The 72089-nt window shown below is 37.9% G+C and overlaps 4 protein-coding genes and 1 long non-coding RNA gene across 7 annotated transcripts in view; 3 read left to right on the top strand and 2 right to left on the bottom strand.

The window, feature by feature from the left end:
- Window positions 1–21898: 21898 nt before the first annotated feature.
- On the bottom strand, window positions 21899–24290 carry LOC125480798. Its single transcript, XR_007261063.1, has 2 exons — window positions 23809–24290; window positions 21899–21955 (listed from the first exon to the last, which is right to left on the bottom strand). It is a non-coding gene; the product is annotated as an uncharacterized LOC125480798 (long non-coding RNA).
- Window positions 24291–36802: 12512 nt separating this feature from the next.
- On the top strand, window positions 36803–41613 carry LOC103950460 (RNA-binding KH domain-containing protein PEPPER). Its single transcript, XM_009361669.3, has 6 exons — window positions 36803–37323; window positions 38605–38851; window positions 39559–39707; window positions 39790–40125; window positions 40589–40783; window positions 41119–41613. The coding sequence occupies exons 1-6, from the start codon at window positions 36928–36930 to the stop codon at window positions 41302–41304; spliced, it is 1509 nt and encodes a 502-aa protein (XP_009359944.2). The 5' UTR covers window positions 36803–36927; the 3' UTR covers window positions 41305–41613.
- On the top strand, window positions 41173–43905 carry LOC103950459 (macrophage migration inhibitory factor homolog). The gene is made up of 3 exons (XM_048591947.1): window positions 41173–41312; window positions 42989–43189; window positions 43679–43905. The coding sequence occupies exons 2-3, from the start codon at window positions 42995–42997 to the stop codon at window positions 43712–43714; spliced, it is 231 nt and encodes a 76-aa protein (XP_048447904.1). The 5' UTR covers window positions 41173–41312; window positions 42989–42994; the 3' UTR covers window positions 43715–43905.
- A 6769-nt stretch (window positions 43906–50674) lies between these two features.
- Window positions 50675–65797, top strand: LOC103950457 (DNA ligase 4). 2 transcript variants are annotated; one of them, XM_009361665.3, is made up of 27 exons: window positions 50675–51113; window positions 51466–51557; window positions 51790–51875; window positions 51962–52098; window positions 52424–52498; window positions 52598–52689; window positions 52987–53058; window positions 54137–54216; window positions 54340–54377; window positions 54460–54466; window positions 57138–57293; window positions 57713–57788; window positions 59492–59616; window positions 59718–59752; window positions 60021–60079; window positions 60885–60968; window positions 61529–61624; window positions 61714–61762; window positions 61907–61994; window positions 62179–62382; window positions 62805–62930; window positions 63065–63164; window positions 63268–63373; window positions 63515–63645; window positions 63752–63910; window positions 64593–64748; window positions 64998–65797. In XM_009361665.3, exons 1-27 carry the CDS (start codon window positions 50778–50780, stop codon window positions 65722–65724), a joined length of 3492 nt encoding a protein of 1163 aa, XP_009359940.2. In that variant the 5' UTR covers window positions 50675–50777; the 3' UTR covers window positions 65725–65797. The 2 variants fall into 2 exon arrangements, with proteins under 2 accessions (XP_009359940.2, XP_018503760.2); XM_018648244.2 differs by having other exon boundaries at window positions 57692–57788.
- Window positions 65798–70051: 4254 nt separating this feature from the next.
- LOC103950461 (transcription factor bHLH35) overlaps window positions 70052–72089 on the bottom strand; it is a 4228-nt gene continuing 2190 nt past the window's right edge. For both annotated transcript variants that reach the window (XM_009361673.3, XM_048591905.1), the window contains exon 5: window positions 70052–70291. In XM_009361673.3, the coding sequence (XP_009359948.2) occupies window positions 70202–70291 (90 nt within the window). In that variant the 3' untranslated portion in view covers window positions 70052–70201. The remainder of the gene's footprint in view (window positions 70292–72089) is intronic.

Below are 72089 nucleotides of genomic sequence, written 5' to 3'. Positions count from 1 at the left end.
TGTTTTCATTTTTTTGTTTTTGATTTTCATGTAGTATACGATACCAATTGCATTTGTTCTATATCCTCCCATCATCCTTCCTCTATCCTTATTCATCCTCATTTCTTCCTCGTATTTCCTTTTAATTGTAACAAACGTAAAACCTAACGAAATAGTTATTAAAGTGGTCCGTAATGTCTCATTGTGTTATGATTGTAACCTATAGAGAAAAACATTAGCTAAAGGCATGGAACAAAATTGTTCTGATGAAGTATGTGTAAGTATAACTCAAGGAGAATGATATGATAAACACACTTCTTCTTTTTTTTTCTTTTTTTTGTACACACTTTTATTTAATTATGTATGTTGTTTTCATTTAATTTAATAAAAAATAAATAAATTGAAAAGCATATGAGAGGTTGAAAATATAAATTAGCTCTCTAACTCAACTAGCATTAAATGAGTGAGATCATGGTCAAGATTCTAAGCTCACATTATTTATGCAAACAAATAATAAAAGTTGCATTGATGGATATCACTTAGTACTACGGTCTAGTGGTATTCTTTTTTGTAAGTAAGAAGTTTTAGGTTTGATTATTCTCAAAGATGAATTTGAATCATATTATTATGACTAACCAATTCTAAGATTAGCCCAAATATTCTCAATCTCATCAAATCTAACCACGGGACAAGCGTGGATGTCTTGTTTGGATGATTCTTTGTATGCCACCCATACCACCTGCAAAGTGACTTGAGATTTTATGGAAAAACTCTTTTCTTATCTGGTGACGTGTCGATTTCCGATTGGGCATTCGAGATTTTATAGGGCTGACTGGAATGCATTTTTTTGGGTTTGGATGATATTCACGTGTATCAAGAAATAAGGTGGGTTTTTGGATCTCTGGCAATGATTTGAAGGTCCTTTTTGTTGTTTGGTGTCCTCTGTCAATTTTAATGTGCGGTCGATGGGAATCATACGTTGAGCTTATTAGGTTCAAAAACTTGAAGATTACAATATCAAATCGTTATGGCTTTTGCACACCCTTCCGGCCCCCATCCCATTATCCCTGTATTCCACTTATAATTAACCAAAATCACACAAAATTTGCACCATAGAACAAGATTGATAATTACCTCTAGTCTCCCTCAATCAGCCAATACACTCGAGGCGTGTCAAGGGCAGTTTGTAACGAGTGAAACAAAACTGATAGCGAGATCGCATTCGTATTTGTGTACCCTTTTAGGACGTGTCTTTATTTAGCAGTTTCATTTTTTAGACACTATACACGAGATTATAAGTGATAGCCATATCGCATTTGCATTTGTGTACTTTTTTAGTGATGTTATTTGTGAGTCTTTCTTTGTGACGAGTATTTTACTTTGTTGGAATTTGCATATTTGCTGATGTGTTGCGCACAAAATTCATGTTGGTATGGACACTAGTTGGTTCTTTGTCAGTTCCTCTTCGAAATCGGCGCTGCTCATTGTCAAAGAGTGTACCCATATTTCTTTTACCTATTGTAAAGAAACTATTTTTTATTTCAGGCTGGTAAAATATATATCTAGATTGGTATTCTTTAAAGTAATTTATTAAAAATACAAAGATAAATTTATATGACAAAATAACAAATAATACGATCAGGTTGGACCATATAACCAAAATTATAGATTCAAAGAATAAACATTCTTGTAGCATATAAGAATTCTACTTATAAACAAAATTAATTATGAAATAAAGATATGAATTTGTGAAAGGAAAAAACAACTAATGTAGAATAGAACCGTAGAATTTTGGTTTATGAACTTACAGTGCACGACCTGGTGACCTAAAAGCCAAATACTCAAATATAAAAAACCTATAAATCATGGAACGGGGCAGCAATAATTGATCACAAATTTACAAACATATAATATTTCATTACTTACAGACAAGTTCTTCATTCAGCAACAGTAATGATTAGGAAGTCAAATCAATTAAAAAAAATCAACTAACGCTATAACTTGTATCTTTATTTGTAAATTGTCAATTTTTTTTCTTCTTCCAAAGGTAGAATTTATTAAAATCATAATTGAATAAAAATGTTTACATTCTCAGTTAATATATTAAACAAAAACTCAGGTTCTAAATAATTCCACAAGAAGGAACCAACGAGGCTAGCAACATGCGCTGTGACAGCCCGTCCCAAAATTCATGTTAACGTACGTGTGAAATTACAACTTTGCCCCTAATTCGTTTCGTTATGTTTTTGGTTGCTTGGTGTGGTGTTGGCAGGTGCTGGGCCACACACACACTCCCACTGTCTCTATCCCCTTTCTCTGTCTCTTTCCTTGTCTCTCTCTCTCCCGAGCTCCCTTCTTTCTTCTTCTTCCTTCGAACTCGTACGGACACACACATAACTACATTAAATCATCACAGATCGAGGAAACTAAGGGCACAGCTGAGATCGTGAAGCTCGTGGGAGTACAACCGTACCATTTTCAGGTAAGAAACCCGTTGTTTTCACGTCGATTCGACAATGGCAGATTTGTGTACTGTTCATGCAAAAATTATTCACCAAGTTTTTGGGATTTCTAAGCTCGTAGGTAGCTTGGTGGTGTCACGAGGAGCCTAGGAGTACTTCGTTGGACGAATTTAGACGTCGGGATAGCCTGGTTCGAAGTTGGCCGGTTTTTGAGTTTGGTGACAGGTATGATCCCGTGATTTTTAGGCTTTAAAAGTGGTCTATCGTTGTTCTACTAGTTCTAGGCTTTAATTTGGTTCAAGAAACGTGAAAAATGGTTGAGAAACGAGTGAGAAAACACGATTTGAAGTTTTTCCAGTTTTCCGGCGCCGGCGACGTCGCCGGAGAAGGTGACGGAATATTCCTGACGCCGTTGACGGAATTCGTTAGAACTAACGGAATATTCCTCACGGCGTCAGTTGACGCCGTCAGTGTGCCAGGCACGTGCCTGCGCGTGGCCGGCGTGTGTGGGCGCATGCGGCGGAGGAAAATTTTTCTAAAAATATGGTTGTGATCCTGAGGTTGTGTAGAGCACGTTGGTATATTCATTTGTCCAATTTGAGCAATGTATGAGAAGTTATTACGAGAAGTTGGTTATGTGCTTTAAAGTTAACGTTTTTATAGTTATTTCGCATATAGGTGACACGTACCCCGAGGACGAGCGTGCGCACTCGAGGCAGGGGGGCTACGACCCTTCCACTTACCAGTGAGTGGGCTTTTGGTTTTCCGTATATACCTATATACTATATTTTTCCCAGAAATTGAATTAATGTTTATTAGTTATGCCATGCGTTACATTATCATTATTCATGCATCGTTGGTTATGTTAGTAGTTGCATATATATATATATACATATGCATATTGGGTGCTGTGGACGCACAGGTAAGTGCCAGGCAAGTGTTGTTCATATTTACATTCAGTAGTAGTTTGAGATGCTTAGAGAGCTCATAACCTGCACCCCCGGTGTTAGTGCTCCCGCCCAGAGTAGGGCACAGTCCTTCACGTGATGTTCACCTCCCGCACCACACGCTCAGCTTGGATCCAAGTTAGGTGCACAGTCCTGTCGTACAGACCACATTAGGTGGTTCCGACTCGTAGGTGACCCGCGATTATTCGCACAGCCTTCACGTGATCGTAGCACTAGAGCGTATATATATATTACACCCAGGCCTGTCGTACAGACCACTTTAGGTGGTTCCGACTCGTGGGTAGGTTCAGTTATTGATTTTGAGATTTGAGCTCTATATGCAGCCGTACAAGTCACGTTAGGTGACTCCGGCTGCCAGATTACATGTTATTGATTGATTTATACCTGAGCACTTGCATTTCATTATGAGGGTTCGACATGGCATATTCTTGAGTATGATTGGCATACCTATACATACGTATATATGTTTATTTTCTGGGAAGTATACAGGTTTTACGGCGAGGGGTTAGAAAGTATTTTACTAAATGGTTTTAGAAAAGATTTGTTTTTGCCCACTCACGCTTTTGTTTTGCGCCCCTCCAGGTTCTAGTTGCTTAGCAGGTTCGGTGGTTTCCCAGAGGGTTCTTCCGACTTTTCTGACAGACACTCACCAGTGTAGGGTCACCTTCGGGTGTACTTTTGTCGCAACTTTTCTTTTGGACTGCTGTAGTCTTGCTCTGAATTTGTATCTCACTTACGCTAGCACTTGTTTTAGTACTTTGCATGCTAGTTTTAAATTATTTGTACTTTTTACATTACTATCTTATTAGCTTCCGCACGTGCACATGGTTACGTCACCTTCGTGTGACGGCCAGCACGCCCTGATCTCAGTCGGGGTGTGTCAGTTTGGTATCAGAGCCTAGGTTTGGCAGTCCTGTGTTTTTGGTGTGAGTTTTCTAATGGTTTTGGTGTCTTCTGTCAGAATTATGCCGCCTCGTCGGGAACCACGTCGTTCTTCTGAGTCTAGCTTCCCCGATGTTGCTTAGTTGGGGGAAGTTATTGCTACAGCCCTTCAGTCAGTGATGCGCCCTCCCCAGAGGACTCCTCTGGAGACTATGTACAATCTGAAATTGGATAAGTTCAAAGGTAGTGAGGGTCATGAGGGCGCAGAGCGGTGGTTAGAGCACATTGAGAAGACTTTCCGTGTGTTGCACAATCAGGGGAACCTTCCTATGGAGAGGTGGGTCGAGACGACCTCATGGTTTCTGGATACGGAGTCTGCGGCCTGGTGGGAGCAGGAGCTTCGTAGGTTGACTCCAGCTCAGAGGACTGATTGGAATGTTTTTACGGATTTGTTCAAGAGGAGGTATGTGCCCCCTGAGTACATTGATCGGAAGAAGCAGGAGTTCACCGAGCTGAAGCAGCGGAAGATGACGGCTAATGAGTACTATCGCAAGTTTACTGATATGTCCTGCTACCATCCTGATGTTGCTGGTAATCCAGCAGAGATGCTCCGTCGTTTCCGTTTGGGCACCAGGAAGAGGTGGCGTTCTATGGCGACTACTACACACTGTGAGTCCTACCAGGATTTCTACGAGATATTGTTGAGGATTGAGGACTCTGAGAATATGTCGAGCGACAGTGATGAAGAGAAGGACGGCAATCAGAAGAAAGATGACAAGGGTAAAGGTCAAGCGTCGCTCGGGCCCCGTCAGACTCAGAACTTCAAGAGGGGTGGTGCTAGTTCGAGTTCTTCTAGTGGTGGCTTCAGAGCCACTGGACAGGGTCGTGGAGGTAGATTTTCTGGTGGTGCTAGAGGCCAGAGGCAGGGTGATGGTGGTCGAGGCAGAGCCCCAGTTTGTCGCAGGTGTAACAACCGGCATTTCAGCGAGTGTAGGCGTGGCAGCAGTGGTTGCTTCACGTGTGGACAGGTGGGACATAGAGCTGCGAATTGTCCCCAGGGTCAGCAGCAGAAACCGCACCAGACTTTTATGCCACCACCTGTACCGATCCAGCAGATCCAGGGTCCTAGTAACTACGGCCAGACGGGTCGAGGTGGTGCTTACCACTATCAGGGTGATGTTGTCCCTTATGCTCCAGGACAGTATCAGTATCCTCAAGATCCCTATTCCCAGGGTGGCTATCCTCAGTATTCGGGCAGCTATATGTCGTATCCTCCAGCTGCAGCCGGCGGTTCTCAGTGGTACCAGGGAGGACAGTATCAACAGGGAGAGATTGCCACTAGTAGTGCAAGGTCGTCACGACAGTCGGGTCAGCCCAGTCAGGGCGTGGTTCTCAGGGACGCGGTGTTCAAGCGAGCAGAGGTCGCGGCGGACGACAGCAGGGCTAAGGGTGTCTTCATAATATTTCCCTGCAAGACGCTTAGAACAACCCAGACTTGATTATGGGTACGTTGAACATTCTTGGTTATTTTGCTAGAGTCCTAATTGATTGTGGAGCCACACATTCCGTGATTTCTCATACATTTGCTCAAGTGACGCAACCTCGCCCCACACCTCTAGGGTACGATTTAGAGTTCACTATGCCTAGAGGAGAGAGATGTGTTGTAGATTGTGTGTACCCAGGATGTCCAGTGATTGTTGAGGGTGTTGTTTTGTCAGCTGATCTTATCCCGTTATATATTGTTGACTTTGATGTGATTCTGGGCACGGATTGGTTGCATTTCTATCGTGCCAACATTGACTGTTACGGGAAAATGGTTACATTTCACTGTCCTGGACTACCTGTGGTTACTTTTGTGGGTGAACAGAGTGGGGTGAGACATGGCGTTATTTCGGCTTTGCGAGCGAAAAAGTTGTTGTCTAAGGGTTGCCAGGGATATCTAGCTCATGTGGTGTTAGATGAGGCTGGTCCTAACAGAGTTGAGGACGTGAGAGTGGTCAGACACTTTCCCGATGTATTCCCCGAGGATTTACCTGGTTTACCCCCAGATCGAGACGTGGAGTTCACTATTGAATTGCTTCCAGGTACTAATCCTATTTCTTTAACTCCTTATCGTATGGCTCCCGCGGAGTTAAGGGAATTGAAAGTTCAATTGCAGGAGTTAGTGGATAAGGGATTCATTCAGCCTAGTACTTCACCTTGGGGCGCTCCAGTATTGTTTGTGAGGAAGAAGGATGGAACTTTGAGGCTGTGTATCGACTACAGGCAATTGAATCGGGTGACGATTAAAAACCGTTATCCATTGCCTCGTATCGATGATTTGTTTGATCAGCTTCGAGGTGCCTGTGTATTCTCCAAGATAGACTTGAGGTCTGGGTACTATCAGCTAAAGATTAGTAGGGATGACGTCCCTAAGACGGCGTTCAGGACTCGTTACGGTCATTACGAGTTTCTGGTTATGCCATTTGGGTTGACGAATGCACCAGCCGCCTTCATGGATTTAATGAATCGGGTGTTCCAGCCTTACTTGGATAGATTTGTTATTGTCTTCATCGACGATATTCTGGTGTATTCTAAGTCGAAGGCGAAGCATGTACGACATCTTACTTTGATATTGAAGAGGTTGAGGGAACACCAATTGTATGCTAAGTTTAGCAAGTGCCAGTTTTGGTTAGATCAAGTTGCGTTCTTGGGGCACATCATTTCTGCTCAGGGTATTTTGGTGGACCCTCAGAAGGTTGCAGCTGTGGAGAGTTGGGAGCAACCGCGAACCGTCACCGAGGTGAGAAGTTTCCTTGGCTTGGCGGGGTATTATCGGAGATTCGTTAAGGATTTTTCGGTGATTGCCTTGCCACTGACGAGGTTAACAAGGAAGGATGTTAAATTTGAGTGGGATGATAAGTGCGAGCAGAGTTTCCAGCAGTTGAAGCATTGTCTCACTCATGCACCTGTGTTGGCACTCCCGGACGATAGTGGTGATTTCGAGGTTTATAGCGATGCTTCCTTGAATGGTCTGGGATGTGTATTGATGCAGCATGGTAGGGTGATTGCTTATGCTTCACGACAGTTGAAACCTCATGAGTTGAATTACCCTACACATGATTTGGAGTTGGCTGCTATCATCTTTGCGTTGAAGTTGTGGAGACATTATCTTTACGGAGAGAAGTGTAGGATCTTTACAGATCACAAGAGTCTTCAGTATCTCTTTACTCATAAGGAACTTAATCTTCGTCAACGGAGGTGGTTGGAGTTGCTCAGCGATTACGACTGCACGATTGACTATCACCCTGGTCGTGCAAACGTAGTGGCTGATGCACTTAGCAGGAAGTCACAGGGCCGTATTAATGTGTTGTACGCTAGTCGTGTTCCTCTTTTGGTGGACTTGCGTGCTACGGGAGTGAGGTTAGAAGCAGAAGATTGAGAAGTGGTGCTATTTGCTAATTTTCAAGTTAGACCAATTCTAGTTGATCGGGTGCTTGAAGCTCAGGTAGCTGATTGGGAGACTCAAGAACTAATCCAAGCTCGAGAGCGAGGAAGGAGGCGAGACCTTAGGGTTCGTGATTCGGATGACATGTTGATGCTAGAGGGTAGAATGTTCGTGCCTAATAATGTGGATTTGAAGAAAGAAATTCTTGATGAAGCACATATCTCGGCTTACGCCATGCATCCAGGAGCGACTAAAATGTACCATACCATTCGACCATTTTATTATTGGCCGGGTATGAAGAGGGAGATAGCCGAAGTATGTAAGCAGGTGTGCTGTTTGTCAGCAGGTTAAAGCATAAAGGAAGAAGCCGTTTGGGTTGTTGCAGCCGCTTCCCGTTCCAGAGTGGAAATGGGAAAATATCACTATGGATTTTGTGTACAAGCTCCTGCGTACACATAATGGCTTTGACGGCATTTGGGTGATCGTTGATCGGCTCGCTAAATCGGCACATTTTATTCCAGTGAGAGAGAAGTATTCTTTGGGCCAGTTAGCGGAGTTGTTTATCTCGAAGATTGTGAAGTATCATGGTGTCCCTGTGAGTATTGTCTCGGATCGTGATCCACGATTTACATCGAAGTTTTGGGTGGCTTTTCAGGAAGCCTTGGGCACGAGACTACTTTACAGTACGGCGTATCATCCACAGACAGACGGACAGTCAGAGATAACTATTCAGACGTTGGAGGATATGTTGCGAACTTCGGTGTTGCAGTTTGGCGATGCTTGGCACCAATGGTTGGATTTGATGGAATTTGCTTACAACAACAGTTTTCATTCGAGCATCGGCATGGCGCCATTTGAGGCCTTGAATGGTAGATCTTGTCGCACACCGTTGTGTTGGTCAGAGGTTGGAGAAAGAGTTTTAGTGGGTCCGGAGATTGTCGAGGAGACTACTCAGAATGTTCAGGTAATTAAGTCTAACCTGAAAGCAGCTCAGGACAGGCAGAAGAGTTTAGTAGATCGACATGCTACGGACAGAGTGTATGAGGTCGGTGATTCGGTATTTCTGAAGCTTTCACCGTGGAGAGGTGTTATGCGGTTTGGAAAGAAGGGGAAGTTGAGTCCCAGGTACATCGGACCATACATGGTCACAGAACGAGTTAGTGGGGTAGCTTACAGGTTGGAGTTGCCTTCGGAGTTGGCTAGAGTGCATAACGTTTTTCACGTGTCTATGCTCCGACATTCTGTTGCTGATCCATCTCACGTGATACCCCCTCAACCGTTAGAGATTAATCCAGATTTGACGTATGACGAAGAACTGGTGACGATTATCGATTGGAAAGAGAAGGTTCTGAGGAACAAGACAGTGAACTTAGTAAAAGTTTTGTGGAGGAATCATTCAGTTGAGGAAGCTACGTGGGAGACAGAAGATCGGATAAGGGATTTGTATCCTCGATTGTTCTTTGACCACTAGGGGTTGCTATTTGGTTGTTTTGAATTTCGGGACGAAATTCTATTAAGGTGGGTAGGTTGTGACAGCCCGTCCCAAAATTCATGTTAACGTACGTGTGAAATTACAACTTTGCCCCTAATTCGTTCGTTATGTTTTTGGTTGCTTGGTGTGGTGTTGGCAGGTGCTGGGCCACACACACACTCCCACAGTCTCTATCCCCTTTCTCTGTCTCTTTCCCTGTCTCTCTCTCTCTCTCCCGAGCTCCCTTCTTTCTTCTTCTTCCTTCGAACTCGTACGGACACACACATAACTACACTAAATCATCACAGATCGAGGAAACTAAGGGCACAGCTGAGATCGTGAAGCTCGTGGGAGTACAACCGTACCATTTTCAGGTAAGAAACCCGTTGTTTTCACGTTGATTCGACAATGGCAGATTTGTGTACTGTTCATGCAAAAATTATTCACCAAGTTTTTGGGATTTCTAAGCTCGTAGGTAGCTTGGTGGTGTCACGAGGAGCCTAGGAGTACTTCGTTGGACGAATTTGGACGTCGGGATAGCCTGGTTCGAAGTTGGCCGGTTTTTGAGTTTGGTGACAAGTATGATCTCGTGATTTTTAGGCTTTAAAAGTGGTCTATCGTTGTTCTACTAGTTCTAGGCCTTAATTTGGTTCAAGAAACGTGAAAAATGGTTGAGGAACGAGTGAGAAAACACGATTTGAAGTTTTTCCAGTTTTTCGGCGCCGGCGACGTTGCCGGAGAAGGTGACGGAATATTCCGTCAAATCTGACGAAATATTCCCGACGCGTGCGGCGGAGGAAATTTTTTCTAAAAATATGGTTGTGATCCTAAGGTTGTGTAGAGCACGTTGGTATATTCATTTGTCCAATTTGAGCAATGTATGAGAAGTTATTACGAGAAGTTGGTTATGTGCTTTAAAGTTAACGTTTTTATAGTTATTTCGCATATAGGTGACACGTACCCCGAGGACGAGCGTGCGCACTCGAGGCAGGGGGGCTACGACCCTTCCACTTACCAGTGAGTGGGCTTTTGGTTTTCCGTATATACCTATATACTATATTTTTCCCAGAAATTGAATTAATGTTTATTAGTTATGCCATGCGTTACATTATCATTATTCATGCATCGTTGGTTATGTTAGTAGTTGCATATATATATATATACATATGCATATTGGGTGCTGTGGACGCACAGGTAAGTGCCAGGTAAGTGTTGTTCATATTTACATTCAGTAATAGTTTGAGATGCTTAGAGAGCTCATAACCTGCACCCCCGGTGTTAGTGCTCCCGCCCAGAGTAGGGCACAGTCCTTCACGTGATGTTCACCTCCCGCACCACACGCTCAACTTGGATCCAAGTTAGGTGCACAGTCCTGTCGTACAGACCATATTAGGTGGTTCCGACTCGTAGGTGACCCGCGATTATTCGCACAGCCTTCACGTGATCGTAGCACTAGAGCGTATATATATATTACACCCAGGCCTGTCGTACAGACCACTTTAGGTGGTTCCGACTCGTGGGCAGGTTCAGTTATTGATTTTGAGATTTGAGCTCTATATGCAGCCGTACAGGTCACGTTAGGTGACTCCGGCTGCCAGATTACATGTTATTGATTGATTTATACCTGAGCACTTGCATTTCATTATGAGGGTTCGACATGGCATATTCTTGAGTATGATTGGCATACCTATACATACGTATATATGTTTATTTTCTGGGAAGTATACAGGTTTTACGGCGAGGGGTTAGAAAGTATTTTACTAAATGGTTTTAGAAAAGATTTGTTTTTGCCCACTCACGCTTTTGTTTTGCGCCCCTCCAGGTTCTAGTTGCTTAGCAAGTTCGGTGGTTTCCCAGAGGGTTCTTTCGGCTTTTCTGACAGACACTCACCAGCGTAGGGTCACCTTCGGGTGTACTTTTGTCGCAACTTTTCTTTTGGACTGCTGTAGTCTTGCTCTGAATTTGTATCTCACTTACGCTAGCACTTGTTTTAGTACTTTGCATGCTAGTTTTAAATTATTTGTACTTTTTACATTACTATCTTATTAGCTTCCGCACGTGCACATGGTTACGTCACCTTCGTGTGACGGCCAGCACGCCCTGATCTTGGTCGGGGTGTGTCATGCGCCGCCACTGCATGAGCAGCAAGGTTCCCATCCCGCGAAACTTAAAAGTAATCAATCACAAAAAATTTGGTTGCAAAATACCATATGTAGTGAAGAATCATAGAAAATTTGGTTGACTCAAATTGAAATTTGGAATTTAGAGATGTAACTCGAACGGTTTTCATTATAAATATAAAATTATGTCTCTCGATGTTAAATGAGCTAAGCATTATTCTGAATGCAATTATAACGAAAATCAACAGTAATTTAAGAAGTTAAACAATAAAATTGGCCTTATTTATGGTATATACTTTTCTAACAGAACCTTAGGGATAAAATGTTAATCAAATTATTTCTTAAAATAGTGAGTGTAAAAAACAAATTCTAAGAGGCATTTCAAATCATAGTTTGAATTTTGACTCAAATTAATTATAAGCTGGATAAAAAGTGGGCAAGTGGGGCAGGGGCATTGTCCATGTTCTTCTGAGCGCAAGAGTCAAGACTACTGCATGCAGAAAGAGATCCCCATCAAGAGAATGACAGAATGACCACACCTCCCTCCTTATCTTAATATCTTCACATAAGTGAGTTGGAAATCCCACAGCCCTTCAAATCGGATAAACAAGTCCATCCAACAACAACATAACTACTCATTCCTCCTCCATACACCAATTACGCTAATGAAAAATTATACGAGATTAGTTATTCGTTAATAAGCATGTGCGAGATACTTACTCTTTTTCAGAAAAAATAAGGATCATTGAACCCACAATTCCCCTACACTCCCCTCTCTGGGTTGAGAGACTTAAGTTAATCACACACTTAGCTAATTATAGTAATTTAATATTGAACTTGTAGTCTACATAGTTTGAACTTAAAACCGCCACTTACAAAATAAATAAATAAAATTATTAAACTATAATACTAAATGACGACATTTTCACATTACTATTTTAAACATTTTTCCCTATTTTTTTGGGTTTAGTAAACGCTCACATTAGTATCTTCAACATGACATGATGTAAATAGAGATGGAGCACACACTCTTCACGGGCTCACGACTCTTTTCATTACCTAATATTACTTCAGTACTTCTTATCTTTGTTTTTTCTAACTCCAAAAACTAACCATAATAATAATATCTAGAACAAAACAACATCCATTTAAGTTTGCACAACACGTTGACAAGATTCATTTGATTCTTGCATGTTTAGAGAAAATATTTATCTCTATTGATCAGTAATAATTAGGTTGTCGACATCAACCATTGATAATAGCATATCATTTAGAGTAATGCTAAGGAAACTAAATTTTTAAATTAAATTTTGTAAATTAAATCACATAGAAATTGATGATTGAATTATTATCTCGTTGGTCAAATGAGAGAGACTGTAAATCTATCATATACCAAATATAATTGAGGATATAGTTATTAACCTTGATTAGTCAAGTTTACCGGTGCGACTAACTTAGACCTTGTTAATTTCAGCATAAAACTCTAAATAATATGAGAAATCAAGTGATGGAACCAGTAGATCCATTAACATTTAACTAAAAATAGGTTGTATACCTAAGAAAAACAAGAAACCTGTTTGTGTATATATACAGCAAATAGTAAGTGCAGAAATGACACAAACTGATGAACAATGCATCCTTTCTGGAATGGAATATGGCCATGAAAACGCTACTCGTGCTAAATTCCAAATGCAATGGCCCGTTATTTTCAAGATAGTCTGAAACTTGAAGGCTAAAATGTGGGCAGCCACACCATTCTGCCTATTTTCATAAAGAATTGAGCTTCTAAGATGTGAATAGACAGCATGGATTTTGCTTGATTTAAAATACGTAAAAGTGAACAAACCAAACAAACTATATTCCTGAGACCGGACCATCTGCTATGGAAAGGTCCATGCATAGTACAGTCACATGCCTAGAGCAAGGAGCATTTGGACATATACATATATATATATATATATATATACATATATATATATATATATGTATATGTATATTGGCTCCTTATCTAAAGGGCTGCTTTTTTTGTTTTTTTGTTAATTTTATTTTTATATATAAAAATAGGAACTAGGTGCAGAGCTCACTCCACATCGAACTTTAACGATTCGAATAGTTTATTTTTCAGGTTGCACTTTATAGATTATCAGTACAAAATATTAGTCAAATCAAAAAAAATTTAAGCATTCAATTGAGTTAAAAGAAATTGACGAACACTACATTCCAAGTAACATTGAAATTTCATCATGACAACAAATGAGAAAATAGTTTTAGATTGAATTTATTTTTTGCAAAATAATCTATGAATGAAAACTTAAAAAATAGACGGTTCAAATCGTTGAAGTTCGATGTATAATGAGCCTCACAACTAATCCTCATTTTTACAAAAAAATGGAGATCTCTTTAGTAAAATATAATGAATACAAAATAATGAGGGATTGTTGATTTTTAGAAAATAGAATTATGAAATTACTTTATAAATTTTGAAATTACTTACAAATGACCTGATGCAGAGTACTGAAATAAAAAATTGATGCACGCATACATTTGTCATGCCTTGGACCTAGGATCGGTGAAAAAAATAAATGTTGTGGGCAACATGCGAGCTAAAAACTAAATAAATAAAAACAAAAAACAAACTTCCCTTATAAAATAACTTCAAAAGCTTTACATGGTGTACAAAAATATAAAATAAAAACTCTTAAATCTCTCGTCTAACACAACTTCAGCTTGTCTAGTACATGTCTTGCCAAATAACTCATCTGTAAAATAAAAGGTGAGGGGTGAGCAACAACCACCGTCCCTCAGTGAGTAGAATATGTAATATGTCAGTCATGCGATGCCGTTTTACCCACTCTAGAAAATAAATAATAATATCAAATCGATATACACATAGGGTGTGTTTGTTTGCACTCACTAAGTTTCATTAGACTGGACTAGACTAAGAGTTAGTGTAGTCCAGTGTTTGTTAACAGAAGGGACTAACTTTAATGAGATTAGGTGGGACTCGCATGGACTAAAGAACTCACTAGGGGTTCTTAGCGAGAGACCCCGAAAAGCGTCGAACTACTAAGACCGTTTCTGGGTTTTGCAGCGTCTCGAGAAATCCAAGCGTTCCAACCCTAAGTCACCTTCGTCTCTCACTCCCTTGACTCCATAATCCCCCACTCCCCTCTAGTTAGCTCGTCGGGCATTGCTGCAGGCCGGTTTCACCGCTCCCCAGAAGCTGTTTGAAGATTCGACGACAAACAACGCGATGTCTCAACACATGATTCGGCCAAAACACGAAGAAGGGGGGATTTGGGAATTGCAAAAACCCCAAATCTGTTGAGAATGCAAGAAGTGGAAGGGCAAAGAGGAGGGAGATTTGACTAATTGGGAGAAAAAAGAGCAGCAAAGAGATAGGGGTTAGATGCAGAGTTTGATAGAAACAATGAAGATAAGAGAAAGGCAAGTAAATTAAAAATAATATTTGACTGCTTTTGGTTTTTTAAAGTAAAAGTAAATTAAAAATGATAAAAAAATATTTTGGGCTCTAAAATAATTTTAGTCTATAAATTAGTCCGGCACTACACCAAATACTTCACTATTATTATCCTACTTAGTCCAAGTTAAGCCAGTCTAACTTAATCCTTGAAGCTAGTCCAGTCCGAGATAGTCCGGTGCAACAAATGCACCCATAGTGTCATATCACATCATCCTTTCACATGTTGGTTATCCTTCATAATATGTAGCACCACGTGACCCCAAAATTGGCCATTCTGCCATAATGTCCCCGTGTGCCATACATTTATCTCTCGAATAACCCAACACTAAAGTTCTCATGCTCCATGAACATCTCAAACAATTTACTGATCAGATATATAATAACTTCGAAATTACTTCGCAAAATCCAACGTGCTTGACTTGAAATAGTGAGATATTTGGAAATAGTGTAAAATCACATGATAACTCATAGTTTTCGTTTATCAGAAAATAAGAATATTTTAAACCCATTACCTAAACCACTCACCTCGATAATCCGAACTTTGACAAGACAACTCTACTAACATCTCCACAAACCTCAAACCTAACTCTCTCTCTCTCTCTCTCTCTCTCTTTTCTTTGTCCCTCTATTTATGTATAATATATACACACTCACATATACACTGACCATGCATGCAATATAATATGAACTATGCATGCATCGCAACCAACGTACATTTCTAGTGAGTTCGACAAATGAATGAAAGCAAGTTCTTTTATAGTGGGAAATGAGCGGTTAAAAGAATTGAGGGCTAACCAAAATATTAATAAAATATAAATGTATGGATAGATAAAAGGGACAAGGATTGTTTGCCCTCCCACTTTCGGTGCCCTTCCGTGCCCTCCTGTTTATGTGGTCACGGTTAAGTCACGTCAACATTTTATATTACTATTCATTTTTGTCTTATTATCTCTATAAAAAAAACAATATAAAATGTTGACGTGGCTTAACCGTGACCATACAAAACAGGAGGGCACGGGAGGGCACCGGAAATGGGAGGGTAAACAATTCTTGTCCAGATAAAAGTTTGGTTTGATCTCTTTAAGTAATGAGTCAACTAAGTAGAAGTTGACACCTACAAAAGCAACTTGCTGCGTGCTGTAATTAAAACAAAACCATCCCAATAACTGACAACACTAAATGTATGAGATTCCAATGGTTGGTTGACAGCTTTCAAAATGCATGCCTGAAAACCTAGTGACTAGAAATTGTAAACAAATCACAACAATATACAAATAATAGATATAAAATAAATTAACGAAACTATGTTTAATATTAAATATATATTTAAAATATGGAGTCTCACAACATGTCTCTGAATGAGTTGCAAAAATTAAAAGCATTTACAAATTTCTTTGTGCTGAAATCAAATTCGCACAATGCCATCGACGGTGGAGGCACAAATCCGAGCAATCTGTAAACAGTAAACAACCATGAGCAAGCCTAAGACCGAGAAGGACTGTGCCGGCCAAAAACTCTTTGACGGTCAAGTTAGTAACCAAGTATAAAACTCAAGTAGTGGACAAGAGAACTAGATTGCGATGATTGCATTACCAGAGACGAACCTTATATTAGAAATATATTTCTCATTGATTAAAATGATTTAGATTGATATATTTATACAAATCAGTCAATAAAGATTAGTGTCAACTAATGTAACTAATTAACCTTAAGCTATGATTAGTTACAATGTAGTTACAACAAACAAAACTTCTACACTAAGTAACTGTTGACTGTACTGCTGACTGTACTGATGACTTGGACTATTAAGAATGATGTGTCTATTTACACCCCCTTAAGCTGAAAGGAGGAGTACCAAGTGAAAGCTTGGATTTGAGAAGCTGAAATCGAGCTTTGGACAGAGATTTAGTATGAATATCTACAATTTGGTTGTGACTTGGTACAAATCGAACTTGAAGAAAATAAGCTAAGACTAGTTCCCGAATATAGTGATAGTCAATTTCGACGTGTTTGGTTCTAGCATGGAAAACATGATTAGATGCTAGAGAGATGGTAGATACATTGTCACACCAAAGCATTGGAACCTTAGATAGAGGAAAGGCTATGTCCTTGAAGAGTTTGCAGATCCAAGTAACATCTGCAGATGTGTGTGCCAAAGATTGATACTCTGCTTCTATAGAAGAACGAGCAATAATATGTTGCTTCTTGGCACTCCAGCTGATGAGATTACTGCCAATATAAACACAGTAGCCACTGGTAGAACGTTTGTCAAATACACATCATGTCCAATCAGCATCTGAGAGGGCAGTGAGTTGTAAAGAACTCTTCTTGAACCAAAAGCCTTCATCAACCGTGCCTTTGAGAAATCTCAAAACTTGTTTAACAGCCTGAAAATGAATGTCTCTAGGTAAGAACTGTCAGAGTTGATTCACATCACAAGATAAATCAGGCATAGTCCAAGTCAAATATTGTAATGCATCAACAATAGATCAGTATTCATGGGGATTAGAAATGAGTGTTCCATTATGATCCAATTTTTGGGTACCAAGAGGAGTATCACAAGGTTTGCTGTCATCCATTTGTGTTTTGAGGAGAAGATCAATTGCATATTTGTGTTGAGACAGAAAAATGCCTTCTGAGCTTCCGTGAACTTCCAAACCCAAAAAATAGTATAAAGGGCGTATATCTTTGACTGGAAATAGCTGACTGAGCCGATGAATGAATGCTTTGCAGGTTTGAGTATTACGTCCAATTACTAGTATGTCATCAACATATACTAGTACAATAACAAGAGCAGGCTCAAAAGTAACATATAGAGAACAATCAGATTGAGAATTCTAAAATCCCAGAGAAAGCAAAGTCTGAAATAGCTTGCTTTAGTCCATAGAGAGATTTATGAAGCTTGCACACATAAGAAGCTTTAGATGGATCAATAAACCCCAAAGGTTGTTGTATGAAGACCTCATCCTTGAAAGTTCCATGCAAGAAGGCATTACTGATATCCAATTGATTTAAGAACCAATCAAACTGCACGACTAAAGTCAAAAGAATCCTGATAGTAACAGGGTTGGCAACAGGACTAAAATTTTCCTTGAAATCAATTCCCTATTGTTGATGAAACCCTTTTGCAACCAAGTGGGCTTTGTACTTGTCAATAGTGCCATCTGGTTTCCTTTTAATACGGAAACCCCATTTAGAAGCTTGAATATAAGTGGTAGGGACAAATTTAAAGCATCAAGGGGATGTTTAGTAGCTGCTAAGGCTTTTGGTTTAAAGATCCCAGCTTTGGATCTTGTGATCATGGAATGAGTGTTTGTGGTAGAGAAATGGAGGGTAAGGGTGAGGAAGTAGTGGTAGGAATAAGAGGGGATGAGGTGGTTAAAGTTGGAGTAAGTGAATTTGAAGGTAAGGAGAAAGGAAGGGTAAATGGTGAATGAGGGATGTGTGGCTGTGAAGTTTGCAATGTTGTTGTCTTGAGATCATGGAAAGGAAATGAGGCTTCATTAAATAAAACACGTCGTGAAATGTACAATCTGGATGTGAGAGGATCAAGGCATTTATAACCTTTGTGTTACAGGCTATATCCTAGAAAGACACAATGAATACTTTTGCCATCAAATTTAGAATGTGTATAGGGTTTAAGCAAATGGTAGCAACTACATCCAAAAACCTTGAGTTTTGAGTAATCTGGAGACTTGTGAAATAACAACTCCCATAGAGATGTGACAAAACTAGAAATGGGAAGCCTGTTAATCAAATACAATGCAGTAGAGAAGGCCTCAACTTAGAATTTATGTGGAACCTTTGATGCAGTAAGAAGATTTCGAGCAGTTTCTCTGAGATGCCTGTATTCTCTCTACACAACCATTTTGTTCGGGTGTGTGAGGACAAGAAAACTGATGCATAATACCTTGTTGTAGCAGGAAATATTTGAACATAGAGCTAGTGAATTCACCCCTTGAGTCAGTTCCAAGAACTTTGATTTTATTCCCAATCATGTTTTCTACATAAGCTTTGAAATGTACAAAGATGGAATACACTTCAGATTTGAGCTTTAATGGAAAAAGCCAACTATACTTTGTAAAGTCATCAACAAACAGAACATAGTATCGATAACCATTGACATAAGATATAGGGGCAGGTCGCCAGACATCACAATGAACAAGTTCTAAAGCATCAGACACTGTATACAAGAGAACTATTATGTAAAATCTTCTTGAAGATGGCAGAGGATAGATGACTAAGCCTATTGTGCCAAACCCACAATGAGGCTTTAGTACTAACAAGTGCAGAAGGAGAGATGGAAGCAGTTGGTGTGCCTTGAAAAGGATAGAAGCCATGGTTAACCGGCCCCCGAAAAAGCATCATCCCTGAAATACGATCCTTAATTGTAGATCCATTAGAATCAAGGGTCAATCTGCAGTGATTATCTTTTAGAAATTGATAGGTAGAGAAAAGATTATGCTTCATTGCAGGGACATGGAGAACATTATTCAAACGAAAATTTGCAGTAGGAGTATTAAGAATGGTAGTACCAGTGTGATGGACTTGCATACCTTGACCATCACCTATATGTACTTTGTCTTGACAGTTGTATGGCACTGGAGATTGGATGGTTAAAATATCATTCGTAATATGGGATGTGGCTCTAGAGTCCATAAGCCAAGTAGGGGCAGAAGATTTGTAGTTGGTGTGAGCACACATAGCTGCCAACTTTGCAGGAGGTACTTTGCCAGCAAAGGCATGATTCATCCGTTTAAAGCAATCAATAGCTTTATGATCTGTAGAATGACAAAATTGACATGGCATTTTGTGACCAGAGTTGCTGCCAGATGAATTTCCCCCAGAGTTGCGATTGAAGCCTCTAGAATTGTGATGGAATTGATTTGAATTTCCTGTAATTGCCTCAATTATTACCACGATAGTTATTTGCACTATAGTTATTGCCCCTATAGTTACCTTTGCCACGGTAGGTATTACTACGAGAGTTATGTGCAGTATAGCCTTGTGGTGTGGGAAGAAGAGGAGGTTGAGACTGGAGGTATTGACCTGTATAAGCTTGAAAGGGTTCAGAGGCAGAAGAGGTAACAATCTTCTTTTTGCGATTCATAAACAACCATTTATTAATCAACATGCCATGTAGTTCATCCAAGGAAGTGGACGAGATGCGAAGTATAATCGAGTCAATGAATGACTCATAGTCATTAGATAGGTCATTGAGGGTGACTGGATTCAAATCACTTTCAGAAACGGGAGCTCTAGTGGCCATGAGTGCATCAGAGATGTTCTTGATGTGTTGAATGTATTCTAAAATTGCTAGATCTCTTTTCTGAGCAGAATGAAGATGAGATCGAAGTTGATGAATGTGAGCAGCTGAAACGCCTCTAAAGCGTTGCTCAAGATTAACCCATAGTTCACGAGATGATATGACACCAACTGTGAAATGAATAAGATATTCCAAAAGTGTAAAGTTCAGCCAAATTATGATATTTTGATCTTTTTCATACCACAAATCAAAAGCCAGATTTGGAATTCCAGTATTTCTGCCAGATTCGTCAAGAATAAATGGCGAGAGACAAATTTTAGAGCCATCAACAATTCCTGTGAGTTTATATCGTCAAAAAATTGGAGCAAATAAAGCCTTCTAGACAAGGTAATTATCTCGTTTGAGCTTTGTAGGAACCATACAGCTTATATTATGAATTGAAATTGAAGAAATTGAGGAAGAAAGAGGAACCGCTGTGGAATTAGGGTTCATCTGAGATGAATTTGGGGCAAGAACTTCAAGATTTCTCAGAAAGGAGTTCGACGAAGTTATTGTAACTGCAAATCACATAGAGAAGAAGATCGCAAAGTGGAGAAATCATAGAGAGCAGCAAAATTGCAAATCGTAGAGATCGATTGCAAAGATAGTAGAGAACGCAAAGATTGTAGAAATTGCAAGAAGCGAAGAAGAAGAAGATCAAAGAAATGCAATTAAGCAGCAAAAATTTCAGAGATTGCAAAGATCATAGAGATCACAGAAATCGCAGGAAGCAAAGGAGAAGAGGATCGAAGAAAGGCGATGAAGCAGAAAGGGATGATACCATATTAGAAATATATTTCTCATTGATTAAAATGATTTACATTAAGGTATTTATACAAGTCAATCAATAAGGATTAGTGTCAACTAATGTAACTAATTAACCTTAAGCTATGATTAGTTACAATGCAGTTACAACAAACAAAACTTATACACTAAGTACCTGTTGACTGTACTGCTGACTGTACTAATGACTTGGACTGTTGAGAATGATGTGTCTTTTTACCTTAGAAATATGTATTTATACCAGTCAGGACAGAGACCTTTTTAGGATAGAATCTAGTGCTAAATAGGGAGAATCCTATAGGATATCTAGAAGTAAATATTGCATCCTCTTTAGGAGTATGATTATTTGTTGCGCACGACAATTTCTGGATTGTAGGAACTCCAAAACTTACAGACGATCTAACTGATTTCATACCGAATCAAATCCCCATGTCTTGCGCAACAAGCATGGTCATTCTCAGCGAAGTTGCTCAGATTTCGTCCACTGCTCCAGAACAGGATGATGGTGGCACCACTACTCCGTTAATACAACTTCATTCAAAGTTATTGAGTCTATTACTAGTCGCGTCGATTGGCTTAACTCTTGAGCCATTCTCGACAACACTGTCGTCTCCCAACAACCTCATCCCCCTCTGACAAACCCCCTCGACGGGAGAGGCAAGTCTAGCACCAGGTGCAAAAACTTGTCTCAGCCTCAAGCCTAATTCAATTTAGATAGTTGCAGGTTGTCGATTGATTTTATATAACCTATCTCAACCAGTTGGAGTTTTTACAATTTGAGTACTTGATCTAAACTAAGTGCAAGAACTTGTTTGGGTCCATTACAGTTCAGTCGCATGGGGAGTCGCCGCTCTTGCTAGAGTTGTAGTTAGTGGAGTTGGATGGTGGGTTGGGGGACCCTGTGACTGCGATATGGATTAGGGAATAAGGTTGGTAGAGTTAAGATGGTTGGCTGCAATTTGGGGTCGAGAGGTAAAATTAAGGCTTAGTTAGTTTTCATATTTTTAATTTTTTTTAAATTTTTTTAACTTATCAATTAATTTTTCAATCTTGGGTGAGGAAGTGGGCCAGCACCTTGATGTGATATATAATAGCACACAAATTAAACCCTCTTTTTGACAATTGTAGTATAGATATAAGTAGGGATCGTTCTAGGCCGGGGATTAGGAGGGATTGCTAATCTAATGAAAACTGACTCAAAGATACAAAAATATGCTTTAAAACACTTAAACAAACTCAAAAGACTCTTAACTAAACTTATATGACTCAAAACAAACTTAAAAGACTCTAAACAACACAAAACAATCAAAAAGACTCAAACTAGACTCTAAGACTCAACTTGGACGAAAATAGGTTTGGTTTTGACTCAAAACACTCAAAAACACTAATTAGGACAGATTTGACACAACTAAATAAAGGGGATTGGGTTTTTGACGAATTTAAGATAAAAACAAGTAACTAAAAGACTTGAATAGGATTTGGACGAATTTGGGAAAAACGATGGATGATTAGATAGCTAGAGGATTCTTCTCCACACATGACACACTTGCATACAAATTGATTTCCAGTTGCTTTTCCGATAAACCATGAACCTCAACACCCCAGATTAATCGTGACATCACTAATTAACCCTCAGATTTTCCTTAAGTTATTGGATTGGATGACATCATACGACAACCCAAAGCATTCTTTAAAAGTCCCCTACATGACATCATAATAGAGATACAATCAAAGTTCACTACGTTCTATGAAAATCATAAGTATTGACAAAGCACTTGTAACTATGACATCATGATACTCATGCTAGGAATTTACTTAACATGATTGTGAAAACAACCTTAACTACTTGTGAATATAAGTTTGTAACGATTATGTGAAACTCCCTTATATTCTAGCCCCAAATTCATGCATGCAAACTAAGTGTGCACCCTTAATCAACAAACAAGAATAAGTTATCCATCAAACGGTTAAGTAAATTGCATTCACAATTTATGAAATCACAACTAGAATTAATCAATTCATATTGCAAATATAATCATGGTTTCAAAGTCTCCCCTAGCCAAAACAAAATTAGTTCCTCATGTTTACAACAAAACAAAGAGAATATAAATTAAATATTGAAAACAAAGATTGAATACACCTAAAAATGCTCCAGGTGGCTCTTTCTTCCTTCCTTGCTGCCAACAATGGGGATTTGTGTGAATTTAGGCTCTTGAGGTGTGGTGGATGGTGTGGTGTGAATTTGTGGTAGAGGGTGGTGGTTTTTGAGTGTTGTGGCATCAAGTATTTATAGGGTGAAGGGGAGGCACGAATTTGGGCTGAAAAGGAGAGGAATTAGGACTCCAAATCACCAAAGAACAAGGATACTTTCAATCAGATTCCAAGGAGGACAAGGAATGGTCCTTGTGGCAGATTCTAGAACTTCTAGAAGGGTTACATGTGGCATAAACTTAATGCACGAAAATAGGGCTTCTAGAACTTGATATTTAGGTGATTTAATGTGAAAAGGAGTCCTCTTTGAAGTTGGAATTAAGGTAGGAAAAGATTAGGATAGGATAAGATAATATAATGTTAGAGTTAGGAAAGGATAAGGTTGGTTAGGATAGGATAAGATAAGGTTGGATAAGGTTCCTTATTTCTTGCTATTTCCTTATCTTCTTTGCATTTGGACTTCTTTCTCCAGATTTGTAGCCTTTCCTAGCCCTTCTTGACTTCAATTTCGTCCATCCTCTTTGCTCCGTTGTTAAGCTATCCAATCCATGCCCAAAACTGCTCCAAATAGCCTCAAAATGCACTTTCTTGCTCCTTTTGCCATTAGGACCTAAAAACATACGAAAATAGCTTAAAAGACTAAAATAGATAGTAATTAAGTAACTAAATGCAAGGAAACAACATAACTAAGTAGCATAAATATGCTCCTATCACACCTGCCATGTCATCATTTAACGTTCAAACTGATAGAAAATTTAACAAAGGTAAGACATTGCAATGTTTCAAATATGAGAGATGCGATTGTGGTACGATCCATATTTGAGGTGGTTTTGTGTAATTTACCTTACATTTTTCACAATTTTACATCAAATATTATGAATTTTTATTTATTTTGAACTATAAAAAAAAATATTGTTCAAAAGAGTTATAGAGTTTAAAAATCCAAACGACGAGATGCCTATCATCAAAGCGTAGATGATGCGATCATGAGCATTTGCATTTTTTTTTTCTTCACATTTTCACACTTGCAAGTTGGGTAAATTAGGTTTTACCACCTCAATTTAAAGTCATGTAATAAACTCATACCCCATATTTTGGTCATTGCAATGTCATATGTTAACTTACAAATTAATTGCAATATCAGATCTCCGTAAATAAAATTCATCAATTTGACTGTTAATTGACGACGTGGCAAGTCTAGGTCCCATATGTTTGCTGACATAATCATCAAATTTGTGCTATGTGGCCAAAAAAAAAAATTAAAAATACATTTGATTATTTAAGAATGCCAAAAAGAAAGTTTATTTAAATATATAACTAGCATATAGGCACACATAGAGTGTGTGAGAATTTTTTTTTTTTTTGTTTTTTTTTGAAATAGAAGGAGAGAGGAAAAGAGTGATAGAGAATGTGGAAGTGGAAATTTTTTTTATTATTAAATTAGAGATATGTTAGGATTACATGTATATGATGCTTTGAAAAAAATAGTAAAATTTGATTGCATGAAATTACATTTCTGTCCCATATTTCTTATTCATATTATGTTTTAATTAGAGGGTTAAACTAGTAATTTCATAGGGTTTTGGTTGACAATATGTGTTTTATTAATTAGTAGAGATTACAACTTACAATAATTAATATTAATAAAATTAAGGGAACTTTAATGAAAAGTTCTTGGTACTATTCATTTTAACGAAAAACCATATTTTTACACTAAAAAGTCAATCCTAGTACTATTCACTTTACCCTTTATTTTGTTATTTTCGTTAAAACTCAAAGTTTTCAAGCTATTTGCATTAGTTTTCCTTAAAATTAATCTTCCCCCTTGAATTTCACAAAGAAAAGCTTCCTGTGTTGTTTTCTCTAGTTTTTCCAACTTGTTTAGATTTAACTGCGATTCCTTCAAACCCATAATGAAAACACACAATTTGGTGGCCGATTTCAACAATGAGATGGCGAACTGGGGCCTGCAGTTGGATTCTTCAAATGGGTTTACTCAATCGACAACAACTGTGTAACATCCCGACCTAAAAATTTTTATTTCGGAAAATAATTGAGGTGATAGGCCAAATTAAACTCTTGTTTATTTAACTACCATAATTCATAATTCTTTATCTAAATTTATGAATCACTCACAAAATCTATAACCAAAATTTTATTACCAAAACATAAGATTTAATTTTACAATTAATCACCAAATTTCTTTTCTTAATTCAAATTCCCAAAAGATTTATCTTAATTATTTAAGGCTGCATCTAAGCTTTGTTAGACTGCCTACGTACCCTTGATGTGAGATCAAGCCTTTCGTAGATTATCTTTCATTTTCAATCCATTTCCAATGACATTTAAGTAACCGGAATAACCAACATTGGGTTTAATAATCAAAACACATCAATTGGATACCAAATTCATATTTAGAATATCAAAATTTGCACAAAATGGCAGCATCGGCCCACTGACCACGCGCCGCCGTGGGTGGCGTTTTTAGGAGAACGGAAACCCCGAATTCCGACCAACTTTAAAAATTACCAAATTTTACAAGAAAGTAGAGTTCAATGAAAGGAACAACTTTCATACATGGGCCGAAGTCCAATTCGGCCGGGAAACACCTCAAATCGCCATTGAACCACCAGAAACGCTTGATTTGGGTGTTCTTGATTTGACTCGAAAACAACTTCGACACCCCAACCAATGCATGGTCTTTGTTCCAAGCCTCAAGAAGAGTCCAAAGGTGGTGGTAATTGAAACCCGTCACAGCCACCATGCGGTTTCTCCTAAAATCAAACCAATTTCTTCAGTTTTTCAGGTGCAAATGGGAGAAGGAACAATTGGGTTCGAAGTGAGGAGTAATTTGACACTGGCCCCGTCATCAATGGTGGTCGGAATAGAGAAATGGAGTCAGGTCGGGTCGGCGGGTGATGTATCAATTTTATATTATATATTTAACCCTATTCTTAGTATATTTTGGTTGATATTTTGGTAGAATTTTAATACTTTGATTTATATTTTCAATATAGGACATTCGACTTCCTCTGGAGAAAAACATGATCAAACAGATGAATTCTGGAGTGATTCAAATTGGAGGACGTTCGTGTATCTCTTGGAGTGTTTATATCAACATTTGGGATTTTTCTACCAAGCGGTTATTTTTTAGCGACGGAATAAAGGAGCAGTGTGCGGTGCTGAAAAATAACGTTTCTGGGTTTAAATTGCGTTTTTGGATCCCAAGATGACCTCTGATAGGTTCATGGCCTTCTGGATAAGTGTTCAGAATATTCCAAACCTTAAATCCAGCTATATTGGGCCGGTTTTGGAGCAGTTCTAGGGTCCAAAATGTGGCCGTTCAGATATTAGGCGAATTTTACCATTCAATTTGGGGTTATGTTTCCTATTTTATTTTAGTTATTTAGCTTCCTAGTTCGATTGGAAAACCTTTTATTAGGAGGATTTAATTTCTACTAGGTTAAATAAGCTTGGCCAACTTCATACCTAAAAACTTCTTCTCTGTGCATTCTTGAAGAGAGGAAATTGGCCAAGCGTAGAGATTTTTAGACTTTTTCCATTCTAGATATTTTCGATCTTTTATTATTTCAATAAAGAACTTTATGATTTTTATTATAAATATGCGTAACTAATTCTCTTTTTGCTAGGGTGAGGCCATGAGCCTTAGCAAGAATATGTAGTTTCTTTTTTATTTGCTTATGATTATATGCATGCAGGTTTTCGAGTTATTAATCATTGGTTTAAATTGTCTAATTGTCTTGATGCTTGATCACCATTGAGATGTTTCGAAAAGTAATTTGATGCAATTTTGGTCGGAGTTTGGTCCCTGAAATTGACGAAAACTTCTTGTGATTAATATGTACAAGTTCACTTAAGATGAATACCACGTCTTAAGGGTTGTACGGTTTTCAAAAGGTTTCACAAAACTTAATGAGTCATGCATGTTTAGATTTGATCTGAATACCACAGACGGATTGCATGTTTGATAAACGCTTTATGTTGGGGGTCCAAGTAGGCATATATTAGGAAAACCTAACCTTCGAAATATGCATGTATAAGTCATAAATAATTGATAGAACTATATAGGATTGTTATGGTGACGGTGGATCCCTGGTGCTTTCTTTAATTTGATTTCTACAAAACTGTTTCCTTTTTCTTCATCTTTAATATTGCATATTAGTTTCTTTTATTAATTAAATTCGTTTTATTAAATTAGGTCATAAAAATCAATCATCTCAACTTTTTGCTTTACAATAATTAATTGAAATTTGATTTGCTTCGATTTGTTTAATAATTCCTATGGAGAATGACCTTGCCAAAACCATTTATACTACAATATCCTTGTCATTCTTGCAAGTAATATAGGAGTTTTTAGCCCGTTTGTAGCTATCAGCGGGTGGAAGGGAAGGAATCGGGTTGGCGGGTTCTCCCTTCCCTCTTTTCCCTCCTCTTCTTTTCTCCCCTCCTTCTAATTCGTCCACCCCCTCCTTTTCTCTCCTTTCCTCTCCATCACAGCCACACATGTGGCACATCCATTGTTCTAGAAAATCTGAAGCATTCTAGATGAAGGTTAAAATTACAAAAATATCCCTGACTTTCAACGTTAATAACTTCTTCGTTATAACTTCGTTTCACGAACGGTTTGCGCCTACGCATTCGTGAGATCGAGCTCTATTCGAATATATAAATTGTGACCTTGAAGGGTCTACGGATTTTAGATAATTAATTTCCAAACTTCAAACTTCGTAACTAGTTTAATTTAAAACTCAAATCAAATAAAATAATATAAATTCTCCAAAAATAATATGAAATCTCAATAATACCAATACGTAAATTATAATAATTTATGGTAACAAAATTTTAAAATTCCTCAATTAAATTTTCATAACCATAAATCGATTTATTTTCGATTTTTCTCCACATATTCATAATTATGAATATTCTATTTCATATATTTAAATTTTCAGGGTATTACAAACTGGATCGTCTTCTTGTCGGGTCCCTCCTCCATGCCGAGCCTCTCAACCTCCAAACACAACTGTTTAAGGAGCCTGATCTTAGCTATCCATTTGCCCAGTGACGTTGCCTGACACTCTTACAAAGCTTGGTGGGTATTGGTAGCAAACCGAAGGAACTCACCTGCTTCATCGAGATGGATTTGGGGCTGAGGAAGCTGAAAGTATTAGAATGATAAGTTTTCCCAAAAGATGTGGGGTTAGGAGTGGGATTGAATCTGATGGATCTGGGAGAGGGTGAGGTGGTTTAACCTGATTAACGACAATTATTCGTGGTGCTGCTCAGAGAACCCATCTCAAAACATGGGTCATCGAGGAAGTGGAGCAATTGTCATTGTAGAAACTGGGCTGGTTTGGGAAAAAGAGGAAGTCATAGGAGGAGGAAGACGAGGTAGAAGGGAGCAAAGGGAGGAAAGGGGCTGAGAAATAAGGAGTTGTGGAGGTGGTGGGGTGACAGTGGAGGCAACGATGGTGAACGGCCCAAATTGAAAAATATCTTTTTAATTTAGGGAATTGTTATTGGCACGCCAAAATTCTCATTCTACACTCCAAACTTTCTATATTTAGAAAGAAAAATACACTTGTGAGGAGTGTAGAATAAGATTTTTGGAGTGCCAATAACACTTCCTTTAATTTATAATATTTTAAAAATATTTCTAAATATTAATTTTTTATTATTTTTGTGTTCACATGACTCATACTTAACATCTATATTAGCAAAAGTGTTGACCCTATATTTGCAACATCATCATTTATTGGCCAAACTAATAGAAAATTTAGCGGAGGTTTAACATTGCAATGAATTTGTTAGTTGATGCATGACATTGTAATGTTTAAGGTGTGCTATCCTCACATCTTTTTTTACTTATCATACACCTCTTAATTTCTGACCCTCAGATCGAATGAATTGAACAAGATCAAAGGGCATAAATTAATCAGGAGTGTGTGAGAAGTAAAAAAGTGTATGTAGATATCACACTCCGTATTTAAAAGATGAGGTATGAGTTTATTATGTGGCCCAAAGTTGAGGGATTAAAATATAATTTACTCGATTAATTATTATGAATTTTTTAATGGATTTTGGTATATTTAAATTGCTTTGGTATTTCTAATGTGCTTTGGAATATTTTAATCTCACTATGTTTATTGAAGTAAGGTTTTTTTTTTTTTAGTAGTTTAAAATTAACAAAGTAACATTTTTCTTATCGGGTTAGTACTCAGTACTACAATTTGGTGGTACTCCTTTTTAATTAGAAGTGAGACTTAGGTTCGAATCTCATGGATGTAAAATTCGATATCAGATTATGCTGCCCATGGTGTGGTTTAGCCGAACTCCATCTCCCCTTAGTGTAAAAACATCGATGTACTAAACAAAAAAAAAAAAAAACCTTTTTCTTATCGGGTTGAAATGTGTTACTTGCTGATAAAAACTGTTAATAACACACTATTAAACGGGTCCTTAACGTATGATCTAATAACGACCCGTTAGTTAATGTGTTGACCCAAATCTATTATTTTCGTGATGTTTTGAATCGGGTTAATAAGTCGTGTACAAAATTGTCACGTCTTGTCTAAAAGGAGAGGCTTTGGATTTCGTTGGAGTGTAAGAGCAACTCCAGCGTTGGAGCTCTCCCCCTGGCAATGCACTATTCAATCCACCTAATGAACAGTAACTGCCCTTAATGAACAGTAAATAGCCCTGGCAATAGAATTTGCATCTCCACCGTTACACTTCAATAGCCCTGGCAATAGGCAATAAAATATTAGTATTTTTTTTATTTATAAAATAATACAAAATAATTTTAATTGTAATATCAGATAAGATTTTTAATCGTTCTCGTTGCGCCACGTGTCATTATCCGAAGTATTATTAAATAATACAAAATAATACAATTATTGGTGATGGATTTCTAATAAGATTATTAACCAATCACGTCGCGCCACGTGTCATAATCTGTTCAAAATCTTTGAGGATAGATTTCCATCAGATTTTTAACGAATGACGGCATGCCACGTGTCATAATCTGTTCACAATCTTTGAGGATAGATTTCCATCAGATTTGTAACGAATGACGGCATGCCACGTGGCATTATGCACAACCTAATCCTTTCTGAATCCTCTATATAATCCACCATCCATCCTCACAAATCTCACACCAAAATTCTCAAGATCTCTATCATTATTCATAGTTTCTGCTTCCTTATTCACAAAAATCTGTATCATTATTCATAGTTTCTGTTTCTTTCTTTCAATGTCTTCTTCTTCTTCCTCAAGAATGATGTGGGAATTCAATCAGGAAGAGGAAGAATTGTTTAACGAATCAGAAGCAATGTTCAATCACCAGGGGGTAAGAAATGAGAGGGAAGAGGATGAGGAGCGTCAAATGAGAGATGACAAAGTAAGAAAAGGCAGAGCCTCACATTCTCGTCGAGTCATCCAAGCTGCGGCTCATATCTGCAGGCCCAGCCGTTCCGAAAACCTTGATAGAAGCAGGCAACAACGAGGTATGGAACTCTTGGATGATTATTTTGTTCCTAATAGTGCATTCCTTGATACGTACTTTAGACGTCGTTTTAGAATGGAACGACATTTGTTCAACAAAATCATGATTGCTGTTTGCAACCATGATTCTTATTTTGTGCAAAAAAAAAGATGCTTTTGGTGCTATGGGTCTACTGCCTGAGCAAAAAATTACTGCTGCCTTGCGGATGCTTGCATATGGACCATCTGCAGACCAAGTGGATGAGATAACGAGGATGGGGAAATCAACCATTCTTGAGTCCCTGATGAGGTTTTGCGGAGCAATCGATTCTATCTACACCGCTGAGTACCTCCGCAAACCTACACACATGGACTTGGAGCGGCTGTTGAAGAAGGCGAAGATGCGTGGCTTTCCTGGGGTGATTGGAAGCATTGATTGTATGCACTGGACGTGGAAAAACTGTCCAAGTGCATGGCAAGGCGCTTACGGGGACAGAAAATGAGCAAAAAGTATCATTCTGGAGGCAGTGGCATCTTTTGATACATAGATTTGGCACGCATTTTTCAGGGTCCCGGGAGCTCAAAATGACATCAACGTCCTTGCCCAATCCCCAGTGTTCAACGATGTTCTGCAAGGAAAGACACCAAAAGTTACGTATGAGGTCAACGGACGTATGTATGACGGGCCATACTACCTAGCTGACGGCATCTACCCGCGATGGTCAACATTTGTCAAAACAGTGCCACATTCGCGGAGTGCAAAGGAAAAACACTTTGCAAGCTGTCAAGAGGGGTGCAGGAAGGATGTGGAGCGTTGTTTCGGTATCCTCCAAGCTCGCTGGGCGATCGTCAGGGGTGCTGCCAGATTGTTTGATGTAGAGTCGCTTCGATCCATCATGATGACGTGCATCATTCTTCACAACATGATTGTGGAAGATGAGTACGATTATGAAGCTGTTAATGAATATGTGCCAGACCCGATGAACAATTTAAGAACACGTATATATTGTGCTCATGACGCCACCGATGAGCCCGTGCAACATGAGCCATTACAAAGGGATGGACGTTACAATGAAAGGCTCATTCAACGATATACTGCATTTCAAATGCCAGACATGCACAATGCCCGACAAATTGACTTGATAGAACACCAGTGGGCATTGAAACAAGCTAAAGATAATTAAGTTCATTTAGTGTGTTTTTTTGAATTTGGTATGTTTATGTTATTTTATTTGGTGTGTTTTATTATTTGGTATGTTTATGTAATTTTTTTATGTTTATGTTTATGTAATTCTTAGTATATGTAATTCTTAGTATGTTTATGTTTATGTTTATGTAATTCTTAGTATATGTAATTTTTTTTATGTTTATGTTTATGTGATTCTTAGTATATGTATTATAAGAAGAAAACAGAGTCACATTTCGTGTGGGTTTTAATCTATGTAAAAAAGAAGATAATTAGAACGATGGTCATGGACTTTTAATTATTTTATACAAGTAGAAAATCACTTTTTTTTTTCAATAAAAGAAAATATTAGAGTGGGCTTAAACAATAATAAATCACAATTGGCATAAAGCAAGGAGGCAGAGGGTTTGTTAATAATTTTCACGTCGTGAGGAAAGCAAGGAGGCAGAGGGTAATTCTTAGTATAAATAACTTACCAAATTAATTTGAATAAATATTCAAGAAATTGGAAACAACATAAATAATACAAACAATAAATAATAAATTACAACCCAAAGTGATTGGAAAATTATGGGCTCCGATTACAAAAAGTACTCTATTCATCATCACTTAACCAATTTGTGGTGCTAGGATGATCTTCTCTTGTGGTGCTAGGATGATCTTCTCTTGTGGTGCTAGAACCACCTTGGCTTGCTATCGTTTCTCTTGCACGCCTCCTTCGCACCACGTCCGCTTTCTTTGACTTCCAAAAATATTTAGAATTTGGAGACTTCCCTTCTAAAGACATGTTCATAATCTCACGATCTTGTTGAGCCCGTCTTTCTTCTCTAACATGTTCCCTTTCTTGCCTAAGTAGCTTTCTTTCTCTCTCATTAGCATAAAATTCTCTCTCAATAGCTGCTGCTTTTGCTGCCTCTCTAGCCTTATCAGCCTCATCTTTCGCCATTTCCCTCGCCAAAGTCAATTCACCTTGGCGAGTAAGTTCTTCCATGAACTTTGCATAATCATTCTTGGAAGCACCCCCTTTTCTCTTTGAAGCCTTCTTACCTTCAGGCCTAATTGGATAACGGGTCGAACCCGACGCTTGTTAAGGGAGGGGCGTTTCGGGCACTTCTTCTGCATCATATTCATGAACATGATCGGGTGTAGAGTGTAGAGGGGTGTTGTTCATGTGCACTTCTGGACCGACTAGCACAACTCTAAATTTAGGACAATCTTTGACAATATTCCAACATTCCCACTGGTTGAATGATTTATTTTTGCTTTTGGTTTTGGCAGCGTACCAAGCTTGTGCTTGAAGTTCCTACACAATAAAAATAAGTAACAAATAAATAATACAAATAAATAATTATAATGAAAATAAGTAACAAATAAATAATACAAACTGTGACATCCCGTCCCGGGATTATTAAACGCACGTGTGAAATTACAAGTTTGCCCCTAGTGTGTTTTTCGTCACGTTGTGGGGTTGTTTTGTGTGTTGTGGCATGTGTTGGGCCACACACACACCTGCACATTCACTGTCTCTCTCCACCCTCTCTCTGTCTCTGTCTCTCATCTCTCTCTCACCCTTCCCGTTCACCTTAATACGTACGGACAAACCCACAACCCACCAAATCCTCACAGATCGAAGAAACTAAGGATACCATTGAACTCGTGTGGTCGAGACGAGCACAACCATACCATTTTCAGGTAGGAACTCTAACGTTTTCACGTCGTTTTGTCAATGGCCGAGTTGAGTACTATTCATGCAAAGTTTATTTATTGAGTTTTTGGGATTTCTAAGCTCGTAGGTAGCTTGGTGGTGTCCTAAGGAGCCTCGGAGTGCTTCGTTGGACGAAGTTGGACGTCGGGATCGTCCTGCTCGAAGTTGGCCGGTTTTGGTTGTTTGCACAGGTAAGATCGCGTAAGTTTTAGCCCTTAAAACTTGTTGGGACATGTTCTACTAGTCTAGGGCTTTCATTTGGTCCAAGAATCACGAAAAACGGTTGAGAAACGAGCAAGAAAACCCAAGTTGCAGGTTTTCCCAGTTTCCGGCGCCGGCGACGTCGCCGGCGATTGAGTGAAGAAGGCGACGGAATATTCCGTCAATTCTAACGGAATATTCCTGATGCCGTTAACGGAACCTGTTAGTTTTAACGGAATATTCCGTCAGTTTAACGGAATATTCCTGACGGCGTCTGTTGACACCGTCAGTGTGCATGGCACGTGGCCGCGCGTGGGGGGCGCGTAGGTCTGTGCCTTGGCCGGCGTGTGGGGGCGCGTGCGGCAGAGGAAAATTATTTTAAAAATATGGTTGTGATCCTGAGGTTGTGTAGAGCATATTCATTTGTCCATTTTGAGCAATGTATGAGAAGTTATTACGAGAAGTTGGTTATGTGCTTTTAGATTGACGTTTTCGTAGTTATTTCGCATATAGGTGACACGTACCCCGAGGACGAGCATGGTCACGCGAGGCAGGGGGGCTACGACCCTTCCACATATCAGTGAGTGGGCTTTTGTTTTCCGTATATACCTATATACATTTATATTCCTAGAAATTGATGTAAAAAGGGTTATTTGCCTTATGCCATGCATGTTATTATTATCGTTTATGCATCATTGCACGCATTAGTAGTGGCATACATATATATGCATATTGGGTGCTGAGGACGCACAGGTAAGTGCCAGGTAAGTGGTATTCATATTTACTTTCAGCAGTAGTTTGAGAGACTTAGAGAGCTCATAACCTGCACCCCCGGTGTTAGTGCTCCCGCCCAGAGTAGGGCACAGTCCTTCACGTGATGTTCACCTCCCGCACCACACGCTCAGCTTGGATCCAAGTTAGGTGCATAGGCCTGTCGTACAGACCACATTAGGTGGTTCCGACTCGTAGGTGACTCGCGATTATTCGCACAGCCTTCACGTGATCGTAGCACTAGAGTGTATATATATGTTACACCCAGGCCTGTTGTACAGACCACCTTGAGTGGTTCCGACTCGTGGGCAGGTTCAGTTATAGAGTTGAGATTTGAGCTCTAGATGCAGCCGTACAGGTCACGTTAGGTGACTCCGGCTGCCAGATGTTATGATGTTGATATGATTTATACCCGGGCACTTACATTCATTATGAGGCTTTGGCATGGCATATCTTGAGCATGATTGGCATACCCTTGAGCATGTTGGGCATATTTATACATACGTTTATATGTTTATTTTCTGGGAAGTATACAGGTTTTACGGCGAGGGGTTAGAATGTATTTTGCTAAATGGTTTTCAAAGAGCTTTGTTTTTGCCCACTCACGCTTTTGTTTTGCGCCCCTCCAGGTTCTAGTTGCTTAGCCGTTGTGGTGGTTTCCCTTGAGGGCTTTCCGGTGTTCTGACAGACACTCCACATTGTAGGGTCGCCTTCGGGCGTACTACTGTTGTCGTTTTTGGCTTGGGCTGCTATAGACCTACTCTGAAATTGTATCGCACTTACTAGCACTTCTTTTAGTACTTTGTATGCTAGTTTCTAATTATTCGTACTTTTATATTTCTACTTATTTAGCTTCCGCACGTGCACATGGCTACGTCACCTTCGTGTGACGGCCAGCACGCTCCGATCTCGGTCGGGGTGTGTCACAAACAACATAATTATAATGTAAGTCGGTAACAAATAAATAATACAAACAATAAATAATAAATTATGTAGGTAACAAATAAATAATACAAACAATAAATAATAAATTATGTAGGTAACAAATAAATAATACAAATAATAAATAACAAATAATAAATAATAAATTATGACGGTAACAAATAAATAATACACACAATAAATAATAAATTTTGTACGTAACAAATAAATAATACAAACAATAAATAATAAATTATGTAGGTAACAAATAAATAATACAAGCAAATAATTATAATGTAAATTTGAGTATCAAATAAATAATATATTGTTACCTGATCCGAGTAATTTTCCCCACTTCGAATATTACTACTAGCTTGTGCCAAGGCGTCTCTCCACGTACTAAACGATTGGCTAAGTAATTTTCAACGACTGGACATCGATTCTTTGGTTCTTTTCCCACCAATTTTCTCAAGAAAATTGGTATGAATAAGACTCCACATTTCTTGCAACTGCATCTCATTACCCGTAAGCGAACTATGAGTAACTTCAACCCAGCTAGTACACAACGCAACATCTTCAATAAGCAACCAATTCGTACCTGCACCAGTGGTCATTTTGTTGAAAAAAAAGGATTCAAACTTTGAGACAAAGAAAGGAATGTGATTGAAAGTAGTTGAGAAAATATGAAATTGTTGTGTAAGGTAGATGATAATGAGAAGGTATTTATAGAAAGGTAAAAACAATTTTTTTTTTCCAGATTTTTCAGATTTTTTTTTGAATTTTTTTTAAATTTTTATTCAATTAATTAATCTCTGCTGTTGGATATAAAAAAATTTGAATTCCAACACTCCAGATTGTGCCACATGTCACAACGGTAACTTTTCATATTTTTAAAACTATTTTTTCTTTTATTTTATTTATTTATAAAGCATTTTAATATCCACCGTTGATCTCAGATCAAACGGTGGATATTAAATCTGACTTTTTTTTTTTTTACCGTTGAGATCGAACGGTCTAAATAAAGTGACCGTTGAGATCTAACGCACCGTGGGAAGCCACGTGGCTTCCCAACGGTAACTGACAGCTTTTTTCTTTTTCTGATTTTTGTGTCGGCGACGCGCTCCCACGCGCGGGTGGGGTGCACGCGCCTGACACAAAAAAATTTAAATATTACGCTGACGCCACCCTGGCGTCAGCCTGATGTCACCCCCACCTCGGGCTCTTGGGCTGGCAATCCCCCACGGGCCCGGAGCTCAGGCCTCCACCTTCGGTCGGGCTGGGCTACGCTGGACCTGATCCCCTGGCCCTCAGGCCCTTGGTTTCTCCCCTGTCCCCCGAGCAAAACCCAACGCTGGGCTTGCTCTAAGAGGGAGATCACGTGCCATTCATATTTTTATAGTCCATAGTCCAACCACCAATACGGTCCTTATTTGCAAACACCCTGCTGCAACACCCACCGACAAAACCCCTCTTCCGTTTTCAGGCATCACTGTCCCTATTAAACCTTTTACCCTAACCCTAACCTTCTTTCTCTCTCTCTCTCTCTCTAATATGGCCACCGCACAACTCACCAAGAACGGCTTCGTCAACGCTGCGGAAGTTGACGCGCAGCCACTCACATCCGAAACCACCCCCGCCCCAATTACAGTGCCCGAGTCCGACCCAACAACAAATAACAATCCGGACCAAAATCCCGAACCCGAATCTGGTCCCGATTCGGACACCGGGGCTGCCACGAACCCAACGAACGTCGGCAACGATTCCACCTCAATAGCTGATAAGCGATGGCCGGGTTGGCCCGGGGACTGCGTGTTTCGGCTAATTGTGCCGGTTCTGAAGGTCGGTAGCATTATTGGCCGCAAAGGCGAGCTCATTAAGAAGATGTGCGAGGAGACCCGAGCTCGCATTCGGGTCCTGGACGGCGCTGTTGGAAATCCTGATCGCATCGTGAGTTTTTCCTTGATTTCTTCCTTTCTACGGTTTGCCTTTTTGTGTTCTTCTTGTAATTGCTCCATAGTGCTGCGTTTTAACTGTTTTATGGTTGTTTTGAGATCTAGGGTTTGTGCTTTTCAGCTTCCTTTGTGTAATCTTCTGGTTAATTGTGGTCTAATGACTGTTTAGGGTTACTAATTAAGCTTTGTTGTTGCTAACAAGTGGGTGGGGAGATTAAATATTGAAAATTTAAGTTTGAATTTTGTGAATTTAGTTGTATCTGTGTCATGAGGTAACAGAAACCCTAAAAGTGAAGTTAGTTTAATATTAGCATTTGGTTCGTAGGTGCTTAGGTGTTATTGCTTAGAAAAGGCTATGACAGGAATGATCTTTTGAGGTGGGGGTTGAAGTTTTGTTTTCGGGTATTGAAGAGAAACCGGAACAACTTGAAATCCAAGAACGGGGCATAGGCGGTATTAGGTGCTATGTGAAGATGGCCCACTGTTATGTGATATCCTTTGCATCCAGCTCGTAGTTTTGTTCAATCATTCATTGTTTAGTACCAGGCAAAAGATCAGTAACTTTCTCGAATTTTTAAAGAAATCAAGATATATGACAATCGCAAATCTGAAACAAGACTTGATCATTGTTGAGTATTCTGCTATGTGAAGATGACTCATTGCTAGCCAAAGTCATTTGCATCCATCTCATAGTTTTACTCAATCACTCAATTTGTTAGTGGGGGCATAAGATGAGAATGACAATAAGTATCTGGTATTCTGCTATGTTAAGATGACCTATTATAATGTGAACTCTTTTGCATCGGGCTTGTGATTTTATTCAAATTTCAAACACTCAAAATATAGTATGGGCCATAAGATGAGTAACTATTGGGATGTTTTATAAACATCTAGTTATAATACTAAATCTTTGTTTTTAAGCATTGTTTAATTGGCATTTATAAGATTTGATGCCTTCCTAACAAGTTTCCACGGTTATCAACATCACGAAGGCATATCAACTTCCTTACCAACGCATTAGTCCTGATTAGTTTTCCAAATATCACCTTTTTTCCTTGCATGCTTGAACCAATCTCTAGTTCTGTATCTTGTATTCCTGTTGAAGTTCCACAGCCCCCAATGTTAATCTCAAAGTGGTTCATCACTATTTTCTTGGCTATGAAGCTTCCTTCTACTTGCTTGTGTGATCTATCAATGTGTGATCCCATTCAACCACAAATTGTCTATAGTGATAACATTCTATGCTACAATCTTTCTAATACACATTTCTTTGTAGGTGCTGATCTCTGCAAGGGAAGAGCCAGAGGTACCTCTGTCCCCTGCAATGGATGCTGTAATAAGAATATTCAAACGTGTCTCTGGATTATCTGAGAGTGAGGGGTCTGGTGCTGCTGGAGTTGCATTCTGTTCCATCCGGTTGTTGGTAGCATCTACCCAAGCAATTAATTTAATTGGAAAACAAGGATCATTAATCAAATCTATACAAGAGAGTACCGGATCTTCTGTGCGAGTATTATCTGGAGGTATGCTCTTATTGTTGCATGATACACTTTTTTCTATTTAGTAAAATACCAATGGTTGAAAATATCTACTTATTTCATCACTGTTTCCCCAATTCTAAGGATAATGTGTTTCATTGCTGTTTTTATGATTTATAGCTAAAGTGGTCAGATTGGTTATATAGAATGAACAACTGAGAGAAGGGCTTACTTATTGGAAATTGGAACTGAAATGATAATTAAGTTTCCGTATTTGTTTTTTTTTTTTTGTTTCGTGTTACTTCTGTGCTCCTACTTATAGAGGCTTAGCTTTTCCATTGATAATTTGTAAGTTAAGTGATCATGCTAGTGAAGATAAGTATGTTGTTGTTGTAGTATGGTGTGGAGTTTAACATACATTCTTCTCCCTTTTCCTTTCCTGCATCTGGGTTGTGAATCAGTTTTCTATGTTGGAGTCCTTTTAACTTCGGAATGGATGATGCTTTTACTTGAAAAAAAATTGCTATAGCTTTATTTTTGAAAAACAAGCGTTGGTCATATTTGTTATCCCTGCTAGAAATACGCTGTCACGTTATTCATTGTCTTCAGATCCCTTGTTTATGAAACTAGTGTCTATTCCTTTTCTTCCCCTTTTCACATTCCTTATCCATGTCAAGTGCCTTTGCCTCTTTCCATGCTATAAAATTATAAACCTTTCTTCCTTCTCTGATACCTTATTTTTATTTTGGCAGAGGAGGTTCCGTCCTATGCTGCCGCAGATGAGAGGATTGTTGAATTGCAGGGAGAAGCTTTAAAGGTTCTCAAAGCTGTAGAAGCGGTAGTGGCTCACCTGAGGAAGTTTTTGGTTGATCATAGTGTTATTCCGCTTTTTGAGAAGACGGTAAGCTTAATTCCCACTGATGTCTGCTGGATTTTCATTCTTTGCATTGCTGTGTATTAATTACTGGATCGTGCATCCTTAGCATTCGACAATCTCACAAGAGCGCCAACCAGATACTACCTGGGCTGACAAGTCGTTGCTGCATACTGCTTCTCAAACTGGAGTGAGCACTAATTACCCTCTCTCATCAAAGAGGGAGTCTTTGTTTCTTGATCGTGAAACTCAATTGGAATCACAACTCCCTTCTGCTGGAATTTCACTTTATGGAAAAGATCTTTCTATTTATGGAAAATATCCTTCTATTTATGGACAAGACCCTTCTGTTTACAGGCAAGGGTCTATTTATGGACAAGATCCTTCTCTTTCTTCTATCCGTTCTTCGGGAATTGGTCGTCCTGGTGCTCCTATTGTTACTCAGGTTGGTTGTTCTAGCTGTTTCATATTTTAGCTAAACTTCGTACTGCCTTGTAATGAGCTCATTTTGGTCTTCACAGCATGCACACACACAAGGATGGTCGAACTTGACTCTTAACTTTTATTTAAGTTAAATGGGGTCGACAGTGTTGTATATCTTGCTTTCTTAGAAGGATGCTGGGGGATCCTTTACTGTCTAGACCTTGATTTACTTAGCATCAGTAGAAATATACATGTCTTGTTTATAACTAGAGTCTGATGATACGCATATACAACTAAGGCTGTATGTCTTACCGAATGACTACTATTTGGAGTAAAAATTTCTTGATGTATGACGTCTGTAAAATTTGTTGTCAATTGGAAATACTAAAGTGTATCAGATTGCATCAGACCTGTGTCATGTGAGTCAATTTTTGCATTTATACAGTCTCAGTAATATTATTTTATCTGTTTCATTTTATAATCAGATTGCACAAACAATGCAAATTCCTCTATCTTATGCTGAGGACATTATTGGGGTTGAAGGGTCGAATATTGCATTCATTCGTCGCAGTAGCGGAGCCATCTTAACTGTGCAAGAGAGTAGGGGACTACCAGATGAAATTACTGTAGAAATAAAAGGCACCTCATCACAGGTTCAGATGGCTCAACAACTGATTCAGGTATGCTTCCCAATGAGTATTTCTTTCTAATATCGAGGAGGCAAGAAGCTATAAACAAAGTTTTTACGTATTTATTTATTTATTTTGTTTAATAAAGACCTGTTATGACTCTTTGAGATAATGAAAGATTAATTCATATGTTTTAGTTACAGAAGGTGAAATTTTTTCAAAAAAAAAAAAAAAAAAAAAAAACTTGCATATTAGCATGCTGGTGGAGATGAATTTTTGGCAAGTTAGACACATTGAAGAATATGAAATTTCAACAGGGAGGAAAAGAGTGAATCCCGGCTCGGAAATTTTAAGAATACTTGGTATCTTATCTTGTGTGTTTTCAGGAGGTTATAAACAGTCGCAAGGAACCAGTTACAAGTAACTATGGCGTGATGGATACTGGATTGAGGTCATCCTACTCTCAGTTAGGTGCTCCATCCTACCCATCATCGTCACTACCCTCACAACCCTATGGCGGCAATTATGGATCGTCTGGTCCAGGAGGAGGCTACAGCATGTTTAGACTCTGAATTAATTGGTAAGCAAGGACTAATGGTGGCTTTTCTGCTTTGACTTGAGTTATTTCCAAATGATTCTAATCAGTGAAAACATAATGTTGGAGGTAGTATTTATAAAGTTGCCAGAAGGGGTCGGGGTCCCGTTTTGTTATCTGAATCATCAGATTCGTTCTGTTGGTAGCTTTCCAAGGTAACTAAGGCTTGAAAGGGATATAGAAGACTGTAATGAAATAGTACTAATAGGGGTTTTCGTGTTTGCTTCATGAGCATTTGAATATTTATGTTTCATTTTTTCAACTTTATCAAACTTTGGATTTGTAATCCTGTTCTTGAATAAAAGCATTATTCTAGGCTAGTAACAAATTAAGAACTCCAGTTCATAAATTATCCATCACCACAAAAATTAAAAAATAAAATAAAATAAAATAAAATAATCCAGTTGTGGATATTCTACTTGTCTTCATGTATGGGATGAGACCAAATACTAATATTTACTAAATTAAAGAAAGAATACAATTGTAATAATAATAATTTTTATTGTAATACTCTTTATCTGAACTGTAATTTAAAATTAAATAAGATAATTAATTAAAAGGTACCCGAAAAAGCGAACAGATTGTTAATGTAAAGGATTCAGCTGGAACCATGAAGAGAATGACATATTGAAACTAATGTATATGAATACCTGTTTCTTAAAGTTAATGTTTTAGTCTCCACTGTTTTAAGGTGTTCAAAGAGATGCCCCCTTCGTCCGAGACTATTTCTCGGACCTTCGAGTAGAGTAGCGCTTGAACTCCTCGAGCGTTTTGAATTCAACAAGTTAAAAATAATGGAGAAAAGTCGTTAACATGTCCAAAAATTTGGCTCTTTGAAATTTCCCTGCAAAGCAAATCCCTTCAGGAAAAAAAATAAAAATAAAAATAAAAAATAAAAAAGAAGAGGATGTGATGAACGGAGGAAACATCAGCCGTGCGATCCCGTACAGCACAACCAAAATGTCAGGAGACGATTAACCCATGAAAGCTCAAGAACCGAAATTTTGCAGGAGGATCACAAAAGTTGATATTCCGCAGGGCATAAATATTCTGAGCTGGATGATCAATAAATCCAACAAAACAAGTTAAAATTATTACAAGTTTCTCAAATTTGCCAACATACAATCAAAATTCTCCCAGGGTGATTTTTATTGCGACAGTAAGACCAATGATACATTGTCACATGTGGAGAGAAACTTGTACCGTGGCATGGAAATCCTCACCGTCATCTGTATTTAGCTGGAAATGAACAACTATTAAATTAAACGACATAAAAATTCCTCAACAGCATAGATTGATAGATAAGACTGTTTATAAAAAGAAACGCCTTGTTTGTTCATTTTCTCTCAAATCTTAGAACAATGCCGACATTTAATCTGTTTACGGACGTGCCGGTGGACGGAGTGGTGGCCTCTGACATCCTCAAGGACGCCACCAAAGCCGTTTCTAAAATCATTGGCAAACCCGAGTCCGTTAACTCTCTCTCTCTCTCTCTCTCTCTCTCTCTTCGCTGTCGTGTGTCCCTTTTGTTCTTGCTGTTGGCATGCACATTAACCGTTCGATGAAAGTACTCAATGAATGGTAATGTTTTGTTTCCCATGCGATTCAATAATGTATTGGTGTTGGGTATTTATGTTTCTGTTTGGTTCCGTGTTCTTCAGTATGTGATGATTTTGCTCAACGGGACTCTGCCGATTGCATTTGCCGGTACAGAAGAGCCAGCTGTGTATGCAGAATTGATCTCCATTGGGAGCATTGGACCGGGTGTTGACGGGAAACTGAGTTCAACCATTGCACAAGTTCTGGAAACTAAGCTCTCCATTGATAGCTCCCGCTCATATATCAAATTTTATGACGTTGAGGTGAGCCCATTTACTTGTTTTGTTGTATTGGATTGCTGAATTTCGCAGCTGCACTCTACCAGTATAGTAGAAATGTAGAATACTACTCTTCGTATTGCATAGCAACATGAATTACTAGTGGGACTTCTGGTTCTCGTGGTAGAGCAATTTATCTCCACATCCATGCATAATTCCATATTGTGCTTCCCCTTCTCCCGAATCAAACGAAAAGAGGAGAATAAATAATAACGCTGTAACCCTTCCCGTACACTAACGGGGGGGAGGAGGAGGTGCCATGTCTCACAAAGGGCAAAACCACCATACTAGAAGGGGACCGGTTCTGAGAAGCTTTACCAGATTAACTCTTGTATTTTCATTTGTCGTAGTGAAATTACGCTTAGTTAAGGTAGGTAAAGTTTAGTAGTAAACAGGCCTTTCAATAGCTAGTTCGACTAAAACAAATATTATCCGATGTTGATTTATTACTAACGAGTCTGTATTATGCTGCAGCGGTCCTTCTTCGGGTTCAACGGCTCAACATTTTGATCACCGCTCTTCTTTTGTTAATATTTTCATCGAGTTCTCAATGCTGATGCTGGCAAATGGCCTTGTTAGTTGTTTCATCCCTCAGTTGCAATTTTGTTGTTTTATTAGATGAAACAAGTCTTCGTGTTTAAAATTTCAAACGACGATGTACCTATTATCAAAGCATAGAGGATGCGCTCAGGTGCGTTTTTTTCACATTTTTCACAAATTGTAAATTAACTATTATGAATTTTTTAATGTGCTTTGGTACTTTTAAATTGCTTTGGTGTTTTAATTTTCTTTGGAATTTTTTAATCTCACTTGCGTGTCTATAGCTATTATAGTAACTAGTAAGGTTTTTTAGTACTTTAAAATTATCAAACTAATTTTTTTTCTTAAAGGTTGAAACGGGTTAACCGTGTGTAAATCTGTTGTTAACGTGTTCTTAACGGGTAGCCTAATAACTCCCCAATTAGTTAACGTGTTGGCTGAAACCTATTATTTTTTGTGTCATTTCGTGTTGGGTGATCGGGTAGTGCAAGAAATTGTGAGGTCTAATTGTTGCAATATACTCTTGAAAGATTTTAAAATTTTAGTAAGTTTTATGACACTATTCTCGTAATATACAAAAATTTGTAGAATTTTCATAATGTCTGTCAAAGGTAATATTAAATTCCATGTGTATATGTTACAATTTTTATCATTTTACACTAATTCATATTAGGGGAACAAAAATAGGTTGAACTCGGAATACAGCAAGTTGAAGAGGAAGATTTTAGAAACTAAGACAATCCAACATTCGCTTATTTGTTTTACAATTAATATCGAATTAGTTGTAAATATTTTGTATACTAACCAGCTTCATGGAAAATAACCTAGATTCTTGTGTATTACTTAAACCTTTACAGGAACACAACAGACTATTGTCATTCATTCCTAATAAAATTTGATACTTCCCAAGAAGAATACATACTTCGCCAGTTGCGTCTTGAGTGGGTTGTCGCACCACCGTTGTGGGCGGGTCGCTAACGTTGTTGTGAATCCAATCGTATACAGTTGAGTTAGTCCACAACAAATAATATAAAGAAAAACAAAAACCCAACCTATCCAATCTAATCCTAGCTTAAGCATGCATAACACAAAATCCTATCATGTCTAGCCCACCAAATGTGCCCTGAAGTTAGAGGTAAACATTATTTCAGAAAAGAAAAAAAAGTTATACGTAAACATATAAATAGAAGAATGTCGTGGCATAAGTTTGGAAAGAGAAAAGAGAGGATAATCGACAGAGAGAAGAAGGATAAAAAAGGGCTTGAGTAATTATATGTGCTGATATTTCTCATGTTTTGTGCCTTTATTTATACTAATAAGGGAGAGAGAAACTTGTTCTCCAAGTAATATAAACACTAATAAGAAATATCTTCTATATTTTATTGGATTCCTATACATAATCTACTACCATTTACACAATCACGCGTGATAAATACAACATTTCCCCTTGAGTGTGTAAATACTTAAGTAGTATGCGCATCAAATCTTCAGGCAAATGTTGAAGTAGTTGATGAAGTCATCTCGTCTAGTCGGCACAAGTAGCAATCATGAGTCTCAAATAGGGGTTGCATATAAGAGTAAGTCTCTCCAAAACCTAACTATGGTAAACCAAAAGGGAAAAAAAAACCCATAATATAAGGAGAAAAATGTGAGCTGATGCAACATGTGGATACTTTACTTTTTCAGGATATAAGCAGCAAGAAAAATGCACACAAGGGTATGGCCATCCCAATGTGGGTGTCTTGTCAAAATCTCGTTAGGTTAGCAAAAACCAAGTGGAAAAAATACTTCAGAACAAAGGGAGAAATAGTACATTAAGGTCAAGTAAGTATACTTCAGAACACTCCTCTTAAGTTCGACAAAACTCTCCTTCAGAATTACAAGTGTTGCAAATGAGATAGTTACACATACCAATTCCTCAGACAAGCTTTATGAAAGGTGATTAGGATTCTCTCCTTCAAATCTCTGCCCTTATTTCCTCCCTTATTTAAATGGTTATGTTTAAATCATGTTAACATAAATTATTTTATATACTATTTCTGAAACTGAACCAAAATAACTCACACCATTTTTGGAATAGAACAAAATAAACACTATTTCTAAAACTATAGCAAAATAATGGACATTATTTGTCAAATTGAACCAAAATAATCCACATTATTTCTGAAACTACATCAAAATTACGCATTATTTCTGAAAACTAAACCAAAATAACCCACACTATTTTTGGAAGGGAACAAAATAACCATACTATTTCTAAAACTGAACCTAATTAACACACACTATTTCTAAAATTACAGCAAATTGACCACACTATTTTTGAAACTACACCAAAATAACTTACACTATTTCTAAAACTGAACCAAAACAGGCCATTGTAACAGCCCGTCCCGAATTAATTGTACCATAGGTGTGAAATGACGATTTTGCCCTTGAGTGGGTATTTGTCATTTTGGGTGGTTGTTGTGTTGTTTGGCTGGTTGCATCTGAACCACACACATACTTTCATCCTCATCTCCTTCCCCCATATACCTTCTCTGCCTCGAACACTTACTCTATCTCTTTCTCTACTTCTTCCTTGTACGGACGAGACCCAAATCCCGTGCAAACGTCACTAATCAAGGTGGAAAATTATAACTTTGTGTTCGTGAGGACCATACGAGTTCAACCATACCAATTTCAGGTAAGGAATCCTTTGATTTCACGTCGAACCAGGAATCTCCGATTTGGTCACTGTTCATGCACACGTGAAATGTTGTTTTTCAAGGAATTTGAAGCTTATAGAAGCTTAGTGAGGTTCTTAGGAAGCTCGGGGTGGTTCGTTGGAAGGTTTTGGATGTCGGGATCGTGAGTTGCAAGTTTGGCCGATTTTTCTTGAATTTTTCCGGCGAGATCCTATGATCTTTGAGGTTTCAAACAGGTATAACGTTGTTCTACTCATCTCCAGCTTTCCATTGGTGCAAATTTCATTGAAATTGGTGAAGAATCGAGTGAGAAACAAAGGTTTTAAGTTTTTCCAGGTTTTCCGACGACCGACGACCGACGACTTGCCGGAGAAGATGACGGAATATTCTGTCAGTTTGGACGAAATATTCTGAGGCAGTCAGTCAAATTTAACGAATTCTATTAGGGTTTAACGAAATATTCCTGACGGCATTAATTAACGCCGTTTGTGTGCCTGGCACGTGGCCACACGTGGGGGGCGCGTAGGTCTGTGCACTCACCGGAGTGTGGCGGCGCGTGGAGCATCGGAAAATTATTTTAAAAATATGGGGATGTTTGTGAGGTTGAGTAGATCACGTTGGTGTATTCACACACCCCATTTGAGTATTGTATGAGAAGTTATTACCTAGTTTTGGTTATGTGCTTTAATTGACGTTTTTATAGTTGTTTTGCATATTGGTGAGACTTATCTTGAGGACGAGCGCAGTCACTCGAGACAAGGGGGTTACGACCGTTCCACATACCAGTGAGTAGGCTTTTGGTTTTCCGTATATACCTATATACTTGTGGTTTTTCCCAGAAAATGATATGGAATGTTTATATGTTTTAAAATGCCATGCTTAGTGTGTGCCTATTTATTATGCATAAGTAGTTGCATATATGTATGTTTGGTGCTACGGACGCACAGGTAAGTGCCAGGTTAGTTATAGTTTATAGTTGTGACGTTGTAGTTATGTGTTGTGCATAGAGAACTCATAACCTGCACCCCCGGTGTTAGTGCTCCTACCCAGAGTAGGGCATAGTCCTTCAGGTGATGTTCACCTCCTGCACCACACGCTCATCTTGGATTCAAGTTAGGTGCACATTCCTGTCGTATAGACCACTATAGGTGGTTCCGACTTGTAGGTGACCCGCGATTATTCGCCCAGTCTTCACGTGATTGTAGCACTTGAGCGTATTTATTTACACCCAGTCCTGTCGTATAGACCACTTTAGGTGGTTTCGACTTATGTGCAGGTATAGTTAGTGAGTTGGGGATTTGAGCTCTAGATTTAGCCGTACAGGTCACGTTAGGTGACTCCGGCTGACATATTACTTGCATTGATTGACATTACCTGGGTTACTTACATTTTATGTGGAGGCATTCGACATGACATATTTCTGAGCATATTTTTGATATATGTGTATATTCTATTTCCTGGGAAACTATACAGGTTTTACGGCAAGGGGTTAGAACTTTTGATAGTGAAATGATTTTGAAATGCTTTGTTTTTGCCCACTCACACTTTCTGTTTTGCGCCCCTCCAAGTTCTAATTTGGATTGCTCTTTTGGTGGCTTACGAGGAATCCACGGCATATCTGATAGATTATCACCAGTGTAGGACCACCTCTGGGTGTGTTTAGTTAGTATTATTCTTCTGGACTGCACTTAGGCTTTCTGTGCCCTGAATATTGTCTTTCACACTTGCACTTGTACGTTAACTACATTGTTTAGTAGTTTGGTTTTTATTTATTCGTACTTTTATTATTATATTTTGCTTCCGCACCGTGCACATGGCTACGTCACCCTCACGTGATGGCCAACACGCCTTGATTTTGATCGGGGTGTGTCAACCACACTATTTATAAAATTACAGCAAAATAACCAACACTATTTCTAATTTTGAATCAAAATAATCGACACTATTTTTGGAACTACAATAGTGATAGAGGTATTTGTTGATTTACCCTCTAAACTTGTATAGAACTGCCTATTTCCTTCCTGAATTTTAATTTTAACCGATTACCCCATTGAACTTTACTTTTAGCAGATTACCCCTCTGAACTTTTATAAATGGCAAATTTTCCCCTTGGCGTTAGATTTTGAAAATTTTCATTCAAATTTTCATCCATTTAATTTTCCATCCTTTTTGCCCTCATACATTTGTCATGTGTTATTTATGTGATCTTGATAATTTTAAAAATTTGATGCCGGAGGGGGGTAGGTGGGTGGGGAATTGGATATTTATAAAAGTTCAAGGGGTAATCGGTTAAAATTAAAGTTCAAGGGGAAAATTGGCTGATTATAAAAGATCAAGGGATTAATCAGCTAAAATTAAAGTTCAGGGGGAAAACTTGTAGCTCCATACAAGTTCGGGAGGCAAATTGACAAATATGCCATAGATAATACTAATGTTCAGTTTAAGAAATAGTCATTGTCCAGTTCTACAAATAATCTGTGTTTAATTCTAGAAAAAGTGGTAGTGGCAGTGCTCACTGCTTAGTTTTTAAAATAGTGGTAATGTTTAATATGAAGATTTTACATTTTGGAGACTTTTCATTTGTTTATAATTGATAACTTTGTTTACTTATGGAAATATTTTAGCTATTTGATCATTTTTTCCTTGAAGAATCTCAAAGTATCAAATTTGTAGAGTTACCAAAGAAAAAGTAAACATGACATAAGTTGAAGGGGTTACTTGTAGTTAATAAAAAATTGTACTAGGTAGAAAAGGTGAGATAAGAAGAAATAAATAAATTCAAATAAAAAGTTAAAACACATTGGAGAAAAAGAAACCTTCCATATAAGTAATATTTGAAAAAGTAGTATTTTTAGTTTTTGAGAATTGGGTAAAGGAAAAATGAAAGTGGGAATGGTGGATGTCAGAGAGGGAAAATGAAATTGGGGATGGTGGACAACAGTTCATCACTTTCATGTTTACTACGATAACGGACTTGGGTAGTTTTCGTTTGGGGCAAGTTTGGAATTTTCTTTTTATTGTGTTGGGCTTTTAATTCGGCCCATGAGTATTTGTGTTTGCAGGGGTCTATTTAAGAATAGTTTTGTTCCTATGATGAATTTTTAATCATTTTTGGTTAAATAATAGTTTAATTTAATTTTTTTTTATTAAATTAAAGTTACTCCAAGTTGTTTTCATTAATCATTATTTTTTTCTTCTTAAAAACAATAATTTAGTCAATACTATTTGATGACAAATTATTCTATTCAATTGAAATAGTCAGTGAAAGCTCCTTTGTTTAAACTTACGAGTATGAAAACAAACTTCCAGACACTTAAAAAACGCTCTCTCTTTAATAAGTCTCCCCTTTTTCTCTTTCTAAAATTCTCTTTGTGAAAGACTCCCAACAACTTAGCCGCCGGCCCCAACCTTTGGCTGAGGCATCGTTCCTTCCTTCCTTCTTTTCTTCTTTTTGTCCTTCTTCTCCTTTTTCTCTTAAGTTTTCTCATGTTCTCTTTCCCTTGCACTTTCCTTCTTTTCCTTCCCCTCATCTCCTCTACTCCTCCCCCTCCCTGCTTCCCTCCTCCTCTTCCTTCATATTTTCTAGTTTTCTCCCTTCCTTTTTAATTCTTGGTTCTCCCTTGAGTTTAATCTCAGTTTACCTTGAGTTGAGTCTCAACTATCCGGGGCATCTTGCCCCTTATCCGGCGTTTTTCGCCTGCTTTTACTGCTTTCTATCTTTTATTTTCCTTCCTCCCCCTCCCTAGCTGTGATACTTCATCCTCATCCCACCATGTGCTCGGATCGGCAGGTTCTGATCAGAAATTGGATATCATATCCACTTCCCCTTCCCCAACCGGCATGTCGGATCTCCATCGAGGCCAAGTGTTGGATATTTTACGTACCCCTTAGCCTCACCTTCTTCCCATATGTTACTTTGTTTGTATATATTTGCAGGGGTTCGTGAAGGAGACTTGGATCCGATGTCTACTTTCTCAATTCGGAGTTTAGCTTCCTCCAAGGATGTGACAGCGGTGGCAATGTAGTTTTTGCTGCTGGAGATTAGGGTTTTTTATTGTCTATTTTCTGCTGCCTTCGGGCCTAAGCTTGTGTGAGGCTCTCGTTGTATCTTGAATTGTTGCTCTCATTTTACTTGGACCTTTTACTTTCTTTGTAGATGTTTATCCGATTCTTTTTGGACCTTATACTAGTTTTTATTACAATTGAAGTCTTTGTGATAAAAAAAAAAAAAAAAAAAAAAAAAGGGGCGTCCAGGCACTTTTAGTGGTTCTTTTTTTTCTTCACCGCATACATAAAAACCCCAAAGTTCAAACTCACAGCACTCATCGTACCAAACAAGCTTCAAAAAAATGGCTACCGACGAGACCAAGTTCAGCGTGCTCTGCAGCCTCTTCAACTGGATGCAGAAATCCAAAACCTCAACCCTAAAGCGCTCCAAATTCCGCAAATTTCTCGACAATTTCTGCAAACCCGCCGATTACTTCAGCTCCATTCGCCTCATTCTTCCCAGCCTCGACCGCGAGCGCGGCTCCTACGGCCTCAAGGAGTCCGTGCTTGCCACCTGCCTCATCGACGCCCTTGGCATCGCCAGAGACTCCGAGGACGCTCTCCGCCTAATTAATTGGCGCAAGGGTGGCGCCAAGACCGGCGCCAATGCCGGGAACTTCTCCCTCGTGGCGGCGGAGGTAACGGTTTTCAGGTTTATTCTGAAATTGCATTTCTTTCTGTGTGTGGAATTTTTGTGGGTTCTGTTTGTTTCGTTTCATTTTGGGATTTTGGCTCCTGGGTCGGTGGTATGTTTTTTTATATAATTTCTGAATTTTCTGATGGTTTGATGTTCATATGAGTTAATATGTATGAAGTTGAAGAAATGAAACCTACAAGAATGATTTTCCAAATGACTTGCAGTAAATTTTACATGCAGTAAATTATTATGAGTTGATTTTCCACCTTGGTGGTTCATTGTAGTTTACCTTGGTGCATGGTTCCGGAGTTTTATGTTTATAACTTGTTTTCCATTCGCTATTTGTGAATCAGGTGTTGCAACGTAGACAGGGTTTGAGTTCAGGTGGACTAACAATCAAGGAGTTAAATGACTTGCTTGATCGTTTAGCTTCGAGTGAAAACAGGTATACTACTACAATGCTTCTTTCCGAATTTGTAATAGGACCTTGTAAATGCTTAATATCAATTACAAGGCATCAAGTGAGCAAGTTTGTATAGATATGAGATAAACATTAATATAGCAAGTCTGTGGTTGCAACTTACCATATTCCCTGCTCGCTTTACGTTTATTGTATGAAGACAGTATTTTTTCGCAATCTGTCTGGTGCAACTTAAATGACACAACCATGTCAACAGGGCAGAGAAGACTTCAGTTCTTTCGACCCTGATAAACAAGACAAATGCACAGGAAATGAAGTGGATTGTCATGATCATTCTTAAAGGTATTGTCTACAAATTTCATGATATGTTTTTTTGGGTATCTATTCATTTAAGTTTCCAATTTTTTATGTTCTTATATCTCCTGTAGATCTGAAGCTGGGAACTAGTGAAAAGAGCATCTTTCACGAATTTCATCCGGATGCTGAAGATTTGTTTAATGTCACATGCGACTTGAAATTGGTCTGTGAAAAGCTCAGTGATAGAAATCAGCGCCATAAACGCCAGGTCTCTAATTAAATCTGAAACAATTTTTTATATCTCTTTGAACATTTCATGGTTTAGCAACATTATTTAGGCATGTTCCTAGTATTTACTACTCACTAGTTGAAGCTACTATGACAAAATTATTTGAAGCTATTGTTGCATGCCAAAGATATAAAAACGGCTTTTCATTTTGGGAGTTGCTTGTGAAGACATGTCTTACGAAGCTCTTTCTGATCTTATAAATGTCAAAATGCTTTTTAGTTTTTTTTCTTTCCACCAAAATGTTCATATGTATCCAAAAGATACAGCTTATGAATTAAGAACAGTACTTTGTATCAAACTGCAGGACATTGAAGTTGGAAAAGCTGTGCGCCCACAACTAGCTATGAGAGTTGGTGATGCAAATATTGCATGGAAAAAGGTTTCATATAATAGAAACACAAATTACTCACATGTACATGTTTGCATAAATGGTGATTCTGTTTCATATCTTTCTTATTTTCTTCCCCTGCATCCACAGTTTCATGGTAAGGAAGTGGTTGTTGAGTGTAAATTTGATGGCGATCGCATCCAAATTCATAAGAACGGAAGTGAAGTACATTACTTCTCAAGGTAGAGGAAAATTTAACCTGTAATCCCAAACCTTACTATCAATTTCTTTCTTATTTACTTATCTCTTCAATCTTTATTTTGGAAATGTTTTATTTTATTCTCATGGGCATTCTTTAATTGTAATTACAAATTACTTTATTTGATTGCAAAGTTTAGGCTCAAAATATGGTAGGATTACTCAAATAAGAGAATTTGGTTTTCCTTCTGAAATTATGCAAAGCTTGGGTCGTTGTCATATCAGTGATTCCTTAAGCAAAAGTATTTGAGAACTTAACTCAATATGTTTCCCTTGCGCAGGAATTTTCTTGAGCACTCTGAATACGCACATGCAATGTCAGACATTATCGTAGAAAATGTGCTGGCTGATAGGTAATATCTATGTCAAATTGTCAAGAGCCTTGATATTTTTTGGCTGCATTTGTCTTATTTTCTTGTGTCCCTAATATAAATATACACTAAATATGACATGTCTTGCTCTGTTGCCCTTTTCTGTTCTTTATTGCTTTTTATTTTTTTTTATAGTTTTTAAAGGATAAGCCACCGCATAAGGCCTGGTAAGGGCCCTCTTTTATCCACTATTACCAAAACCATCTTAATGCCCCCACTTGGGTTACAAGCTCACGTGAGAGAGCTCGGCTGTTCTTTTATTGCTTTGTTTGTCGATGTGAGGTATCTTGATAAAGTTCTCTGTAATACAGATAATCTTCTTTCGTATGTCTGCATAGATTTTGTGTGAATGGACAGAATGAATTGGAGAAGGAGCGAGAAGAAAAAAATTTGTGGGAAAAATGGGCTGGAGTGATTAGTTAAGAGACACATTTGTTATGAAAAAACAGATGTGCACTGGAAAGATGTACAAACCCCTTATGCTTGCAGTAATCCTTAGCAGAAGGAAAAAACAAAGAAAGACCCTCAAACCTCACCCTTCAAGTTGCTTTAGTATACCATTAATAAACAACTAGTTATGCATATAGGTTGTACTAATTTGTAATAATCTGGTCAGGCATATAGGTAATACCAACTTTTGTCTTTCAATTGTGATTGAAGGTGTCTTTGTCTGTTTTTGTGGGATAACTATACTTAAATCAGTCAAATGGAAAACCTCCCCTTTTCTTCCATCACAAGGATTGGGATTCATCTCAATTTTAGAAAGCTACATTCTCTCAAAGGCTTTACTGTTCCTTGTTAGCGAGCACCAAAAGATGCCCGAAGTGGCACCTTTATTTGTACCCTAATTTGTTAACCAATCAATATGTGTGAGCACTATCTTTTGCAATATTTGCGTGAAAACTAGGTATTAACATAGGCGTTTGGTTTAACAAGCTATGTATCATTTAGAGTCTAACCCCATACATATTTGTATGAGAAAACGCACACAGTTAGTGTTTTGTTTAATCTTTTGTATTACCTTAAGCCATTATACATTCTTCCCTGGCAATATTGGCAGGTGTATTCTTGATGGTGAGATGTTGGTCTGGGACACATCTTCTAATCGTTTTGCTGAGTTTGGTTCAAATCAAGAAATAGGTTTTCTTTTTATTCTTTTTTTCTTTTTCGTGATTAAATTTTTCTTGTTATTATCTTTTGACTCTTTTTGCCTTGCTTGGATTGGCTTTAATATTTTTTTTTTCTCCTTGTTTTACTTTACAGCCAAGGCAGCAAGGGACGGGATTGACAGTGATAGACAGGTTTTCTTTATAATATTCTTTTTTTATTTTCGTAAACTATGAAGTTCAAGTCCAGCTTATGCTGCCTCCCATCCTCATGCAGTTGTGCTGTATCCTTTTTGGTCTGACCTTACTCAAAGTTGAAGTCCAGGTCCAGCTTTTCCAAGCTTTTCTGCTTGATTGGTGGTGAGAATTTGTAAGATTTTTGACTTCCCTATGGAACTTGTTCTTTAGCTTGGGACTTTCATCACTTGGGATGTGTGCATAAACATTGTAACCGAACACCCTGAGTTGGGAGTTGTCCACACCTCTTCTGCACTCCCAAAACCGAGAATTGTAGATGGTGACCTATTAATCAAATAACTTGCATGATTAACAGTCTCTGCCCAATAACCATCAGGCAATCCTGCATGATAACACATGTTTCTATCTCTTTCTATGTGAGTTCTGTTCACTCTCTCAACAGATCTTATTTTATTGGGGATTCTTCTTTACTGTCCCCACTTAGTGGGAAAAGGCTTTGTTGTTGTTGTTGATTCTTCTTTACTGTGAAGTGTCTCGTGATGCCTTCCGGCTTACAGTAGTCACAAATTCCTTGCTTGTATGCCCACCTCCGTTGTCACTTCTCATGTACTTGATGTTTCTTCCAGTTTGATGCTTGGTTTGTGTCTTCCATTCCTTGAACTTTGCAAAAACTGTGGATTTATGCTCCATGAAATAAACCCAAACTTTTTTAGAAAAAATCACCCATAAAAGTAACATAATACCTACATCCACCCTTAGAGTTTGTCGGCGCAAGGGCCTAGATGTCTGAGTGAATATAGTTGAGTTGCTCCATGCTTCAGTTATCTGCACTGATACTTGCGAACGATACCTTCCTTTGCTTTTCGAGAATGCAGTACTTATAAAATTCCAGTTTGCAAAGTGACACGCCTTTTAGCAGGCCTCGCTTATGTAATTCTTGCAAACCTGATGTGCCCTAGCTTGTGATGCCAGAGTTTAGTCTTGTCTTCTGTACTCTGCTTGGTACAAACGGCTGCTCCCCCAACTATGGTAGTCTTGATAAGCTTTTATAACACATTGTGTTGTATGTCAGCCTTCATTACCACCAGTGACCTTTGGTAACCTTGAGTTTTCATGCTTCAGAGCCAAACCCATACCTGGCTTTGTCTAAAGTACCCAAGGATATCAAATTCTGCTTGAATCTAAGAACATATGTGACATTCCTTAAAGTTTGTATCACCCCCATGAAACATATTGATCTTGACAGTGAATCATCCCCCTTATAAAACATGGTGAATCATCCCCCATTAAAACTTCTCCACTGCTGAGCTCCTTGTAGTTATCAAATTCTTTTACTGAACACATATGGAATGTACAAACCTTGCAGTTCCCCATCACTCAATGTTTAAGTGATTGCAATAGCTGAACCTAAGCTTCCTTCTTCTTCCTAATTTTGCAGTTCTGTTCCAATGATCGGCAAGAAGGAACCTTCCTTCTTTTCCTTTTTCTTCATGGATTTCGATCCACCCTTGTTGCTGTTCTTCTCTTCCTTTGTCATTTGCCACCCCTCTCCTTGCCTTTGCATAAAGGCCTTGAGAGCTTTAAGTTATATCATCTAGTTTAGCATATAACTGAAAGGCTTGAATTGTGTCCTCAAGCTGCAGGCTCTCCTTAGAGTTGTACGAAAGTGCTTGAAAGATGAGGGTAGAGACCTCAAGATGGTAGCCATATCATCATCTTTCTAAGTTTCTTCGACCTTTTGAAGATTGACTATGCAATTTTGGAACTTGCATGCGAGATATTCAATTTCACCTCCTTCCGGTCGAAGCCCGAATTTCATCCTCGAGAAACAGTTTGTTGGACACGGTTTTGCCCATATAAACCTGCAACAACTTGTCCCATGCTTGCTTAGCATTTAGCAGTCATCGTTTCTGAAATGTGGGAGTTGATTGATTTTGTGAGATGATCTTGATGGAACTCTTGGCCTTCCTGAAAGTCATGGTCGATGCCGCTTCTATCATGGTCGAAGGCTTCTCATTGAGGAGTGCATCATCCAACTCTTGCTAATTTCTCATCATCCTTTGTTAGTATGTGAAATCATCCTTGCCATCAAAAGGTTGTAATGCAGGCCTTAAGCTTCCTAGGTCCGCGAACTCCTTTCTTTTGACATCGCAAAACACCTCGAACCAAGCTCTTGATACCAATTGTAAGATTTTCGTCTCCACTATGGAACTTGTTCTTTGATGTATCCGACAATCGACTAAACTTAGCAAAAATAGAGAATAATTAGAATGCACAAGATATATTTTGGTTCGGCAGAACGTTTGCCTACGTCTAATCGTGATTTCTCTTTGAATCAATAATAGAGCATGCAATGCTTTTGTAAACCCTAGGACTAATCCCTCCGACTTCTCTCGACTGTCTCTTATTCTCTGCTCCTTGCCACACCCTATTTATAAGTATAGGATGTGGTTTACACGCCTATTTTCTGATTAAGTCTCCTATGCTATTTGGGATAGGAAAGTATATTTACGTTCCTATGCCATTTATACTTTTAGGATTCCCAATCTAATTGTACAAGAAAACTTAATTTTTTCATAATCCTTGTAGGACAAGAATATGTGTGCCTTTAGCTTTCCTAATACAATTCTAAAGAAAATAGGACACTAATATTGACGAACCAATTCCTAACAAGATATCACTGAATCCACAAATAAAAAATGTGGAGGACAATTATGAAAATGTTAATTATGTGTACCTTGACATGAGATTATCTAGATGTTGCATTCGATATCCTCTATGTTGGAGATACTAGTGTGATTCACCAGAGCTTGAAGGAACGACATGAGCTTCTCCAGAAAGTTGTGAATCCATTGAAGGGTTGTTTAGAGATTTTAGTACCCAATCGTGGTCTTAACGCTCACCGTAATGAAGGTAAAAATGCTTTTAGAGATTTCAGAATTTGTTTATATGTTTGTTTTTCAAGCCAGTACAAATCAGTGGATTTTGCAAGTTTAATTGGCATTTTTATATTTTCATTTGCTTGCTACTGAGTTGATTTATGTACATAAACTTGCTATGTGATTCATCTGGGTTTGGAAAATTTTCATTCATGTAAAAGGTATTTTCTACGAAATATGTAACAAAAGAAAGATGAAATACACAATTAATGACTAGATGCCCGTCATTGTTGTCTGATATTATAATGCTGATTTAGTAGGTTCTTCTCTCCACTACTGGTAATTCTTTGCATAGAAACATAGTATATTTTTTTTCTTCTGGAAAGCTAATCATTCCTGCAAAATAGTTTAATATATTTACCACTCGATCAGTCTCTTGTGATGGGAATGCAGGGGAACCTTGCTGGTCGCTTATTGCTAGTAATGTGGATGATGTTGAGAAGTTTTTCAAAGATACCATCGAAAATAGGTCAGATTTCCAAGTATTATAAGGCCAACTGAATAGCAAGTGGTTTCTTTTTATCATATAAGATTGATTTTAATTTCCTCTACTGTCAAATTCCTTGTTCCATTTTCTTTTCTTCTCTTTTGTATTGCTATGCTGATTAAAAAAAGGTCCGAGTAAAGTGACTCAGGTTAACTATTGTACGAGTGTTAACTATTGTAGCTCGTATAGGAGTAACATGAGGGTGCATTAGGAACTATTTATAGAAACATGCAATGATTGTTCTGATGTATCATGTGTCTTTAAATGCAAAAATCAAATAATCTATGTGGTGGAACAATAGGAATAATGTGAAGGACATTTATGAGAAGGCCTCAATAGGAATAACGTGAATGACATTTATGAGAAGGCCTTAATAGCATCTTGTCATATACATTAATGGGTAGGTAGAAACATGTGGCCTTCTTGTAAATGTCTACTGAGTTGTAGTAGTTATATACATTATCTGCAGTCGATCCTACATGCTATTTAGGCTTTCTCATAAAATCTATTGAGTTGTGGGTAAAGGCTGGATACATTATCCATACATCCTTCCACATAGTTAGATGTCTCTGGCTTCATTGGTGCAAAAGATAAGACACTTTACACCTATGTTCCCCAGCCAAGTTTTGTGGGTTGTGGTAACATTGGTTTATAACTCACTTGCATGTAGATATTGGACCACTCATGTGAAGACTGTAAATATAATACTATTATCTAATTGCATAAAGATGGTAATTTGGTCCCGTTGACAAGATCTTTTTGGTATGTTCTTAAGACATAGGGACATCAATGCATTTTCCTTTCAGCTCTTTGAAACGTTGTTTCTTTCGTTTTGGAAGTGCAATGTCTGATGTTTGATCGTTATCTGTTAGCTCGTTCTTAATTTGACCATGTCATTATTGCATTAAGCCCAGTAAAATTACAATATGCAGCATTAATGCCCTTGGTTCAGGCCTTTCGGAGTATTTTATGTGAATTAGTTTTGAAACTATTTGGAGGTAGAAGCCTATAAAGAGAGGATTACACTATTCTGATGCAGTTGGTATTTCTTTAGATTGTTGGATGGAGAGAGAGCAAAATCTTTGTAGACGTTAGAGTGGAAGTGGATTTCCTATGGTAAAGCAGATTTTTGGCGTGTTTATGGGCATCAATGGAAAATAGATTTAGGGATATTCCTTTTATTGTATTTGAGTTCAGTTTAATTAGGACCATTAGGCATTAATCTTAGGTTCATAATGCTTTTCTCGTAATTTGTTTCCTAAGCATAAATGGAGATTTGGCCATCTTTTCTTGTACGTTGTTTTTCAGTTTCTATAAATTTTATAATCTTTCTCCATTTAATAGAAGAAATTTTACCACTAGCTCCAGATTTTTAGATTTGTAAAAGTGAGACTGGACCAAGTTGTGGAGTTCCAATTGTTTCCCTGGACATAAACAACAAGAACTTAATCTTAGCAGCTAAGGTTAAAAGTGATTTTTCGTACGCTTCTTGTAAATACCTTTAAAATCATAGAAACCTTCATATCGATGGTGTTGCACATGAGAAAAATATGAAACTAAGCCCTTTTCCCCATATTCTTATAGCGTCTAAATTCTTCATTCCAGAATCAATGTTGCGTTTTGTTCCAAATTGAGTTATTCATGGATATTTCTAATGCTTATTTATCATTTTTTCTTCCTGTTAGAGATGAGGGGATTGTTTTGAAGGACCTTGGTTCGAAATGGGAACCTAGTGATCGTAGTGGAAAATGGTTAAAATTAAAGCCTGACTACATTCGTGCAGGTTCTGATCTGGACGTTCTTATCATAGGTCTGTACTTTCTTTTTCTTAAATTCTTATACACGAAGAAATTTATTGGATTATTGTATCTGCCATGCTTTTTAGTTAAATGTTTGCATGCCTGTGTTTAGGAGGATACTATGGCTCTGGACGTCGTGGAGGGGTGGTCAGTTTGCAATCCTTGCTAATATACTAGTCTTTTCCCTTCCCACCCAATAAACATTGTGCACCTGTGTATATCATGTACTATCTTAGGGTCCTCAAATAAGTTTATATTCTTCGACCCTTGAGATCATATGCAGACGACTGAGATGTATTGCCATGAGGGCTATGAAACAAGATGTTATTTTAAGGACCCTAGGAGAGAAGAACCGGGTGCACCAATATATGTGTTTGAATTTTAGTTCATTTGATAAATTTCTCATATATTGCAGGTAGCTCAGTTCTTGGTGGGTCTTGCTGAGCGTCCGGTTTCAAATACATATCCTAGAAGGTAAGAATTATTCATTGGTTAGTTGATTTTCAGAGAATGATTAGCTTCAATATATGAAAATATTGTTTAGCATCTAATTTTTCTTGATTTGTTAATGATGCTTATGAGAATGTTTACCAAGCATTCTCTCATCATTAGCGATTATCATATTTTCCTCTCTCTCTCTCTCTCTCTCTCTCTCTCTCTCTCTCATACACGCACCTGCATGCATGTTTATACAGTGCCAACATGTATCTGTTGCGGTGTAAATTAATATTTTGGCAACTTGAGAAAGTATAAAAGAGGAGCATCTACGAGTTAATTTAAATGTGTTTGCTGGTACAATGTTTCTTTCTTTTGGTTGACCTTTATATATCTGGTTGGAATTTTACCTGGCTTGTTTTAGAGTTGATCTTGAATATGAATTTAGCTGACTTAGGGTTGGCTTTTTGCTAATATATTTGTTGGCTGATATTAATTGAAGAAGCAATCTTGACTAAAGATCAGACAAGTAATCCCATGTAATTAATAGAGTTGATTCTAAAGAGTAATGTAGATTGTAGGCTGTAGATTCATAGCAGTCATATTCGACTTATTATATTTGGTTTCACACTTGATCTAGATAGTTTGTATTGCTATATATATCCTCCAATTTGGAGAATAACATAATCAAGAGGAATTGATTTTAAACTATATTGATACTTAAAACAACTAACAAGCAATAGGTTGTGTAAGTGTCTCACATTGTTGCCTAAATCATTGTGCTTATTATGCTTGTTTGCACTCTGGGTAATCGAATGTTTCTAACTAGGTTTTCATATCGCAGGTTTGTATCCTTTTGCAGAGTGGGCACTGGACTTTCTGATGAAGAGATAGAAGCTGTTGCAACAAAATTAAAGCCGTATTTGAGGTATTTTATTTTGTTATATGACTTAAAAACGCTGTGATAGCTCTGCAGGGGATTATTCGAAAAAATATCCAACGAGCAAGATGAAATGGCCATTGAAGCAACCAGAACACTATGTGCTGTGACTATTGCATTGATGGCCATGAAGCTTGTAAAATTGATATCTTTGGTGATTGTTTAGTGTAGTTTTGTAAGTTTAGGTCAGATCAGTTTAATTTCATTTATCAGGAATTCTGTTAAGAAGTTGAGATAAGGCTTGGAGCCAACACCAATAGGACTTTTTTGGCTAATTACTGGTACAGGGAAATTTATATGGTGAAATACAATACCTTATTAAGCCCTTGGGTTTAGCCCAAAGTAGTGAGGGAGGGTGGGGAAATGGGTTAGGATCATTGTGATACGTCAAGGGATCTATTCTTTCAATTGTTAAATATCGTTTTTATTTTTTTGGTAAAGAAAAGAAAATACTAGATCTTGTGTTGACAAATACTAGGTGTTAAGTGCTATTCTTTCCTTATCTGTGCAAAATTGCAAATAAATTTTGATTCTCTCTCTTCTGTCAGGAAATATGAGTACCCAAAAAAGGCACCACCAAGTTTTTATCAAGTAACAGACAATTCTAAAGAGAGACCAGATGTTTGGGTTGAAAGCCCTGAGAAGTTAGTATGATTTTCTGAATAGGTCTGTGATGTATTCATTGTCAGCTTATATATCAATCATCTTTTTCTTTTCCCCCTTTGTATTGCAGATCAATAATACTTTCTATAACGAGTGACATCAGAACTATAAAGTCTGAGGTGGGTCCTAACAGCTATAGTAACATTTGTGATTCATTTATTAATCAGATACTACATATAGATCTAGGAAGGCCACCGTATATGTTTAGGTTCTATTTTGAGTTTGGTGATTTTATTGATCTATTAGCTGTGGCATTCTTGCAGGTTTTTGCTGCACCGTACAGCCTGAGATTTCCACGTATTGATCGTGTTAGATATGATAAACCTTGGCATGAATGCCTTGACGTGCAGTGTAAGAGGATCCAATTTATTCCAAATGCATCTTAGGATTCTAGCTTTACTTCGGCCACCAGTATATTTTCAATTTTCAGTACTAGGATTCCTCTCTATATTCTTAATTTCAGTATTCAAGGATTCAGTAAGCTCTTAATGGACACAAACTTTAAATTTTTGGTTGTTTGATTTTCCTCTTGCAGCATTTATAGAGCTTGTACAAGCAGGCAATGGGACCACACAAAGGGGGACGGATTATGGTGGTCTGCAGGATACTAAAAAGAGAAGCAAGAAGTCCCCTAGAAAGGAAGAGAAAAGAAATCTGTCTATTGTCCCCTCTCATTTTGTTCAGACTGATGTTTCGGGCGTGAAGGAGGACACATTACTATTTTCAAATATGATGTTTTGTATCCTGTGAGATTATCGCTGAGTTATTTGCTTTATATCTGAGTCAAGTGATTGAAAAACGTTTCCTGATCTTTCTCTGTCTTTATTTTCATCACGTAATTTTTATTATTTTTTTTCTTATTGTATATGTTGTCAACTGTTTTTTTTTCTTGTGATGATACTTTCTCCATTTTGTACTTAACTCTTATTTCCATTAAGGGGTTTGGGTCGTGTATTAACTGGATGAGAGATGATGTACATGTGTTTAGTAACCTGTAGACAAAAATTTAATAAAAGAAACGGCGAATACTATTTGTATGCATTTGGAATCTATATAGGCTTAACATTGGCTATTTTGAGCATGCCATATGATTGCATCCATTTATTCAGTGACTTCTAAAAATGTTCCATCTTTTCTGCCGTTTTGTTCTTAACTTCCCAGACTTTGTTAATGTGCCACCCACTCATTCTCTTGATTCCTTGCACAAGCTAGTTGTTGAGAATGGGGGTACTTTCTCTATGAATTTAAATAATGCAGTTACACACTGTGTTGCAGCTGATGGCAAAGGTATCCCTCTCTCTCTCTCTCTCTCTCTCTCTCTCTCTATATATATATATATATATATATATTTCATGACTTAGTTACATGCACACACAAGGACAATTTCTATTAGTTTTATTGATCCTAAGTTAGTTTGACAGGGATCAGGTATCAGGCAGCAAAGCGTCATGGAGATATCATTCATATCTCTTGGGTGTTGGATTGTTGTTCTCAAAAGAAACTCCTTCCATTACAGCCAAAGTTAGTGACAGTATCTAATCTATTTGTATTGAAAAGACATTGTAAAATCTGCCTCCTTTTCCGACTGTAAATGCTTTTATTTACTCTTCTTTTACTCGTGTAGGTACTATCTCTTCTTATCTGACTCTTCTAAGAAGAAGTTACAAGAAGAGATTGATGATTTTTCTGACTCGTACTACTGGGATCTTGACCTTGCGGAGATAAAGCAGGTATATACATAGAATTTTTAGTTTCTCTCATAACAGTGAATTGGCTGTATTATGTCTAATTTATTTAGTACTGGTTCTGATGGAGTTAACAGATAGAGTTTTTAACAGACAACGTGGTAATTATTTATTTAATTTTTTCAGCTTTTAAGCAACATTCATAGATCAGAGGACTCCAAAGTTGTTGACTATTACAAGAAAAAATACTGTCCGGTGGATAGATGGTCTCGCTTTCACGACTGCTGCATTTACTTTAAATCCTCAATTCATTCCTCGTAAGATCTGTTGGATACATTAAGCTTTCTTTACTAGGTTTTTCTTTTATTTCCTTTGTAATCAAATTTTTTTGTTAATTGCTTTCTGATTAATCTTTGGTTGAAGGAAGCCGGATTGGGAAGTTGTCTTAGGACTCACACTGAGAAGGTTGAGGATTGAAGTTCTCAGGGGTGGTGGCAGAGTCACTGACGGTCTTGTTCAGGCGACCCATTTGGTAGTCTTGTCTGTGCAGGGTCCTGATATATTTGAAACTTTATTACGAAGGTAACTATGGTCCATAATGTTGTGAGTCGTGACTGAAAGGAAGTATTCTTTAGTTCAGGATAATTGCTGGCATTTCCTGATAATAAGATATGTGGATCATTACTCGCAATCGAAGCATTATTAACCTATTTTATGATTCTTTGTCGAATCTGTTGAATGGTTATTTTCATCAATTTTGGAGGCTCGGTACCTCCAGTTTTCCCTTTTATTTATATATTATTATTCAAATATGGGTGTGCAATCAATATAGTTTCGGTTCTCGTTGCTATATCATGTGTAAGGATATTCACATCAATTAATGTGTTCATTCATTTGCTTTCCCTGAAAAGTCGTCAGATGTGCTTTTTTCTGGCATTACTAATTAATCAAGATTCATACAGTAATGGTGTCTCCATTTTAATATAAGTAATGTTTGTGTATTAGGATTTATTTATAATCAATTGAGTGGTGTCATTTCTTTCTCAACACAGCCATATGCATGTTCTCTTATAATAGGCTTAATAGCTAATGTGGCAGTAAAACAAAATATCATGTTAAGAAACAGGAAGATTATGGTTTTAATTCTTTCTTTGTTAATGAGATTTTGATATTACCTTTGTAAGAGCATGAATTGTTTGTTCTGTTCTGTTTACAGTCCGCGACCTTTTCTCCTCTATCTTTTGAATTGCTCTCTCTGTTACAGTTTCACTGAAGGAGACAAACGATATCTGCATAGCAAAAGGTTGCATATTGTTGGATCGCAATGGTTGGAAGACTGCTTGGAAAGAGACCAAAGATTGCAAGAGGAAAAATATAGCTTAAAACCCAATGGGTTGGAAGAATCCAACGTTGAAGAATGGTGAGTTCGATTATTTTAAAATATGATTGCATTTTGCGTGTGGCATTCCGCTGTTTCAGTTTCACTTATGGGATATTGGGCTATAAGTGTTGTCATAATAAACATCGAAAGTCAAGTTAGTTGATTTGAGTTATACACGGGGAATCGTATTTGTTTTGTTTTTTTTTTATTTGGTTCCTACCGTGAACACAGCACGAGGAACAAGTTTTACGGTGGATAACATTTCAGTTCTGCTTCTGTTTTGTGTAGGAAACATGACATGGGTCTAGAAGAAGCACCCTGCGATATGGATGCGGTGGAAAACCACAATTCTTGTTTTCCTAACCGGAAAGGAAAAGAGATTGAAGTAAAAGCGGCTCCAGAAAACTATAAGATGTTGGACTCACCCGAGAGGGGAAGCAAAAGGAAAAGGGGAAGACCTGCTCGCACAAGCTTGAACAAAGGAAAATCAGCTGTCAACCAAGCTAGAAGAGCACGGGCGCGTATTGGAAGGAAGCCAGCTAAAATATCTGGCAACGAGTCAGAAGAAGGTGGCTCTCATGACAGTACATCACTTGGGGAAGAGGTTGATCTGGGAGAAAGAATTCACGGAACGGTAGGTCAGGAAAGTAGAGACATCCAAGAAAATGAAGCAATGAAAGATTCTGAATCGTTACGAAGAGGCAAAGCAGTTGAGCAAGATGTCGCCGAGGACATTAGAATTGAAGAGCCTTACAAGATTGCTGAAATCAAAATGAAGGAGAAACAAAACGTCCAAGAGAGTAAAAAACGGGAGGAACTTGAAGCTACGGCTGATCCTGTTGAAGCCATGTTGCTTGACATGATTCCAAGTCTTGGTATGAAAAAAGCTGAAACTACATATACGAGTACTCGAGATGAGAAACCAGCACCGGATCCGATACCGAATGCAGGACCTTCAAAGAAAAAGAAAGTTAGCTACAAGGATATTGCTAGTGAGCTGCTAAAGGATTGGTAAATTGATTTCTGCGTTAGGGTTGTCTCTTTTGTATGTAATGGATCCGGAGTTAATCGAACCTGAACCCAAACCAGCGTCCCCTTCCACCTTTATGTTTCTAAAACCTTTGCGCCTGGCGTACAAAGATTTTTTTTTCGTGCAAAACAACTCAAAACTCAACGAATAACACGCTAGTATCATGCAGGAGCTTACGCACAACGATTTCAGGTTCATCGGATTCGCCGAATTTCATTCGAGAAGGCTCATCGGATTCTAGAAAAAGAAAACAGGGTGCATGCAGGGGTTAGAGCCACAAAAACTGGACTTGGAACCTCCACATGTCTTCTCCGGACGAAAACTACTCAAATCCACAGAAAGAACACCCCCAGCTGGCTTCGAGCTCGACGGTTCTCATTGGAGTTCGTCACCGGAGCTAGGCTTGCATGCAGAGAGGACGCTAGGGTTGAGTCCCTTCCCGACCACCGATCACACATGCAAGCATACTATTGGGATCCTGAGGTCACGGGGATGCTAGAATGATGGTTTGGGGTTGGGTTGTTGAACGGAGAAGGGTGGTTGTGAGTGATGGCTCTCGGTGAACTTCGAGAGAGTGAGTGTTGCAGAGAAAGAGTTCAGATCGAGAAGGAGACTAACGTGAATGAGAGGAAGAGAGGGACCAAGAGTGGGTTTAATCCCACTTAGTAATTTCCTATGTGAAATTACAAAAGTGCCCTCCATCGCTTTGAGTTTACCATTCAACCCTCGTAACTCCGATCTTCACTCACACGCTCATGAGTACGAAAACAATTAAAGAAACCAAGTAAATATGAGAAATTGAAATTTAAGCTCAAGGCTCGATATTTACTCAAGACATCCAACTAGGGGTATTTTAATCATTTCACAAGGTTCAAGAATAAAATACAGTATTCTAAGATACGGGTTGTAACAAAACTCATATGAAAACATAGTTTTTCATTTCGTCTCACACAATTTTTTTTTAATAAGAAGAAAAAATTGCAATATCTAGCCTATATGAAAATGCAAACATACATGACTGAAAACATTTGCAAAGAGAGAGTTTTGTTAATATAAATGACTCAGAGGTGGAGAGTATTTGACAAGTACACCACTATGATAATATTTTCTTTTACAAACTTGTCTCATTTTTGGAACAGTCAAACTTGAAACATATATAATCCTTGTGATCCTATTAACCTCCTTAAAATGAGTTACAAATTGTTTCTTAAGACTTGCTTATGTGACCATGAATCCCACAAATATGACAAATAGGAATGAAACTTCTAGACCTTTTGGAATTGGGTTAGCTAAAGTATTGACTTATAGGTGTTTCGGAAGTAAGACCTAAACCTTGATCATCACCTACCTTCAAGCTAAGAATATAAGAGGCTTAGACAAACCTTGTAATGGAAGAAGAATTAGTAGTAATTTCAGACTCGAATCCTAGACTTCTTTTGTCTCCAAAACTCTTTTGCATAGCTAAGCATGTTGTCAAATTTTCCCGAACCTATGCTTAGTTCTTGAACTTTTCCTTTTACCTCAACCAGTTTATCCTTAAGAGCTTTCTCACAAGACGTGAGAGTGTTTATTGTGGTTTAAAGAATATGAATCTTTTCTAACAATGATTCTCGCAGTTTCTCTCCATTGTCCAACTAAAATTGATGCTCAACTTTAGCTTCCTTCTTTTCACTTTCAACTAGTGCCAGTTTCTTTCTCAAGATAGAGTTATCTTTCTTGACTTGCACAGTGGTGTCATAGAGATCAGAATATTTTTTCAAGGCTTCCTCCATGTCAGGTTCTTCAACAAATGAGCCTTCTATATCAAATCAATTGACAGTTCCTATGAAAGCAATTGTATCCTTTTCGTTTTCCTAGCAGATGCATCACCAGAATCACTATTGCTCCAAGTAACATTCATTGCCTTATTCTTCTTCTCTCTTTTCTCTTGATAGGGTTTGCACACTCAGAAGCACTATGTCCATGGCACTCATGGCACTGAACTCAATGGTTTGAACTCCTACGTTCACTAGTTTGAGATGGCCTAGATGCTTTATCATGTGAGACGTCTTAAGAACGAATACTTATTGAGTTTGTACCTAAGTTGGTTTGTTGGTCATGACCCTTGGAATTCTTGATACTGAGAAACCTTCTAATTTTCTTAGAGAGTTCAACCAATTCATCTTCAGATAAGACTTCAACTAGTCCTTGCTGTTTTCTTCTTTGACAACTTTGAGAGTAATTCTTTTCACCTCTTTGGAATTAGGAAGCTCTAACTCATATGTTTGGAGAGACCCAATCATTTGCTTAAGCTTGTAGGTGTTTAGATCTTTTGATTCCTCAAATCAATGTTCTCTTAGCATAAAATCTCACATGAAGTGATCTCAAGATTCATAATACTATGCTCTGGAATATTTTCGCCAAGATTATGGTAGCCATTGACAATTACACTAAGCTTAGCATAAAAGTCAAAGAAACTCTCATCGTTAGACATTTTGATATTTTCAAATTTTGTGAAGAGATGTTGAAGCTTGGATTCTTTAACAGTTAAGTTACCCCCATGAGCAACTTCAAGAATGTCCCAAGCTTCTTTCATTGTTGTACATTTGCTTATGTAATTGAATTGTTCAGGTGAAATGGCTGTGAATAAAGCATTCAGAGCCTTTTGGTTAAAAGTTCTAAAGCTGCGCTCATGATTACTCCATTTTTTCATAGGCTTAAGCTTAGTTATAGACATAGAGGACTCTCCTTCACCTTTAGTTTCTTCAATCGTCAGAAGTTCCCAACATTCTTCAATAGTAAGCCACACCTTATCTTCTTGCGCCCATAGAAAATATTTCATTTTCGCTTCCACGCAACATAGTTGTCACCATCAAAGTGTGGTGAATGAGAAACTTAACCCACATAACGAATCATCCTAGTTATCCAACAAATCTCACAATTATGTCTCATGACTTGCTTTGGTGCCAATTGAAAGTTCTAGGATGAGTATTAGTTTAACCTAAAGGGGTGGGGGGGGGGGGGGGGTGATGTCGACATTTAATCCAACGGAGCAACAATGCCACAATCATCATGTTCCAGAATCAGTGGGCGAAGTTCGACGACTTTGCTAATATTGACCATACTTGTTACGCAAGATATGTAAATCTAATCCAGTAAGGAATCAGCAGGTTTCCTATAACTTTGGAATCCTTCCAATATAAGGATTGGAGTGTGCCGTAAGTAATCACACTCCTAAGCGAATGCAATATCTGCTTCCTAGATATCCTTTGGGATTCTTTTGGTTTAATAAGGATTTTACTATCCTAAAAGGTCTCATTCTCGACTGGTATAAATACACCCTTCTAGGGCTCATCTCTGGTAACATAATTGTTGCATACTTATTCTCTTGCCCACTGCTTGAGTCTTAATATAACTTACTGACTTGACCGTCTGAAAGCCTTTGACTGGCACACCCTCCGATCTTTGCCTAGCTCATGGTTGTTTATTCTTTTATAGGTTACACAGATTTGTGCTCCTATGGCGGTGCATGAATTCGGTTCCAACATTCGGGATAATTCTTTCCTTCTCCATCCTACGAATTACACACCTTGGCCAACTGGAAGACGACACATGGCTCAAGAACCTCTCTCCCTATGGCCGGCCATCTTCCTACTAATACCCTTTCTCCCCACATTTTGGTAAGCTTTAGCTACGCAATTAAGTCCTAAAACTCTCTCTCTTTCAAAAGAAACTGATTTAGGCATTGATTCATTGGCCAAACCCACCCCCTCCCCAAAAAAAACTCCTTAGGCATGTGGATTTGACCTTTGATCAAAGGTGTTAATTTGTTTTGCAGGTACAAATTCATCAAGACCGAAGATGACGGATTTTTGCTACCACGGTAATATGTAAATTAGAAGTAGAAATTAGAGGACAAGTAAAACCGTACCAAAAATTAGTATAAATAGAGATACAAAGCGGAGAAAAAAACACATTAAAAAAATTTGATCCCCTTTTTCTCTTTCTTTGCCGTCCCTCTCCACTCTCTAATTAAATCTTCCTTCAACATTAAATAAATTTTTGGGTTCATTAAAATAACACTTTGCTTTCTTTTTACCCTTCACGTATTATTTTTGTTTAGTTGTTTTTGTTATGGGTCGTGTAGCTTTCATGTTTTGCTGGCTCCACCCACACCATAATCTGAATAATTCTAAGTATTCCGACAAAGTGGGGTTTCTCGAGCAATATGGGTAACCAATTATTCATAGACATGTTTTACTACAGTCTACAACATGATGCAATTATTAACATGTACTAGTTAACTACTTTCCACATAAAAAACAAGACCAAATGATTTAAGGGAAGGATCTTCTTCATCAAGGAAAAAGCAGAGGAAAAAACCCAGCAAAGAAAAGACATTTCCAACAGAAACAAGATCGACAAATTAAAGGTCAAACCCTAAAACAGCAGTGATCATTTGAAAAATGGAACTTCATCATGATCATATGCTCATGGGGCTTTGTGGATCATTCAAAGCTGCAATGGCTGTTTCAATTTTTATCTTCAAATGATCCTTTTCTTCTTCGTCTGCCTGCAAAATCAATTGAAAATTAACTATTATTAACTAGTGCCTTACAAATTTAGAATAATAATATCCATTGTAATATATAAAACCGAATTAGATGTTCCAACTTGATTCACTAATTCAATATGTGAAGCATCGACTCCGAATGCTGTCGAGATAGTATGATGATGATGCATATGATGAGATGCATGGGATAGTTCTAACCTAATGCGTAGTGGACAAACCATGACTACTTGCATAAATAATATAGAACGAAAATCTTTACGATGGCGTAACCAAAAACATAAATTATAAATTAGTGGAAATGTGTTTTGATAATTTTGGACAGTAACCACCACTTCATGGAGTTGAAATAAAAGAAGAACCAATTTATGAATAAAGAAGGAAGAAAAGGAGATTTAATTTGTTAATAAAACAGAACAGTACTCCGAAATATTAAAATTAAATTTATTGAAAAGGAAGGAGCAAATGGTGGAAAGGTTTAAAAATAAAAATAAAAAAATAAAAAAAATAAAAGTGAAATAACCAAACAAAACAAAACAAAACAAAACAAAAGAAGATGTAACAATCGAGCTTTCAGGTCGTGTCTTGTATTCTTCCTTGGAGATATGACAAAACAAAACAAGAAAAAGAAATTGCAGCAGAGATGGTACAAATTGGGACCATAAACGAAGTTTTTATTTGGTTGAGACTAAAGGATTGAGAAACACTATCCCACACAAGTTCTTTTTTCCTATTTTTAGGGCAACCTACTTCGGCCATTTAACATTTTTGGCAAACCACGGTTATCAATCCCTTTCGAGCCTGGAGAGGCTATGAGGAATTTTACCTTGACCGGGACCACAGTCAAACAGACTCACCAGCTCGAAGAAACATAGAATCCGAATCCGTCCACATTTTTTTGTTTATTGGGAAGTCACAATCCGTGACCTTACCACTGAAGCACTTCATGTGGTTTACTTTCATAAGTTGTTTGCGTGCATGCATGCAAATCATTCGCAAACTATTGGTTAATTCGATTTCACGCCTATCAGAGCATCTTTTAATGAAGATATGTAAACTTGAGAAGTAAAAATTTATTTATATATTGATCCCTTGACATCACAAATTTATCCAATACAAGCAACTTCTATACTAACATATTATATCTCTCTTAATTAGCGAATGAGAAAATGTATCCTCCCATTACGTATCACCTCCATCACACAATTCATATCACCAAGAAATTTGAATAATTAATTTTGAGTTCTTATGGTTTTGAAATGAATGGAGTGAAGTCACTTAGTTATAAAACCATAACAATATGGTAAAAAATTGTAAAGTTTTAAGCCCTAACGAGGTTTGAACTCCTTAAAGACGCATAAAAAGGAAACGATAAAATAAAATTGAGTAAAAATAGAAAAAGAGGAAATAAAAAAAGTGATCTCATATTTCATGTCACAATAATAGTGCAATCCATCGTTTAGATAAGTTTGCTTTATTTATAGATCGTTATGTGATTTGGACTGAATATCGTACTCACATGATTTAAAAGATCTTTTAAGTGTACCAGTCCATAAATTTAATTAAACTATATTATTGTTTCAACTTTAAATAAAAACTTATCCACGAAATTAATGAAGTTAGAGCGAAAGTGGAAGACATGTTAAAGTGGAAAATCAAAATGGGGTCGTTTGATCACTTTTGTTCATCGACTGGTTGTATTCGGGCACTCTGGATTGCTCTAACCAGCCACATCTCATAATGGAGATCAGTCACTTTATTCAAAGTGCTCTCTGTTGGTTTACAATGCTTGTGCTTCTGG

This window comes from the organism of the source record quoted next, unplaced genomic scaffold (genome assembly GCF_019419815.1).
Source record: "Pyrus x bretschneideri cultivar Hongxiangsu unplaced genomic scaffold, Pyrus_bretschneideri_v1 Contig36, whole genome shotgun sequence".
Lineage (NCBI taxonomy): Eukaryota > Viridiplantae > Streptophyta > Magnoliopsida > Rosales > Rosaceae > Pyrus > Pyrus x bretschneideri.
Note: the sequence above shows the minus strand (reverse complement) of the source record. Positions and strands in the feature narration are given on the sequence as shown.

What these genes read in the sequence shown, in the direction of transcription:
- LOC103950457 (XM_018648244.2), top strand. Translation starts at nt 50,778, where the DNA reads ATGGCTACCGACGAGACCAAGTTCAGCGTGCTCTGCAGCCTCTTCAAC. An exon ending in AAAGATACCATCGAAAATAG is followed by an intron (nt 57,789 to 59,491) that starts GTCAGATTTCCA and finishes TCTTCCTGTTAG; the next exon opens with AGATGAGGGGATTGTTTTGA. An exon ending in ACCTTGCGGAGATAAAGCAG is followed by an intron (nt 63,374 to 63,514) that starts GTATATACATAG and finishes TAATTTTTTCAG; the next exon opens with CTTTTAAGCAACATTCATAG.
- LOC103950460 (XM_009361669.3), top strand. Translation starts at nt 36,928, where the DNA reads ATGGCCACCGCACAACTCACCAAGAACGGCTTCGTCAACGCTGCGGAA. An exon ending in TTGGAAATCCTGATCGCATC is followed by an intron (nt 37,324 to 38,604) that starts GTGAGTTTTTCC and finishes ATTTCTTTGTAG; the next exon opens with GTGCTGATCTCTGCAAGGGA. An exon ending in TGGCTCAACAACTGATTCAG is followed by an intron (nt 40,784 to 41,118) that starts GTATGCTTCCCA and finishes GTGTGTTTTCAG; the next exon opens with GAGGTTATAAACAGTCGCAA.
- LOC103950459 (XM_048591947.1), top strand. Translation starts at nt 42,995, where the DNA reads ATGATTTTGCTCAACGGGACTCTGCCGATTGCATTTGCCGGTACAGAA. An exon ending in TCAAATTTTATGACGTTGAG is followed by an intron (nt 43,190 to 43,678) that starts GTGAGCCCATTT and finishes ATTATGCTGCAG; the next exon opens with CGGTCCTTCTTCGGGTTCAA.